This window comes from Aedes aegypti, chromosome 2, assembly GCF_002204515.2.
Source record: "Aedes aegypti strain LVP_AGWG chromosome 2, AaegL5.0 Primary Assembly, whole genome shotgun sequence".
Lineage (NCBI taxonomy): Eukaryota > Metazoa > Arthropoda > Insecta > Diptera > Culicidae > Aedes > Aedes aegypti.
Genome location: NC_035108.1, coordinates 384,908,793 through 384,980,881, shown reverse-complemented (window position 1 = coordinate 384,980,881; position 72,089 = coordinate 384,908,793). Strand labels below are relative to the sequence as shown.

At 38.3% G+C, this 72,089-nt stretch overlaps 1 protein-coding gene across 1 annotated transcript; it reads left to right on the top strand.

Moving 5' to 3' along the window:
- The first annotated feature begins 29,814 nt into the window (after positions 1-29,814).
- LOC5569488 (protein tiptop) lies at positions 29,815-64,217 on the top strand. The gene is made up of 2 exons (XM_021846928.1): positions 29,815-31,331; positions 57,835-64,217. Exons 1-2 carry the CDS (start codon positions 31,276-31,278, stop codon positions 61,220-61,222), a joined length of 3,444 nt encoding a protein of 1,147 aa, XP_021702620.1. The 5' UTR covers positions 29,815-31,275; the 3' UTR covers positions 61,223-64,217.
- The last annotated feature ends 7,872 nt before the right edge of the window (positions 64,218-72,089 follow it).

The window sequence follows — 72,089 nt, the reverse complement described above, 5'->3', positions numbered from 1 at the left end:
GGAGTGGGGTAGCAGGGTAACCAATGCCAGAGGTTACAACCTACTGGAGGACTTAGCAAACCAGGACGTAGTATTGTGCAACGAAGGCACCGTTAGCACATTTCGGAAAGATGGACGGGAGTCGATCATTGATCTAACATTTTGTAGCCCATCACTGGCGGGCAACATGAACTGGAGGGTAAGCGAAGAGTACACCCACAGCGATCACCTGGCGATACGCTACAGTATTGGCCGGCGGAACACTGCGGCAGTGCAGAGGAACACAATTGGCGACCGGCAGTTGAAGACTAAGGCTTTCGACAAAGATCTCTTTGTTGAGGCACTTCGCACCGACAGCGATGCCCTGAACTTGGATGCGGTAGGGCTGACAACAGCGATGGCAAGGGCATGTGATACAACGATGCCACGGAAACGGCAGCCCCGCAACGATCGACGTCCCGCGTACTGGTGGAACGAGGCACTCAACGAACTCCGAGCTGCTTGCCTTAAAGCCAGGAGGCGTTACCAGAGAGCAACGAACGTAGAAATCAAAGAAGAGCGAAAGGTCGTTTTCCAAGCAGCCAGAGCTGCTTTCAAACGCGAGATAACACTGAGCAAGTCTGAGTGCTACAAGCAGCTGTGCCGAGAAGCTGACGCCAACCCATGGGGGGACGCTTATCGAGTGGTCATGGCAAAAGTCAAGGGTCCATCAATTCCGGTTGAATCGTGTGCTGAAAAGCTGAGGGTTATTGTCGAGGGTCTCTTCCCTACGCATGATCCGACACCGTGGCCACCCACGCCGTATGTCGACGAGGAAGAAGCAATCACTGAAGATCGCCAGGTTTCCAATAACGAGCTTGTAGCAGCGGCGAAAGCATTGAAGGTGAAAAAGGCCCCTGGACCGGATGGAATACCGAATGTGGCACTTAAAGCGGCGATCCTAGCGTACCCGGATATGTTCCGGAAAGTGATGCAGAAATGCCTGGACGAAGGTGTTTTCCCAGATATATGGAAGATCCAGAAGCTGGTGCTGCTACCGAAGCCACGAAAACCACCCGGTGATCCTTCATCATACAGGCCTATATGCTTGCTGGATACACTGGGCAAACTCTTGGAACGGGTCATCCTAAACAGGGTGGCTAAATGTACGGAGAGCGCTAACGGACTATCAGAAAGGCAGTTCGGATTCCGGAAGGGAAAATCGACGGTAGACGCAATTCGGACGGTCCTGGAGAGGGCCGAGAAGGCATCGAAGCAAAAGCGAAGAGGAAATCGTTACTGCGCCGTAGTTACGATAGACGTTAAGAACGCGTTCAATAGTGCCAGTTGGGAGGCCATCGCCACAGCGCTGCATAGAATGCGGGTTCCTGACTATCTGTGCCGAATTCTGCAGAGTTACTTCGAGAATCGGGTGTTGGTGTATGCAACCGACGCCGGCCGAAAGGAGTTAAGAGTAACGGCGGGAGTTCCGCAAGGGTCCATACTGGGTCCGACGCTGTAGAATGGGATGTACGACGGGGTCCTATCATTGGAGTTACCCATGGGCGTCGAGATCGTCGGCTTCGCTGTAATAGGCGAAACGCTGGAAGAAGTGGAAGTGCTAACCACGGAGGCAATGGGTACGGTTGAGAACTGAATGAACGCAGTCAAGCTGAAAATAGCCCACCACAAAACGGAGGTGCTACTAGTCAGTAATCGCAAAGCGGTTCAACACGCTGAGATTACCGTCGGGGGACATGTCATAGCATCACAGCGGTCACTCAGACACCTGGGCGTGATCTATCATCGGCTAAATTTCAACAGTCACGTCGACTATGCATGTGAGAAGGCGGCAAGGGCGACCAACGCACTCACAAGGATCATGCCGAACGCTCATGGTCCGAGAAGCAGTAGGAGGCGTCTTTTGGCTAGCGTATTATCGTCGATACTGAGATACGGAGTTCCGGCCTGGGGTGCAGCACTGCGAACCAAGCGCAATCGGGACAAGCTCAACAGCACGTTCCGGCTCATGGCTATGAGAGTAGCAAGCGCATACAGAACAATATCGTCGGAGGCGGTATTTGTGATCACCGGGATGACTCCGATTTGCATCACCCTGGGAGAAGACATCGAGTGTTATCAGCGGAGAGGCACTAGACAGGTGAGGAAATCGGCGAGGATCGGCTCGCTGGACAAGTGGCAGCAAGAATGGGATACCTCTGAGAAAGGTAGATGGACCCACAGACTCATCCCGAATGTGTCGACTTGGGTAAACAGGAAGCATGGCGAAGTAAACTTCCACCTGACACAGTTCCTGTCGGGTCACGGTTGCTTCAAACAGTATTTACATCGGTTCGGCAACGCGCCGTCACCGTTCTCTCCTGTGTGTAGTGAAAGAGAGGATACGCCGGAACATGTTGTTTTCGACTGCCCGAGGTTCAACATGGAACGAAGCGCGGCGGTGGCTGCTTTTGGACAGTACTTCAATTCAGACAGAATTGTAAGCAAAATGATAGGCGATGCTAATCTTTGGAATCTGGTGGAAAAAATGGTGGTGGAGATAACATCTATCTTGCAGAGAAACTGGCGGGAAGAACAGCGAAGCGAGAGGCAGAGAGCAGTGCCTGGCATCGGGTCGTCGGGGCGCTAATGAACCGGAAGTCAACCCCCAACCGGAATCGTTTGACCGACCTCGGCACTCGAGTCAGCCTGACGAAGAAAGAAGCCGAAGATCTCCCCTGCGATAGCCGCCGGTAGTCGGGGCACCATCAGTGCGGACGTCTCCCCAACCGGTACTGGTGACAACCTCCGACGCCGGGGGAAGTCAGAAGGAGAAGGAAGCGAGAAGAGATGAACGATGAGAGGAGGCAGAAAAGCGGAAGAAGATGGAACGGCAGTCTGCTCAACATGCAAGAGCAAACCACTGGCAGACTGCGCGGAGTGCAAGAGCACAGAGCGGGAAAACGTCAAGAACGTAAAAGAAGTGCTGATGCACAGCACAGGATTTTCACCTAGGGATTCACAACAATTTCATCAAAAATTATTCTAAGAATATTATCTTATAATTTCTCCTGAGTAATCCATAAGAAACTGCTTAATTAAGAATAACAGATATTGCTGAAGTTTTTTTTTCTTATTTTGCATTTTTTTTCAAAATTTCTTCCGGGAAACAAATGAGAAATTTGTTCATAAGTTCCTTATCAGATATTTCTCCAAGCATTTGGTCCATTATTCATACTAATATTTTTCAAAAACCTTATTCGTGGGATATCATTGATGTGAATTAGCCGTGTTTTATACAATATGCCCAATCAAAAAATCTTTTAGACTATTTCAAACTCAAATCCCCCAAAATACTTTAAATTGGAACCATACCACTATTCTTTAGGTGAAAGTATCCAATAATATGAAAGGGTGCCCGGTACTACAGGGTTTTTCCCTATCTGTTTTGAAATTCCTGGTAACCATAAGTGGAATTCTTAGACGAATATTTTGTAAAAACCTTGGACAAACTCTGTTAAAATTTACTTAAACAACAGTTAAAATTCCTGATATGTTTTTGTAAAATAAGTGCTTTTTTAGGAATGACTGTATAAATATGGGAATTATTGTTGGATGAAACTTTTGATTCCCTTCGGCACTAATGAATGTTACTTTGCTTATATTTGGCCTTATTTTATCTGTAACGCGGATAGATCGCATTTTCGTGGTGCGTTACGGGGTGAGATCTACCAATTTGAACCCTAGTCTCATCTTGTTTGTCGGGCTAGGGTAAGGGCTGTCAAGTATCATGACTGACTTGCGACACTGACAAAACGAGTCATCCCAAAGTCACTAGACGAAGTTATATTTCATGTGCTCACTTCGTGACGTCGCAATGATGGAATTCTCATTAGAGCATTTGTAATGTTGTTTTGCTATAAAAATTTCTATCACATTTTGGAAAATTTCGGGAAGTAAATGTGTTTGATAAGTTATGTGGATATCCTTCCATAATTCTAGCGATATAAATAACAATCATACCAGATACTGAACTAAAAATTATCAAGTTTATTAGGAAAAAATCTCTGTCATTGTCTTGTCGTTCGATGACAGTGAGGGGAGCATCTACACTCCCGTGCATAAATTTGGGTTCACCCCCTCAAAAACATACAAAAGTGTTCTGTCCATATCTCTGTGATTACACGTCCAATTGAAACTCTTTAAGCCGCATTCGAAAGGCAATGAGTTATTCTTACTTCGTATGTATTTTTCAAAAAACATTTTTTGAATTTTGTATACTAATTTTTTACTTAAAGTTGTGACATTTTTCAAGAAACACACTGAAAAATCATATTGAATTTCCTCAGCATTGAGTCGACCAAAATTTTAAATCAAAATGTCATAAGAATCGTAATCTTATATTCTTTGAAGAGACCCCACGAAATTTTGGCGGAAAAATCTGGAAAGTATTCAAAATCAATGGAACAGTCAGTCAAGTCATCGTGCAAAACTTTGGGTTCACCCCTCAGTATGATGCAAATCGTGCAAAAGTTTGGGTTCACCTGAGCCGCACGCACATCATTTTTGTCAATATCTCTGCCATTTTTCAACCGATTTTAATAGTTTAAAGCTTTATTGAGCGCAAATAATGGCGTGTACATGATTGGTTTGAGATTTCACAGATTTAAGTCAGTTTAGGTGAACCCAAAGTTTTGCACGATACACCGTACTGAGGGGTGAACCCAAACTTTTGCACGATGCCTTGACTGACTGTTTAATTGATTTTGAATACTTTTCAGATTTTTCCGCCAAAATTTCGTGGCGTTTCTTCAAAGAATATAAGTTTACGATTCTAATGACACTTTGATTGAAAATTTTGGTCGACCCAATCCTGAGGAAATTCAATATGATTTTTCAGTGTGTTTTTTGAAAAATGTCACAACTTTAAGTAAAAATTTAGTATACAAAGTTCAAAGAATGTTTTTGGAAAAATACATACGAAGTAAGAATAACTCTTTGCCTTTCGAATGCGACTTAGAGAGTTTCAATTGGACGTGTAATCACAGAGATATGGACAGAACACTTTTGCATGTTTTTTAGGGGGTGAACCCAAACTTATGCACGGGAGTGTATGTAAAAATCGCATTCACATTGACGCTTTCCAGCCCTGGGTAATATGAATTTATTTAACCTAGCAGATGGTTGGACACTCGGAATTTGTCAGTTCCGAGGCTACACTTGAAGCAAGAATAACGATCATGAGTTTTTTTTTAACTCAACAAGGACTATTAGTACTGGTTAATCAAGGACTCACGTGAATTCGGAATACTAAACCAATTGTCTAGCTGATTCGGTTTTGCTGCTAGTACAAAGCCGTTTTCTAGTATTTTTCTGGAACTAAACTAAAAGCGCAACAAGGATGGGAGTAGAGTTCCGTTGCATGGTCAAATATCAGTAGGGTAACGGTCGTATTTTGGACCCCCTAAGGAACTGATTTTAGTTTTTGTCCCAATCAATTAATTTCAGAGCGTAACAATTAGTCAAAGAACATGCCAACATGTAGAGTAAAACTTCCTCTATGAGATAAAAATGTCCATGCAGCCATGTAGGATCCAAAAAACGTTGAAAATTATTGAATTGTGAAGCATTGGTTTCCATTATTTTGGACACATCAATACATTTTGGACCCTCAAAGTATATAGAACACCCTGCATTTTTTATCATTTGGCGACAAAGTCCGCGACCCTGGTTGTATAATATGCTTGCTTATAGTCTAATCAATCGATAGACAATGGAAAACCGAAGAAATTCTACGCTTTGAGTTCAGAAATTTGAAAAAAAGTTTTTTTACATTTGAAAAATTTCTGACGGCTCAAATTAAGTGCGTAACGTGTTGTAACGGTTGCATGGATGAACCGCTTTAAACTAATTTCAGATTAAACAAATACATTTTCTATATACAAACGATTGATGCAAGTGTGGAATAGTCCTATCCAAATGCCATGCGAATTGAGTTGGTGTTTCGATTTAAACTGGGAAATTTGCAGGAAAATGGCCCAGAGTCCCTAGTACCGATTTGATTTCTCCGAAATTAAATCGATTATGTTTGCTAAGGGGCGCACCTTCGCTGAGATGTAAGTCTCTATGGAGGGTGTAAATAGCGGGACCTTTTCATCACATTCGATTTTCATAAATCTCTGAGGAATCAAAACAAGAACTTTATAGAAATCGATTCTTCATTTCCTATCAATGGAAACGGAGTAATGCGACATTCACTTTATTCTAAGGATACGGGAAATACAACAATCAGGCTTTGCAGAATTCGCTCTCATTTGAGTATGAAGCACGATCAAAGCAAGCACAGAAATAGCATCCCATCTGTTGCGGTCCACGATCGTCAATGTACCGTTTTGTCTTAAATTCCGAACACTCAGGTTTTGTATGTCAATTTTCAAATGTTTCGCTGAAATATGTTACCCATTTACCATGAAATGGCAGTCAATTGCAATTCAATTTTAAAGCCTTTAATAGTAGTTTACGGAACAAGTTGCAGAATGATGATTTTTACAGCACGAGTCGTAAATTTATTCTACGAGGCTTGCCTAGCACTTCCACAGTTATTAACTAAGAGCTTTCTTTGCCGATTGACCATTTTTGCATGTGTATATCGTGTGGCAGGTACGACGATACTCTATGCCCTGGGAATCGAGAAAATTTCCTTTACGAAAAGATCCTCGACCAGCGGGATTAGAACCCACGACCCTCAGCATGGTCATGCTGAATAGCTGCGCGTTTACCGCTACGGCTATCTGGGCCCACAGTAGACAACATTACAATAAGTGAAAAACGGGATGATTACAAACCTTGCCAGCTTCAATCGGCTCTGGACGTACAGAACTGAAGCAAAGCTTCTAAGTGTACCGTTTTGATTTGAATCCCGGACAGCTTCAAATTCCGGACACTCTGCTTTGTATGGGAAAGATTTCACTCGAAATGTTTCAAAATGCGCTGTTAAAAAGTTTCCAATTTGAAAGATGATTTTTATAAACATTTTTCATAGCAATCCATGAAAATTTACAATGTTCAACTAGTTTTGACGTCTTTCTAACGGGTTAGTGCGGTTAATTAATGATTCGACAATTCTGATTGTGTTTTTCAAGAGCTGTCCGGAATTCGAATCAAAGTGTTCGGAATATGAATCGAAAGTGTGGTTGTGTCCGGAATAAAAATCATGAAGAGGCTGAACATTTTTATTAATTAAAGTGAATTAAAGATGTGGCATCCGAATCTTCACCCACCATTTGAAATTTAAGTGTTTGCAAGGCCTAATTACGCTAAAGTTTTATACGAAATGATTAAATTTATATGTGTAGTGATTAGTTGTACTTCACTGAAGCCTTAAGTGTCCGTAATATGAATCAAAACGGTACGCAGTGTTCTGAAAACTTTGGTGGTCCCATCATTCCCATGGCTGGTCCACTTCAGAATTCGATCCATTCACACGTCTAGATTCACTTGTGTAGTATCCGACAGAACATTATGTTACATGCTGGTGTTATCGCGCCTTCTTTGCAAAAGACAATTACTTTGGTCTGCTTCGGATTGGGGAAGAGCGAATTTCCTTTGGCCCATCGCTTAATTCCAACCAGGTCGTCGTCGATGGTCGAGATGAGTTGAGTTGGTCCACGTTTTGAATGACTCTCGAGATGTAGACCTGGAGATCGTCAGCGTAGAGTCGATAAATACACGTAAGCCCCAGAGGAAGGCTGTTTATATAGAGGCTGAATAGCAAAGCGCTCAAGCAGGAGCCCTGAGGTGTACCATCAGCCACTGGTTTTTGAGGGGAGATCACATTTCCTACGCTCACCTCCTGTGTGCGATCCTCAATGAACGAGGACAGAAGTTTACATGCACCAAGGGAGAAACAGAACTCTTCACGCAGCTTTCTCTGCAGCTTGCGGCTGTCTACACAGTTAAAGGCCAACTAGAAATCGACCAAAACCATAACGGTGCACTATTCGTTGTCGAAGTGATATCGTGGGTTACTTTTGCTAATGCTGTTTTTGTGCTGAAACCCTTTCTGTACCCTGACTGAACCAAGAAATTGATGATCGGTATCTTCCACATAACTAACGGTTTGCTCGGAAAGGATCTTTTCGAGTACCTTGGCAATGGCTGGAAGCACGCATATAGGCCGAAAGTCCTTGGGATCAGCTGGATTAGTTACTTTCGGTTACCTAACTTCCACAGTTATAAACTAAGTGCTTTCTTTGCCTAAGTTGTCATATTCGGATCCGTTTATCGTGTGACAGTCGTAGTGAAGTGCTTTCTTTTGCAAAGTTTCAGACGACTCGGACGAGAAAACCCACTCATGCCAAATTGAATCATGGACATACCCAAGTGGTTCTCCTATAATACAAAAGCTTTTGAAAGAAGCTAAAACTGTCGAAAATGGTCAATTTACGAGAAATTGACGAATGATCGCTAAGAGGTCGTTTACCCCTCCCTGATAGAAAACCTGGCTACGCCCATGACAGAGGCCGTATGAAAGCTTCGTGTTATCCCTCCTAACCATCGGGGACGTTACCCCGCCACCCCCCACCCAGCACGCTCACAGTCGAAAATGCTTAATGACGGTTTATTGTGCGAATGTACGGGCAGTTGTTGTTGTACGATTAGTGAAAATGATTTTTGTCAACTTTTGCGCTGGATTATTGCTTCGATATGAGGTGGTGCAATGAGGGAGTCGAGGGACGAACGTGGATGAGTTTACGAAATTAAACGGAAAATGGCTTTCAATAATTCGATGTTATCCCCCACTGATACAACTAGGACTTTTGCTTACAATTGTGCAGAAACGACAGTTTCCCGGCGGTGAGATGCGTCATCATCGTCACACAAGTGGCTTCCATTTAGGCGATCTTTTGTTGGGAAAGCCACCACCACCGGTTGATGGATCGATGTCGACGGAAAGTGTGCTGACGTGGCAGAATCTTTGAATGACCTGAAGAATGATACTATCACGTCGTGGCGACGTGTGGATATAGGTAAATGGATTTATTAATGATATAAAAATGCTGTCCTTCCTGTGATTACCAATGGGGGCAATCCGGGATTTTGGAAAACCTACCTTCCGATGCTAAGGGCCAGATCCTTGCTGTTATTTGTGTGTTGAAATAATAATAGCAGTTAGGAGTTAGTGATATTGCTTTCAAGATTTGACTTGTATATTTATGATCTTTAATCAAGTATTCTGGAAACCACAGCTACTTTATCTGTCATATCTGGCCATTAATACAATCCAATTCAAATTAACAGAGAAATAGACTGCAGCTCGATTCAGCAGTAAGAGCTAAGCCCGACTTCTACAACACGACACTGAAGACGACCTTGCAGTTGAGGTTGAAATACGCGTATCTGTCAGAGGACACAAACTCTAGAGGAATGAAATGGTACAGAACTAATACGGTTTTTCATTTACTCAATACTACTATTAAAGAATATATTATTCCAATATGAGCATGCAGTTATGATGCAATGTAAGGCCAACATATAATTGTAATTTAAAAATTTCTCCGTATCAGATTGCAATTTTGTCAGCTTCAAAAATTAATACCATCGAGTCTAATGGAAAAAGGCTCGCTTTCGATACCACATCGTTTCTCTTCAAGCCGACATGGCTTTCGTTTGAGATACAGTGAGAATCGTTCGGTAGTTCCCATAAATTATTGATTTCATAACGAATAAAATGTCAATCAGGCTCTCCTGTTTTGGCACGTTTCATTTGCAAAATCGGCTTTTTTATGCATATCGGATCGAAGTCTTACTCCCACACCCCTCAATGCCATTTGATATAGGCTCACGTCTACCTCCCCTTTGATGAGGGTATGCGATAAGCAATTTTTCATTTATTATTATTATTTTTGCTGATCTTCTTTCAGGCATTACGTCCCAACTGGAACAGAGTCTTTTTCTTAGGTTTTTCTTATTTTTGAGCACTTCCACAGTTGTTAACTGAGCGCTTTCTTTGCCAATCGACCAATTTTGCATGTGTTTATCGTATAGCAAAATTTTCTTAACGAAAAGATCCTCGATCGACGGGATTTCAACTCCCAACACTCAGCTTGGCCTTGCTGTGTAACTGCGCGTTTACCGCTACGGCTTTCTCAGCCCTTTTTGCTAAACAATGACGGAAACCATTCGCAACATCGCATACCCTTACCGTTTGATCGCGCCGAGAGCATCACACGTTCAATTTCACAGTGATATCGAAACATTTGATTTGAAACGTGGCCCCTCCATCTCGCAACACCATTTTACCAAACGACGACAACGAATGGCGATGCAGGCCGCGCTTGTAGGCTTCACACTAGTGTGATAATTTATGTTCCATCAAATGAGCAATTTGAGGCTTGTCAACAAACTTGGCCCGGAAAACCCTCCTCAGATCATAAACGCTCCGAATTGGATTCAGGAGGGGGGCACAAGGGGATGCCACCAAGGGTGAAAGGACCTGGAGGTCGAGTGACACCACTCGAATACACAAGAGCGAATGAATAAATTATTAAATTTTCATCCTATATAGGATTTCGGTCAAAGCGGAACTCGAATCGACAAAAAAAATCCGGTTTCCGAAAAAATCACGTGCTAATGAATTTGACTATTTGTCCTTTTTTTCTCGGTTTGCCTCATACTTTGCCTTGACGGCTCGGTGGCGGCAACATACATCGAATCGGACTAACAACGGTGACGGGAAAAAGCTAGAAACCGACCAGCATGTGGTGACGACGATACGGCACGAAAAGCAAAAATTTTATAACACAAAATTTCCTTGCCACGGTAGTCAATTTTCCAACAACGAGATTGCAAACCAGTACACAGTGGGAAAATTTGGATCCAAAATTCAAAAATAATTCATGCACCTGATTGCGGTTCTCAAAATCCCATAAATCCATGGAAAAACATCATGGAATCAACTAAGGATTGTCATTGAACATTTTCGACAATTTCGCAATCTCGTCCCCCCGTAGTAAGATTTTTTGTATGAAAATTAAAAATAAGTTATATGGCGTGTAAGAAATCTCAAACCCCTTCTCCTCCCATAACCCCGTACGTAATTGATGGATGACCCTTAAAATCCTACAGAATCGCTTAGGTGTCATATTACTGCCCCATTTTCGTTCAAATTAGTGGGGTTTCACGGTTGATTTTTTAGCGTAAAACGGGTTAAAATAAATATTTTGCAATAATCAGTTGTAAACACTCGTGTATATTAAAAAAAACAAATAAATGACAAACCGAATTTAGTACTATTCCATTGAATTGCACTAGAGTTTGTATTCTTTGTCATATACGCGTAATCCGACCTCAAGTGTAAGGCCGCCTTCAGTGTCGTGTACTAGACTCGACTAGAGTCGAGCTCTGAGCCCTGACGGTTTTTCTAAGGAGTATGAAGGATTTTGAGACAATCAGCGGCATGAAATTGGTGCCGTTTTTGATCAACATTTTCCCACTGTGCAACAGCGGGAGAAGAAAAAACAAATCAACAATCCGGAAAAGGGTTAGATGTGTGTGGTTTAACACTTGCCTCCCCGAGCACATGTTCGATAGGAAGAAGGGTGCCCGGAATTGTCGTCGTCGTCGTCATCGTCAGCGTCCCCGATGTAGTCGGAAAATAGGCTCGACATCAGAATCATGCAATCGACTGACTGTTTGCCGCTTGCTGGCTCACTCTATATCTCCTCTGCAGGCAGATGCTTCAATACAGCAACCTCTTTGATCTTGCATAATCCAGTTAAAAAGTTGAAATAATGGGATAAATGGAACATCCACTTGACTTCCATCGGCAAGGACCTTTTGCACCCCTCTTGCTGGAAGAGATTGTGCTATATTAGGGTGATCTGATTTGCATTGATGGTTGTTTTGAGTTGCTTCGAAAATGTACGAAGAATTCTATCCCTAATGGGTAACCTAGTTAATTCTATTAAGTTTAAAGTAAAGCGATTGGTTGATGTTAACCAAAAAGTATCAAGAAGTTCCAGCCCTATATTATCTCTCGAAAAAACTTGAAAAGTGCCTTTAAATTAAGCTGAATATACCTGAATTAGTAAAAAAAAATCACAAAAATTTATCGTATTTTACTTTATTTTTGCAAAAAAAAAGGTATTTTCGAGAATATTTCAATAACCTTTGTTTTCGACAAATTTCTGACCAAAATTTAGTTTGTCTCATCGTTTAACGGTGAGCAAAATGTATCTTTGGCATAAAATAATCAATATTTTATATTTTAGTGAGCCACCTTTGCCCCACACATGATTCGAGCTCTTAACCTACCGGTTGGTTTAAGACAATCAAATTGAAAACTATTATGACTAAAAATAGGTAAAAAAATTACAGCAACATTGTAGCAAATATGTTGATAGTCCACTGTGTGGTACTTACTACTTTTACTTTTTGTCATAGTATTCCTATTTATTAGGGAAATAGCAGTAGGTAACGCGCTGAACTGAGGTTGCATGAACCGCATCACTTACCACATCCTCATCATGCAGCTATGATCCCTCCCCACTAACAAAAGTCTTTCCCATGACAACCATGGAGATGCAGATGTGATATCGGTCTCTTCTAACAATGGATGTCACACTAACATTCCTTCCCTTCTCCGATGACCGTAAGAACATGGCCTGCGCCGTTAGTGACTTTTTCATGATTGGAGTTCTCGAAAGTGTACATTGAAGATGGAAAGCTACTCACAAGCTACATCTCTTGATTCCTCGTGCAACTTCGATAATTTTGGTCAATCACGGAGTAGCAACTACGAATTGTACCAATTGTGTGTGGACTGAAAAAAAAGTTTCGAGTATTGTTTGTAAGAAGATTTTTGAGGAATACATTTTGGTTTGATGTCGATAGATATCTTTGTGGCAAAATGATAGCATATAAATCACAGTCAAGGGGCAAATGCCCCTGGCCCCCCGAGAAACCAAAATAAGGAACAAAAAACATTTCGAAATACCTTTCAGCATGGAGAAATTACTTTGTAGATTTTCAGCAATTTTTCACTCTACACAAATTATATAGAAGCCAAAAAACGAGCCTGTCTTCTACGAATTGATATATTTTATCCCATTTGACGGAAAAATCATCTAAAAAAAACTATTGGAAAACTTGAAAACTGTTGATTTTTTCAATCCTTGTAGCTCACAACACATTTGGCCCCTCATATCATTGGACCGACCATCTCGTTCAAAATTCAAATTCAGTACGATGGTTTGTGGAATTTCAAAACGTGCTAAATTTTGTGTAAAAGGGCCCGGCCCCCCTGAAGCCCAGATCCGGCACTGGATAGGAGGTGCTAGACCAAATTTGTAGTTCATCCAAATTTACAGGTACTTTGGTACCAAGTACCGTCGTACTTTCAAATTCTAATTGTATTCGATCATGATCATGAATATTTGTTTCGTGTTGTAAATATACAGCCATTTCATGAAAAACCGATCTAGTGGGTCACCGAATTCCGTGAAAATTTGTTATTTTGTTCCTTATCCGAAATAAGGATATACGTGTTTTTGGATTTTTTTTTAATAGGGTGACTATTTCCAAAATAAGGTTACCAGAAAAATCGCGATTTTGCAAAATTTTTATTTATAAAAAAATTATAACTTTTGAACCGTTTTTCCGATTTTTAATTTTCTTGGACGAAATTGAAGCTAAAGGTTTGACTTTTCTAGAAATATATAAAATTTCACAAAAATTTGTGCTTTACATTTTAAAAAATCAATAACTTCCGTTTTTTCGTGTTTCGACGGCCTTGGGACCAAAGGGGCTATTGCTGTTCTTATTTTATTCTTGAAACTTCAGTAAATTTTACGTTTACTGACAAATTTTCAGCGATGTATGTTTTCAATTTTTTGAGATATATTTTTTTGAAAATATAAAATCAGTCATTTTTCATCAGCACACACTGTAGGTCTCAGCGGAATAGATTTTTTATTAAAAAAAAATCATAACATTTGAACAGCTCAATCGATCTCCAATCTTTTTTTATGGAATAAAAGCTTAAGATTTAAGACTTAAGACCTTTCAGAAAAAATATAAAACTCCGACAAAAAAATGTCTTTTTACATCAAAAATATAAAATATTCTAGTTTTTTAGGAAATTTTTATACGTTTTCATGTTAAAAAAAAAATCAAAGTTTTATAGTTTTCTTCTGAAAAGTTGAAATCTTAAACCTTCATTCCATAAAACAGATTGGAAATCGGTTGAGCTGTTCAAAAGTTATGATTTTTTTTTTAATTCTATTTCGCTGAGACCTACAGTGTGTGCCGACAGAGCAAACCAGTGACGATGGTGGTAGGGTCAAATGGTCCAAAATGCCACTAAGGATTTGTATCGTTTTCTCTTAATGAGATCCTCATTTTAGTAACTTTACAATATTTGGTAGTTACCATCATGAAAACATCTCCCAAATTTGAGTTTTTGAACGGTATTAAATCGTGTTGAATAAGACGGGGTTGGTGGTCTAATGGCTACCACTTCTGCTTCATATGCAGAAGGTCATGGGTTCAATCCCAGGCCCGTCCCTCTCCTCGTACTTTGTAGTTGTATCTTTCACTTGCTTCTATCTACCACTCGTAATTAGAGTTACTTATTTCTCAGGAGTACATAAATGTACTGACGTGCCTCTCACCAAACCGTCTCTCAGCTCATCGGAATCCTATTTTCGCCTCATTATGCAGGTGTCTAGATGGTCTATATGATATGATCGAAGACTCGCGATCCAAGAGTTAGGATTTCGATCCTCCTTGAAAACTTTTGTAATCAATTCAATTATTGCGCTGACTTTTAAAAAGCACATGTGACGGAACGCATGAGATCGGAGTGAAACACATCTCAAGAAAAAAGAGGCGCATCAAAAAAGGTCTCACAATGTACAGCGCGCCCGTGCGCTTGCAAGCAATGAGGCTCCTGCACCTAAGGCTACAGCACGCGCACAGTAACTCTACTCGTAATATATCACAGTTGATGTATCTATCACAGTTCACGTTACCCTACTTTGGTGTATGATAATTAGAAATTATGTAGTAAGGTAAAGCATACCCGGAGAACATCCATGATATTCTTGACAATTCAAACGAATCTATAACGAACTAAATCATAAGTGCTGGGATTAAGATGCGGCTTCCTATATGGTGGTTGTTATGACGCATCAATGATAAAATTTAGGAAAAGTCAATTCCAGAGTGGCATGGCACCATTCCATAACACATGAGCCACCCTAATGCAACCTGCCGATACAAACCATGTAGGTATACGCACTTTTCTGTCGACCGCAACGTAAAATACCGGAAAACACCAGCAGCAAAAACAAGTCTAGCACTCGTTAGGTATACCTACGCTTCCGCCACCCTCACACTCAGACGAGAACCCTCTCAAAACGTTCGACATCTCTAACGAAACGAAACCATTCGGGCTTCGCCAAAAGCAAGCAAAAGCGATTCTAATTCAGCTTCACTCTTCGGACTTCGGAGTAGCTCATAGGATAATAAAACAAAAATTGCGTATGCACATCTCTGCGGACATTGCCGAGCGGTTCTGGTGAGTGGTGTTGTGATGCGGGAGATGGGAGTCGCGTACTCATTCGTGTCTGGTAAAGTTTGGAGGAAATTTATGTGAATGGCACCTTCCGCTCTCGTTTGGGCTTCCTCTTCGGCTACGATCCTACGCAGTTTGCTAACAGGCACGCACATCGCGTGTGGTGGAAGCTCGTCGTAACTCACACAAATCTCTATGCCTAGAGTGACGAGAGAATGAGCGAGAATATGAGACAGAATCCACTCTTGTCTCCTCGTGGCTTAGTTTTTTGCCCCATTCTTCCGGATTGTTTCTTGCCTGGTCTGGGTTCAAAGAACATCAGAACCAAAACAGAAACCACGGAGGAAAAAGGAAATAATATCCAAACACTTGCTGGAATTTACGAACCCGAGAGTAGCGAATTTTCCAACCCAGCAGCGCAATAAAAAAGAATGTTGCACAAATTTCGTCTCTCTATATTTATGTCTTTATGGGATTCCACTCGGTTCGGATCGGGGCGCCACGGCTTGTCTGAAACCGTTATTAACGAAAAAAAAAACACCCAGCATTTGAAAGATATGGGATCAGAAAATTTTTCAGGAAGAGAAAATGAAAATTACATTTTGAGATAAAGGGCAAGAGTAGTGTTTGATCCTTCGACCTTGACGCTTGCTCCTGCGGGGGCAGGCAATGAGGGCAAGATCTCGGGTCGCGCGTCTGAGTGCTTTTACATTGCCGAGCAAACGAGTGGAGCTGAAAGAGGATGGCGGATCAATTGGTGAGCTCGTTTCATGCTACTATTTCTAATCTATAAAATGTGTATGACTGCGTAAATATGATTTTTCAACAAACTATGAATGGTTTGTCACTGTGTGTGTCAACATAAACTCTGATTCATGAATTATTATTAAAAAATGTACCTACTATTTTACCTTTATTTTTGTAATTAAAAAAACTTTGAATGGTTCGACACTACAAGTGTAGACTTGCGAAAGGTTCACTCTATTCAACAAACTTTGGATAGTTCGTCACTGTAAGTGTCGGCATAAGAATAAGAGTGCTAGGAATGTAACATTTAGGTATTTGTTCTACAAACTTTGAATGGTTCGTCACCTCAAGTGTCGGCATAATTTTCCTCTACATAGAAATTGTTCATATCAAATGAAAATATTATTTTTACATATAAGCATGTTTATATCTCACAAATAATTATTTATCATGGTCTAATCGCTTATCAAAGTGAATCCTGTGACCCAACGATCCTCCCCATTAACAAACATCCCTCCCAGTAACCTTTGTGGAGATGCAGAGGCAAACATGGTCTCCAAATAGCAAAGGTTACACACTAACATTCCTTCCCCCAATCCCACCTGACTGCAAAGACGTGACCGGTGCCGTTATTGACCCTGTATAAATAGAGGCACTGAATTATGCACACTGAAGAAGATTATGGCCAATCCCAGCCGAACTTCTAGTTGATTCTTTGTGCATTTTCTCTGACTTCGGTCAATCACGGAATAGCAACCATTGATATGTGTAGTCAGTCTAAGCTAAGCTTACCTTTAAAGCCTTTTGAGATAAAAGGCAATATTTGAAAAAAAAAAAAAAAAGAAAATCCCGTACGCTGCATCCTTTACATTTCAAATATAAATCAAAGAATCATCAGTATCGGTATTCAACATTTAAAAGATATGATTAATGCATCTTTCCAATGAAATTTATGGGGTGGAGCCACAAGTTGCTCAGTGATTACAGTGATGCAGTTGATAAACCCACCTGCATAGTGATTTATCAATGTCCATAAAAATCTTCAAAGTTTGTTGCCCTCATCTGATGAGCCTCTTTTCAGTGAATATTAAAATCTATATGAAAGAAAATGACAATTACCTCGGATTACTGTTTCAGTTCAGATTCTCCGGTTTTAACAAAAAATCTTGCTTGGTCTTTTGTCCATAGTTCATACAGATGAGCACAAATTCCCCTTCCTTGAAACATTTCCAAATTCGCGAAAAGGAATCCTCGATTGCAGACACACCGTTGCCGCGAGATGAGGACACATGTACGGGACGGAGTTGAACCCACGAAAACTCATCCTACGAGGAGGCGAAATCGTAAAAATTTCCCTAACCTTGCCGACTGCTGCCCTGACGTGGCTCGAGAAACAGCAGACGACGGAAAAGCTGAATGAAGAATGAGCGTACAAAAGAAAAGTCCTCGCCGCGTGTAGCTACGTGAGTGACGACACGGTTTTAGGATGGGTGGTTGGTCGGCGCGTCGGATTGTTGGATTTGGGTGACGGGGGACGGGGAAGAACGGCAGTTCCTAGCGAAGTGAATATTGCACAGGGGGATCATTATTTACGTGACGTATTTATAAATTACTTGTATGCATGCAGTGTGCGGTAGATATGGCCCTTCCGTGAAAATGCGTCTGTCGGATGGATGTGTGACGAGTGGTTTGGGGTGCGGAAAATTTTGCTACAGTATTTTGAGGCATGAAGCATTATTTTCGAAAAATAGCCTTCTGCCTGCAAATTTAAAGGTCGTGGGTTCAACTCCAGGGAAATTTCATTCTTTTATTTGTCCCGAAATATATTTCGCTCTTCCATCCTACATCATTAGATCTACCACATAATTGGTCATCTTGATACTTTCTCAATACAAGCCTTCCTTCATAAGAGTTAAAATTTAAAACTATGGATCGTTTACGGCCCATAATATACCTTAATCAAGTAATCTGAACTGACCTTATAGTGTTGAATATATTTTCAAGTGGACTATAAACAGCGCTGGGCCTTTCTTAGTCGAGTGGTTAGAGTCCGCGGTAATTGTAAGTCATTGTAAACATAAGGACAGTTCATTTTATAAAGTGGACACCTTGTGCATGCTGTATCTTTTTAATTTATCAATGAAATTTCAACCGGTTTTCTGCACATCGTTTGACTAGTATTGTACAATGTTGTGATAATAAAAATTCTCCAAAATTAATTAAATTTCACACGAATATGGAACAACGATTAGAACGGTCGGTTTTTGGAGGTTATCAAAATCAATGATTGTTAGAAATTGGCTGGAAAATTCGACAATTTATATGTTTTATTTTCAAAAAGGGCTTGTTCTTCGAAAGTATCATCAACTAGAAGCCTGATGGAAAAAATCAAGTTATTTTTGGAACAACAATTTTACAGATATAATAACATCATTTTCCCCCTATATTTTTAGAGAAAACCATTTTAAAATTGAAGGGGATCGGTATGAGTAGAATTTTTTTGGTTAAAAGTACGTCCTGACGGAAGTCCTAATATAGTATTAATATGAAAAATAACTTACGCCTTCATAAAGTTACTTATTAAGTCCCCAGGTGACATTTAAAGCACAATAGATACACAATTGCTTTATTCTTAGAAGACCTTTCAAAGTACATTGACAATCATCAAAATTGGCAACACTGCTGTAATAAAATCGACTTCATTTTGCACCTATTATTTTTGTTATATGTTTTTCTGAGATTACCAATTCAAATTTTCGGAGAAAACCATTCACAATTTGCTGCAGATCGATAAATATGCGTACACGATTTTAAAAGTATGAGACTTTTTAGTAAAACTACCATAAACAGTAAAATTTGTGCTAAGGACTGTGGTCTTAACGCACGATTTGGCTCTCGTTTGCACAAATATAATTTATTTAGTAAACCAGACCAGTTTTGAACACGCTTTTTACTTTCCTCTTTTGCTGGGAGTGAAAGGATGGTGTATCAGCAAATTTGGCCATAAATGGGTGCATCACTAAAGTTACCTAATGTCAGAGAATGGTGGAATATAGTTGATTTTTTAAAAGCTATACCTTTTGTAGAATAGTAAAGGATACAAACATACAATATGTTCATAAAAATTAGGATTTTTGTTTTGCGAAAAATAATGTTAAACTTTGACGAACAGCTTTTCTTAGGAGTTTTTGGAAAAATTATTTGGCTCTTCAACCAAAAGCATTTTCTAAGATCTTATATTTTAATAGTATTGTAGAATAATAGTTGAACGATGCACAGAAAACCGATTACGATTTTATCAATAAATAAAAAATATATAGCAAAAACAAAGTGTCCACTTTATAAAATGAACAGTCCTTATTGAACTAGTTGAATATTAGTGGAATTTATTATAATTTACTATATTAGTTGCTGTTGGCATATAAAACAAATAGCTTAGCATTATCTTTGTTTACGGACCTGTGAGTTTGCCAGTACATGAATTACAATGTTATTATTACTATTATTATGTGGGCCCAGATAGCCGTAGCGGTAAACGCGCAGCTATTCAGTAAGACCATGCTGAGGGTCGTGGGTTCGAATCCCACCGGTCGAGGATCTTTTCGGGTTGGAAATTTTCTCGACTTCCCAGGGCATAGAGTATCTTCGTACCTGCCACACGATATAGGGTAAACAGGTATAATACGCCCCCCCTAACGAAAAATTGCTCTATTGCAGTGGAAAATGGATTACTTCTATTGTTATTGGTGTCAAAGTGTTGTTTACTTAGTTGGTCATGCTCTGCATGCAACTTTCTCTTGCCAGGTAACTTCTAAAAAAAAACAAGACGTTTTCTGTAAACGGTCCAAATCTTAACGTTTCAAAACAAACCGGGCAATATGCCCCTCCCGTAGAAAAAGTTCCGCAGCGCTGTAGAAATGTTTTCAAGGAGAATTCCACCACTTGCTAAGCTTAAAAGGGTCTATTAGCAGTCTTCTTCCGGTAAAAGTTTTTGTAATAAGTACAATAGTAAAGGGTGGGCTTCATTTACAACGAGGCTTCCCTATCGGACCCAAAATTTTACGCCAAAAAGCTGATTTTCGATATTTTCGGTATTTCTATTGATTTTTCATACTTCACAAAGATCTTATACGTGCAACATCAGTTTTTCGCGGATATTCAAGGTGTGTAATCATATTTACGTGTCAAATAAGCCTTAATCCCTAGAAAATGAAGTGAATCCGGCAACGGATTTTTTTCCGTGTAATAAATGATCAAATGTTATTTCGACCTAACGACCCTTTCGGCCTAACGGCATTCGGTCTGACGACATTTGGCTCAAAGGCATTTGGCCCAACGGCATTTGGCCTAACGACCTGCACGGCTTTCGAGAATAGTTTCAGATAGCAAGAAAATTGTTATAACATTAACAAAAATCAATTTTGCATAAAACCAAGTTTCCATATGAAATAAATCAAATATTTATGAATCATGCCTAAGTCAGCGTCCATTTATTAAGTAACGCTTAAATTGACCATTTTCGACCTCCTTCCCCTCTCCGTAACGCTTTTGCATGAAAATTTTCCAATTTGTGTTGAGCTCGGCTAATTTTCATTCTTTTACCGAGATCCGCACAGCCGAGCAGTCAGCAACAGAATTTTAACAGATATGCTAGCAAAAAATCAAGTTTGTTTATAGCAGCACCTATGAGTGCCGCTGACATCAAACGTCACTTTTGCTGATATGTCAGCAAACGGACTTTAACCGAGATTTGCACAGCTGAGATCGGCATTATGTTTTAAGTGTGCGTAATTTGTGGACGGCGCCTTACTAAACATTAAGGGGAATTGAAAAATCGACAAGAATAAGATTTAGACATTTGATTTTTATAGGTTAATACAGGGATTGACTCACGAGAAAACTGAATAAGAATGAATCTCTCACTTATCGCTCTCTGTAACAATCATGATTTGTAGCACATCCTCAGAGTCTATGCATCGTATACTGCTACAGCTCTGATTAGATCGGGGGTATAGCATAACATGAAAAAAAAACTCCTCTAAACAAGCTTCAAACCGTTCTCGTTCATTGTTCTTATTTATTTAGCATGGTACAACCTGAGATGAGACTCGCGGAGACGGTATTCTTTTTCTGTGATTGCTTAGTTTTTTTCATATTCTACCGTGATGCGTCAATACCCGGACATTTAAGTTGCCACGAATGTTCAAAATCTGTTTTGGATAGGTTTTCTTCAAAAAAAATCAAAGAGTTTTTAGGCAACAAATACTTCCATGTTTAATCTAAGCGAAAATGATCAATTTTCCTATAAAATTGAAGATTTTACCATAAAAATCATTAAAACAATGAACGGTTTCTTGTCATTAAATCCGGACACCAGCAGCAAATCATGTCTATAAATCCGGACACTTTTGAATCAAAATCCGGACAGCTATGTATTAACATACAATTAATTAAGCATAAAATGTGAAACTTTTTAAAACATCCGAATTTATCACGCTCTTACAAACTTGAGCAATGCAATGGTTTCTTTATGGTTAAAACACATTAATATGTAAGCAAATGTGTTGTTTAATTACCTGGACTGAGACGACTGTGATTTGAACTGGAACAACCACTTAATGATTCAATTTTTCTGCATAACACAACGCTCTGTATATTTTTCATCACTAATCCTACATATATTGATTCCTTTATGAGCTTTCCTCCAGTTTTACTGGTGAATTATGTTCTTACGCTTCATGAATATAACATTTGGTTTCACTGTCCGGGTTCAAAACACTTGGCTCCAATTCCGGACAGCATCTTTTTGTTGATCTTCTCACTGTTTCAAACGCTTGTTTACTCTATATTTCTGTAATATTTTGTCATTAATCTCTTGAGCAACTTCTTCGGGGCACAATTATTTCAAAATCACTACATGGACTGTATAATTTCATAGCTAAACGTTGTGAGTGCGTTCGTCGACGCTATCAACAAAATCACTTACACCGCGAAGAAATGACGTTCAACTCGAGCAACTTTTTTGTCTTGTTATTTTTAATCAATTGCAAATGGTAACTAGATAACAGATATGTGTCAAATAATCAGCATTGTTCAAAGCAAAAGCTAGAATATAAAATTTAACATGTTAACATATCAACTTTGCCTTTAATTGATTAATATTATCAGAGTGTCCGGATATTGATACCGTCCGGATTTTGATTCACCACGGTACTCTGTGCTTACATCAATCATTCAAACCCTCAAATATACCGTGGTGAATCAAAATCCGGACGGTACCAATATCCGGACACTCTGATAGAATTTAGCAAATTAAACATAAAATTAAACAGTAAATGTTGGTTTGTAATTTATATTCATAGATTTCAATATTGCTCTTCCTTTTTTATTCATAGTTTCATCTAGTAATTATTTCAATAAAATATTAAAAATAAAAACAAAGAGGCCGCACTAGTTGAACGTCGTTTCTCTAAAGCAACAAATACAATAGTGAAGTTTTTGCCAAGAACGTCAGCTACTTTCGACTTACGATGAAGTTAGTCAATCATGCAATTATAATAATGTACGTCTCTGAAAAGTGTTTGGAATAATAGTGTTGAAGTGTAGTGCACGAAAGAGTGGGAAAACTTGTGCAAATAAGCCTGTGCGGTGTGAAACTAGGCTGCCTCGAACGCTGTCCGGATTTATAGCCTAGTGATCATTAGTCCGGCCGCATCGGAAAACCTTATATATATTGAGCTTTTGGAAAATATTATAATGGGAATTGGTGCAAAACTGTACAATAACATAACAAAAAGTATAACAAGTTACCAGATAATGGATTTACGCAAGAAAGGTATTAATATTGAGGATCATTTCAGTGAACCTAAACTGGAGGCTGTTGGCACGGGTTGCAGGTAAAACTATAGTAATTTTCTTCAACGTTTTGGCCTTTCATATATTTTTAAGCATATGAATGCGTCGAATTCTATTGTATTGAAGATTTTAGGTTTGAGTTATGTGTTTTTTATTTGTTTTTCATATGTTTTGTCTACCCAAACACTTCTGTCCGAATTTCGTTTCAAAAACGTCCGGCATTTTGCATGTGTTCGGATTTACGAACACGACATGCTTCAGTAATTTAACGTTTAACGTGTTATATTTGTATTTTTAACTATATTTTTGGTCCATGATACAAAGTTTAGACGTGTACTTATGTGAATAACTATAACACTTGTACTAAATGTGGCAGAAACATATTTAAAATACTGTTTGAACTTTCGGCGTTGCTTAGGTGTCCGGATAATGATGCATCACGGTATATCTCAGCAAAAAAAATGCGTTTGCATCACACCGAAGCATAAATAGGCTTTTGAGTGAAATTTAATGCCAGCAAACGCAACAGACATTAGAAATAACTAGCCTTGTAGTTAGATTTATCAGCATCTTTGGAAAAACTGCTCCGTCGAATGTGATTTTTTACAACATTTTTATTCTGGAGTTACGTCCCAACTGGGACAAAGCCTGCTTCTCAGTGTTCTTATGAGCACTTCCACAGTTATTAACTGAGAGCTTTCTTTGCCGATTGACCATTTTTGCATGTGTATATCGTGTGGCAGGTACGAAGATACTCTATGCCTTGGGAATCGAGAAAATTTCCTTTACGAAAAGATCCTCGACCAGTGAGATTCGAACCCACGACCCTCAGCATGGTCAAGCTGCATAACTGCGCGTTTACCGCTACGGCTATCTGGGCCCCTATTTTTTATAACAGTTTATTCTGAATACGATACTTTTCATTTTTTCAGCCATAAAAAGGACGGGCTGCATTTGACGTTTCGTGACAGTGAAATCAGGGCTGCATATGACGTTTATATTTTTCCACTTCGTGAGTCTCTGTCAGGTTATAACTTGCGATACATTGCCAATCATGGACCACTACAGATAGGATGTTTTTCATCGCTTGATTTGATCGAGATTCAAATTCAACTAATTTGGTGCATCACTCATGCTTTTAAACGAAAAAATTGAATAAATAAAACCGTGTGAAAATAATAAATAAATAAACCGAGTATTGTCTTAAGAAAATTGACGTTTCATTTAAGGTATTGTGTATTCACTGTGATACTTTTCACAGTTATTCTTAAGATTTTGACATTATTTTGATTGAAGCCACTGTTTTGAGTAAAACATTTTTGAAATATAAAAATCGTTTTATTTTATAAGCCGTTTGGAAAACGTATCCCAGATATTTGAGCAAAACTATGATTCGAATGGTCATATTGGATAGTACCTAATACAAACTCAAAGTTTTTATATTTCTAAAAAGACGCAAGACTTACGCAGCCGTTTTTAAACGCGGGCCAAATCGCGAAAAATATTGCGTGGAAAGCCAAGCTTTAACTTTATCGCATCGAAGCGATTTCTTAAATGTTTGTGCTTTAATTCTTTCTAAGTAAAAATGGAATGGTGTTTGTATGTCATGAATTTTTTTGAAAACGAGCCATCGGATTTCGCAAATTCCCCATAGTTATGTCCCTTAAATGTTCCGACGTGTTTGTGTATATAAAAAGGATGGGATTTTGAACGGGAAAGTCGGAAAACTGCAATGAACAAAACTGTCATTTTTCACGGCATTTTTAAATAGTCTACTTGATAGCGAAAAACAGTTTGCTGGGATCACTAGTAAGGAGCTGGATACTAATTAAATTTTAACACTTCACTTCAATTTGCAAATAGGGAAAAGATAATTAAATTATGGCGAATGCTACATTAGTGGTGTACCTAAGGGACAAAAAGCTAAGCTAATACAATCATAAAATTTGGATTTTAAACTTATCAGTCTATAGATTTCAAACCCTTCTTTTATTTTATTAATGAATTATTTTAATTTTTCTCCGCAGAAATCTTTGCATCAATAATAAGAACCTCTTTAATGAATGTTCGAATCCTCTGAGCAGAATCTCAATACTCGAGAGCAGTGAAGCGTATAGTACATTTTTTATGCTACTGTCGCATCGCTGTTACATTCACATGCAGGAGGTTTCAAAACATGCATTTGTGACATTCGGATTGCTACTGATACATTCTTACTGCAACCATGAATGTATCACCTGACATGGATAAGAGTAGCGTGCCATTCTTTTCAGCCTACCATGAACGTTATGTTGTTGTGCATGACGGGAGAGCGATATGAATGTAAAAAATAATCACGACGCAGCTTTAATCGTAACAAACACTCTTCTCGCGTTTGTTTCAGATCCAAGTTGCCACTTGATCACAGCTCTTAACTCACATACGCCGCCTTTAATGATCGTTCATATATTACGTGACGCATCAGGGGAGGATGGGAGTCTTCCGTAATGTTACGACTCATATAAAAATTTGAAATTTTCCATACAAGAGCTGTTAGTGGGGAAGGGAAGGGGGAAAAATTGAAAAAAATTGCGTTACGTCATATTTGAAAATCATCCCGACGTTATCTTGCAGTGTTCTAAACAGCATTAAATGTAAAATGTTTACCGCTGAGCTATTGGAATTGCAGAGAGCGTTCATTGAAAGCAACAAAATTGAGGCACAAATAGAGCACTAGGGTTGGTTTTTGAGGTTTGATTCTACTCTCTTTATTCCTAGGTTTCTGCTTCGTGTTGATCTCGCACAAGGTACTGTCCATAAACCACGTGGTTATTTATGCGGGGAGGAAGGGGGAGGATTTAGTCTGGCCTTAGATCACGATCAACCAATTTTTTTTTTTTTGTATAAGCAAAAGACCACGAGAAGGAGGGCTCTAATAGTAAAAAATAGCTCGTGGGTTATGAACAGCCCTCAAGCTAGTGCGGCTGTTAAATAAGGATAAAAAAATCTTTGATCGGTGCCATCTGTGCACATTGTGAGTGGCACAGCAAAAAAAGTCACAGTCGCGCGTGACTTTTATTTTCAGTATCGCATGAATGTTTTTGTTGCATGAAGGTAGTGGTAATCAATGCGTGAATGTCACACTCACTACAGTTTTTGACGGTACATTTTCGTTCACTGCTCGAGAGTCAGTTTTGAGGTAAGTATACTAGCATGGGCCTTTCTTAGCCGAGTGGTTAGAGTTCGCGGCTACCAAGCAAAGCCATGCTGAAGGTGTCTGGGTTCGGTTCCTGGTCGGCCCAGGATCTTTTCGTAATGGAAATTTCCTTGACTTCCCTGGGCATAGAGTATAATCGTACCTGCCACACGATATACCAATGTGAAAATGGTACTTTGGCACAGAAAGCTCTCAGTTAATAACTGTGGACGTGCTCATAAGAACACTAATCTGAGAAGCAGGCTCTGATCCAGAGAGGACGTAATGCCAAGAAGAAGAAGATACTAGCATAAAAGAATAAATAACATAATTCGTAATCTTCTCAAATACAATTTGTGTAAAATGAAAAAAAAAATGATTTCAAAAATCTTCAAAGTCAATCATACTAAAACTAGGTTTTCGTAACTTATATTTTTTTGCTACTAAACCCTTCAAATGAAAACTAGCATTTGCCAGAAGATGTTGAAAGATAATATCTTGGTATTTCTTTTGTGAAACGAAACCAATTATCTTAATTTGCTGCATGTTGAGGGTGATTATTGGAATTTTGAATGAATGATTTGAATTTTAATGTGCTTAGTCTCTCTACAATAATTGTAAGGTACATCTCAGAACTGCCTTGTAACTGAGTATGACTTGCAAATAAACTATTCCCATTTTACTTCTGCAAGTTGAGTTACAGTCGGTGGCCAAACCATGTCAATGCTTTTCTGCTCTTCAAATTGCTGTACACAGTAATATCCTTACATCTAGAGGAACAATAAAAGCTGAAGTTTCCACCACGAACTATGCACAAATATATGATGAAAGTATCTAATGTCAGTGATTTAAAAAAAAAAACTACTAAAGGACAACATTTAACTTGGAAATTAGAAGCTATTGGTGATTGTTCGACAAAAATACCTGTTTCCAAAAGTGTTGCCACATTGTCGAACAAATCAATCACACAAGTTTCAAAATAAGTAATTAATTCCACTTACTTCTGTTTCAGAAAACTTTATACTAAGTGAAATCGAATAATTTAACATCACATTACACTTCAAGTAATCTGTAATTACTGTGATTTTGGTCACCGTTTGCTTAATCGTTTCCATTTTTTTTTTGTAATGACTTGCGATTTAGAATTTAAAGTTTCAACCTTCTTAAGCATGCCGCCGAAACGGACGAATGGCCAGCGGAATTTTTCTTAAAATGTTCAAAATACAAAAAATAGGTTGAAAAAAACTCGGAGGACAATAATCGTCACCGAAAAATACCAATAAATTGGAAACGAAAACATTAACTGTTGTCACTGAATGTCTACTCGACTGAACTGATTTTCAAATAATGAGTTTAATTTGATTAAGGTATTTTTTCTATTCAGATAATTGGCGATCCCAAATCAAGCCAAATAAGGTGCAGAGCTACTTCGGCACTTCCATGATTCACTTTGGTATGGTAGTATCTTCAGTTGAATTGTCTGAAACTTTTCGATGAGGAGCACATCAATACAACGCATATTGTGACAAAATTTAAGCTCAGTAGCTTTAAACAAAAAACACTGTTTAAGTTAATCAAAAGTACCAAGAATGGAATCCGGCTCCTTACTTAGAATTTAGAGTTTTTTGTTATAACAACTTTTGTGATTGAAAACTCATCGTGCTTGCTGCTCATCACGTAGAACGACTGTAATTCTTAATGATAAATTCAGTGAAGATGGCTCTCAGTGGATAACAGTTGTTACGTTCAAGGAAATTAAGAGCATAATCATACTTTTACCCCATATTGACGTTAACACAAAAACCAAAAAGAAAAAGATGTCCGGAATTTCGGGACATAGGTTATACATTTAACAAATAAATTTTTTTCTAAATTTTAACTTCAAAAAATCGAAATGACGAACATTTATCATAAAACGTCTATAAATTTAAAGTTGTCTGAAAAACAATCAAGGCTATCAATTATGCTTTGATCATCATCTGCTATCGAACAGCACTGATATCGGATTCTCGGCTTATCAAAGTACTTCTGCCAACACCAATCAGTCACTTTCCATCATTCGCACAATTGCCACCGCATCCACTCAAGAGCACCGAAACCGTCTCCAATCCGATTACAAAGCACAAATCACACCCACCTCCGAAACCCGTACTCTCACCACACCACACTGTCAGTCTGGAAGTCCCATTCACTCACTTCGTCACATGCACGCAAAACAGTCATCGGTCGGCCCTGGGATCAATATTGGATCAAGCATTTGTCACTCTACGGATCCCATCCGCGCCCCGAAGAAGATTGCTTTTTGCACGTAAATTTTTACGACGCATTACACAGCCGAGCACCCACATTCGAGCTCACACTTATTGCCAACTCCGTCGGTAAAATTCCTCAACCCCAATCGATTCACTGTCGGCTGTCGTTTTGGCATTGCCCGATAAAATCTTGCCATTTCAGTTGTCGTGACACATCTCCCCCGGATCCGACGATGGCTGATGGGATCAAAATTAATGACACGTCCCGACCTGCCTTGCTTCACGCCTCCAACACTCACCCGGAACTCATCAAATTTTCATACCTATCACGTACCGCTCTTTTTCGACACATTAAAAGTAATGCTCAATTATATGATTATCGCTGCCGCTGCCGCACCCATGCTCCGCACATTTTCCGTGGGGCCTCTGATAAAGTTTCGGATAAAGGGTTCCACTGCCTGCGGATCCAACTGGAAAATCCCTTTCCTCGTTCCGGAGCGGACACGAGACTTGACGAGGAAACAGACTTACATCACATCACATCACACACTCATCTGGAAATGGTCATAATTTACGACACAGCCCTGGACTTTTTGCACGTTCTCCCCGAGCGTCAGCTCCATCCTACGCGACACGGCAGTCCTGCTGCTTCAAAGTCGTCGTTCGGTTCGGCTCGTGAGCAAGTGAGCGGTCGGTCGGTTCAGCATAGAGGGACACATGCTCGCTCGCATTTTTCCACCCATCCATGCATGATGGTCTGGAAAATTTTCCGAAACGCGCTCGCACACTAGCAAAGCCGGACTCCATACACCTTGCGCACGCAATCCGCCAGGGTTGGTAGTAGGGCGAAAAACAATAACAATAAATTATGAAAACAACATGCATTCTGGAACTGTCAGCTCTCGGCATTTTTCGTGAACACCATGCTCGCTTGGCGGCGCGAGAAGAGATTTATGGGGGTTCGGATCGGACACGAAGAGAGTATGGTGCGAGAAAGAGAGTTTTGTGTGAAGGAAGGGGAAACGTTCCCCTTCACGATTTTGAGCTCTCTCTCGATGTTTTATGTTATTTACCTTGCCGTATTATTTGATTGTGTTGCAGGGATGGAAATATTAGATGTCGGAATGGTGTGTGGCGAATGATTTTCCCCTGTTGATGAGAGTGATTATCCCCACTGTTGAAGTGAGAGCATGAGCCCAAACCAAGAGCGTGCGTTGGTCGCAGAGTTCGGTTTCCTTTCAGCAGCTAGCCATCACTCAGTGTTCCGTAGACAGGCGGTTTAGCAAGAACGCGTCAAAGTAAAGGACCAAGAGCTACGGCCGGTATGTGTATCGTCGGCTCGCCCTCGCAATTTTCTAGTGAGGAGTTGTTGAGATCTAGTTGAGGAGTGCGTTTTACGTCGAAGGTGAAAACAGAACAATCTCGTGTGTGCAATTGGTATTGAGACAGTATGTGTGCCCGCGTGTAGGCGCATTCGGCCTTCAGTGTGCTAGTCGCGGCGACGACGGCAGTGGTGTCCTTCTGGTATATGGCGACGGGCACGAAGACTTCATGCGGGAAGTAATCCCTACGCCTCGGGTGTGAGGTGGCAAGGACTTAGGGGAGAGAACGAAGACGCGAGTTCCTTTCGGGTGATTTCTCTCCGGACGACGTGACTGTGTGTTGTGTAGATGTTATTGTTTTTTGTTGGAACGAGTTCGTGAGTGTTTTGTGTATTATCGTGTGTGCATGTCACTGTCTACACGGGCTGTCGACGACGAGGTACGACTTGCTTGCTTGCTTGTGTGTGACATGCTCCTGACGGCAGGCTGCTGGCGAGAGCGCGCGGGTCATCATCATCAAACCGGGAGCAGCGAACGTGTTGTGTCGCTCTCGTCATGTCAATGATGTGATGTCCGTGTGGAAGCAAAGAGCTCGTCAAAGTCCGGAGCGCGCTTCACAGCATCAGTCAAATTCGCGGTGAAAGGACGAAGGACAAAAGCATCCGCTAACAGTACGGCGCCAAACAGTGGCTAGTGTAGAGGTGTGTTGTGGTAGAAGAACAAGAAGAACTACAACATCTGCACCAGTACAGAACAACACAGTCCACAGTGATTCCAGTGAGTTAACAGAGTCTAGCACATAGTGACATCTTTTGCCAGGAATTGGCAGCTAGAACCTTCTCCGCTGGCCACCGGCCCGAAGAGAGACGCTACTGTAGTGTATCGCGTGAACGCCGAACGGCTCAATCCAAGAAAAGATACCAAGAGCAAAATGTGTGTCGTCGTGTTACGTGCACTGCTAGTGTTCCATCGAATACGCGAGTGTTCGCGACCCGGTCGCATTTAGTAATCAACATCCTTCACTCACTTTGCCTGCCTGTATGCAAACAGCAGCACCTGTGCTCGCCAGCCAGCAAGCAAGGAAAACATGAAATCTTAACCGCAGTGATTGAATAAATCCGTTCACCCAAAACCAGTCGTCACAAAGTGTCGCAATTGTTGTGCTGTTGATCGAAGTGAAAGTATACCTCCAGAGTTCGAAACTCGAAGAGCATAACGCAGAAAATAAAGTAATCGCAACCAAGAAGATAACAGAAAATGTGCTGAACCCCCACATACGAACGAAGACCAGTTAAACTCCCCCCGAACCCCGATCATCAGTTACAATTTTCCTGGAGTAGCCGGTCAGAAGAAAACGTTTCAAAAATTGAGAACCAAAATCTCCCATCAATGATGCTCCACGAGGCAGTTATGTTGGAAATCTACCGTCAGGCACTTCACGCTAGGTAATCATCCATTTATTAATTAATCTACCGCCCTACCATGTACGAGACGATCATAGTTAAGAAAACGAAAAACGATGATAGATGACGATGTGCGCTGTTATTTATAGTGTAGTTTTCGGAACGGGCTCACCGCAAAGGGGCTAATTAAAAGTGTAACAATAACATTGTGTTTGCCGGGTTGTGACCTCCCATTTTTCACCACCGGCATCCATCGGCTACCGTAGTTCGGTTAAAGCTAATGCTATTGTTTTTTTTTTCTTCGTTTGCTCACACTAATTTTCGATCAGTGGTCAATGGTGCGTGTATCTACACACGGCAAACGGCTGTACGCGCTGTTTATAATGGGTGATGGTAGTGGTGGTGTGTGCTTTTTTTGAAGACCGGGAGTCTGGCTACCGTTCTGGCAGTCATGAACGGCCTTCGATTTATGGTTCTTCTTTGAGCGGAACATTGTAAAATTTTATGGAACGAGCGACTTTGTCGGTGCACTTGATAGGAAAACAGTTGTTGTGAGGTTTTCTGAGTTCTGAATGGCAGAGATAAAAATAACCCGAGTACATTCTCAAAAGTTCTAGTGCAATTAAAAAAAGGCATCAAAAAAAGTTTCAATTTCAATATATTGTGATTTCTTATTTAGTCGAGGTTTTAAAAGCTTTGGTTAGAATGTTTGGTTAAATCTCACGAACATAAATCCTTAGCATATGATTTATAAGAAAGTTGCAAGTCTCAGTATGGTAATGTTTTCACATGCTAAATATCGAATTAATAATTTTGCCACTTATTTCAAGCCAGATAACTTTAAAACCAAAAATCTCTACGTAAATTTCAATGTTCTTGAAATGATTCGCTGCTCAATGAATAACAGCACTTGTAAAACAACTACACTGTTCATGATCGCATATTTGTGACATTCGACAAAAGTAAACATTGCGTAAATGGAATACCAAGTGCGGGTTTTTTGTCAGTATGAGAATAAACGTAAACTTCTAAAAAATACCAATTTCTCAACAATAATTATTTGTGAATGTTCCTTTCTACAGCTCATATTGCAAGTTCAACGAATAGTCAGAATATAAATATGATATAAATTTCATTGCTACTACATCATGAGGCTCATGTGTAATCTCAATGTCAATGTTATGCGGTTTGATTTAGCAATTAGCTATTTTTTTTTCAAATTTTTCAAATCGATCTCACGGATTTCATTCGGTTGATACGTAGTATTTATGATTTGATGACGTTTCACGATATTAGATAGAAGTCGTCAATTCCATCTAAATCCGTGATGATCATGCAGTTATTCGCCTTACATATAGGAAGTAAAATTATTCTTCTTGATTTGAAATTTATGTATGTTCTACATAAAGTTAGTTTTGCATTACTTTGTTGTATGGCTTGCATGGAGATACTGCAAGGGCCTGATAACTGGAAATCGAAACATAAAGTCATCCCGGAATGATCCTTGAATAAACCATGATTTGAACCAAGCTGCCGTCAACATGATCAGTCTCTAGATCGGTCGTGATTCGCAGTCAGCACTAGTTCTAAGGAAGGGGAGAACGCCCAGTATACTTGAATCGTATGTAATTGCAAACCAGAGTACAAAATTGGCAGTGGTCTGAAAATATCAGAAGCATTTTAACACGGCCAAATATGAGTTCATTAGCTGTCGAAAAACCCCACTGCCGAAGTGAATCAAAAGTGCTATGAATAGAATCCGGCTCCTTATACGTACATGTTCTTGTAAAATGTACGCTTTTGGCTAGCCCTTTGTACTCTTGTACTCTTTCATACACGACTGAATGTTTGCTGGGTATTTTCTATTTAAGAATTGATCTCTAACTACACTTAAGTGTGCTGCAATATATTTATCAGATTTATACTGTAGCAATTTTCCGCCATACAATAACAGAAATCTCATTTTGTTTAGAATTCATCTGAAAAATAAGAATGTAGAAAACTTATTCAACATAAAACAAAAATTTCTCAGAATTTGATACGTTTTAAACGAAAAGTACACATCACAAAGGAAACTTCTTTATTTTCCTAACGTAAAAACTTCAGTGATTACGCTGTTGTACCGTACAAAAAAAGTTTTCAGTTCAACATTTCGAAAATCGTGCAAAAAATTAACATTTTTTCTCGACGATTCAGGCAAAGATACGGTTTTAGCGAAAAAAAAAATGTATGGAAGTTTTTTTTTGCACGGTCACGTAAAACAAAAATGTACAACGACAGAATCGGGTGTATATTTTACTGTTTTTGTCATCGGTTTTCTATGATGTTGACAATGCCAAACAACTGAACGACGGTGAACCCAACGACGGTGGTTAGTGTACTGAAATTAACTAACAAATGTGATTTCAGTGCTAAAAACTATTTCTGAAATGAATAATCGGACGATCCTATTTCGGCGTAAAATTGATCACATGTCAATGGAATTATCGTTATTTCTTCAAACATCTCTTCATACTAAATTTGGGCTCATTGAATGCGAATATGTTTGCCAAATTCTAGACAATGCAATCTTTATGGAAATATTGAATAACTAAATACCAAGAACTACGCGAAAAGCCCCTAAATTAAGGCTATTTCGTAAGGAATTTAAATACGTCTAACAGAAATTCAGTATCAAAACGGCGTAACTACAATGATCGGTTTCTCTTCATCGATTTTCTCTTTAGCTAATGACTTTGCCGCGCAACTATTTTTGACGATTGTGCTACTTTCTCCGAATGACGTTTCCCCGAATGTCGGTTCCCCGAATGTCGGTTCCCGAATGACCCATTTCCTCGAAAAGTGGTGCAGTTCAAATAGGTGCTATAATAGTTTCTAGTGGCAGGATGGTGAACTAAAAAAAAAAGAAAAAGAGAAGGTATTTGACTATTCTCGACTATACTCATGTTATTAAAAAAATTGCTGAGGACGGTTAAACTCGTAAGAACCGGCAATCAAATCAAGAAGGGTGAATATCAGATGACCAGCATGATTACTTCCATGCAATGTATAAAGTTATGACAATTCTGAGTGCCAAAAACTTTACTGTGAAGTGGGCTATTCGGGTAAATTGGCTATTCGAGGAAACGGAATTTTCGGGGAACCGGCATTCGGGGAACTGGCGTTCAAGGAAAAGTAGCAGAATCGTTTTTGGCTACTATTTACGGTTCAATAAAAAACTACTCTTCGTCATGCTGCATGGTTAAATGTTATGGGAATTGATTGAATTTCGTCGTACTAATCCATTAAGAAAATCGATGAAGAGAAATTGATCACTGCATATAGGCCTGTATGATACAAAGCACGAAAATAATTTCAACCAAATAAGCGAACTGGTACGTGTTTTGATGATAAAATCTGGGGATATAAATTAAGCATCCTTACAAACTTTTAGGTTGATATAGTGTTCAAATCCATTTTTAGAAGTTGCAATTCATGGATCAATCAAATTTATCAATTCTACACCTGAGATGATTCTGAAATTTTACTTTATTTTCATATAAACAAACATTCTTAAACCCAAAACACTTCACAGCACAAATTCTAAAATGGTTACGACAAGTTGCAAACTGCTTGGTTCGAATCCGGGTTAAATCTAGTTTGAAGTTGCGCTTCTTGTTTTTGCTGGCGTTACGTCCCAACTGGGACAAAGCCTGCTTCTCAGATAAGTGTTCTTATGAGCACTTCAACATTTATTCACTGAGAGCTTTCTTTGCCGATTGACCGTTTTTGCTTGTGTATATCGTGTGGCAGGTACGAAGATACCGAATCGAGAAACTGTTCTTTACGAAAAGATCCTCGACCAGCGGGATTTGAACCCACGACCCTCAGCTTGGTCATGCTGAATAGCTGCGCGTTTACCACTACAGCTATCTGGGCCCCCGACAAAACTCATTCATCAATTAGTTTTTCTGCTTACCACTATGCTGGACAATTTGAAGATCAAATGAACATTTAAATACAAATTGAATAAATTAAGTTTTATTTGAAGTTGAACTAAAACTTCATCAAAATCTTTTACCCAAATGACTCGGGTCTAGTACTCCAAAGTGAACCATTTTGTATTAAGAATTCAAAAACATCTTAAATCTCATTGCCGAATTATGGAAACAATCTTCCGAATGAAATTATAATACGGCTCATATTTGAATATGGGAATATTTACATTGACTTTTCCCAAGTTCTACACACAATTGAGTTCGGCTAATTTTCATTTTTTACCAAAATCCTCACAGCCGAGTGGAATGCGACTGAATTTTAAATGATATTTCAGCCAAAAAACATTTTTGTCAATGAAAAAGATCTTAAAAACCCTAATAAAATCTGGATCTCGATTTGTATCTAATGTATCGATTTCCCTACATGCTTAGTTAATTTGTTATCTTTTCTGTTAAACTTTGGACATTTGGACACGCACCAAGAACCGATAGAAGCCGTGCACCTGCTAGAATTTATTGTAAACTGTTGGCCAGTGTCGTAAGAATTCAGCCAAATGATTCCCGATCAGTGCGAAAACGAACAAAAACAAACTCCGCTAGCACGAAGCCAACATGACTATGAGAGCGAATGCGACGAGAAAGAGAATGAGTGCAACACACGCATACATTCAGTTTCGCCCACAGTTGGTGTCATTTCAATATTCAATTTCACATAGAGGCACTGACAAATAAAAAAAATGCGAATGAATTTTATATTAGTGGTGTAAGAAAATGGATATGTGAAGCCTCTAGTTAATGGATCATGATTTTCTTTTAAGAAACAAATATGACATTTGCATTTTACAGATGTTTTTGTGGGTTATTCTGATGGAAATCATTTTTTTCTTAAGCGAAATTAAATTTTCTGCTACCGAATGTCAGTAGGTGGATGAGAATCAGCGTAGAAAAAGTAATTTAAAAACTTAATGTGGGTTCTACCGGATTCGTAAAAAAAAAGTTCACACAAAGAAGAAATCAACGATGACGAATCCTACTGAGGGTCGGCGTTGTTGACTGTGTATTGAAATATGACGACACTGCTGTTGACGTTAGTTAGTAGAATAGGGAACTAAATAACATGGGAAGCATTTTGACAAAACTGTAAAGATTGTTAACATCCAGAATTCTCCTCTCAGTACGTCTTTAAAATGGCACGATTAACATGTCAGTGTTGTAAACATTCAACATGTTCTGCGACGTTCGTTCCGCTTCCATGATCATTTGTTTTTTTCTTACAATCATTCGCTACCGCCACCTCTCACACACAACACAAGCGGTAAAATGAGTATCGAAAAACACAAATACTGTGGAATGAATGTCGTTTGACACGGTGATATTTTCGTAAATCATAAATTTCGCATAAATTTCAGAAATGTCCAATCATAAAGAACATGAATAGTTCATTCTTGCTTGTTATGTCGAATGTGACTCACATAAACTGAAAGCAGCTCTTTTACGAAAATATAGACGAAACCGAACCGTATTCCAGGGGTGCCATCGTTGTTAGCTGAATTCAATTGACATTTTTAGAAGAAAATTGAAGTCAGATGTAGAAATTGGCCCCAAAATGCTGCCTTGAGGAACAGCAGCTCTCACAGGAAGTCTTTCAGGCTTGGAGTTCTGATAATTAACCTGAAGTGTGCTGTTTGACAGATAACTTTGGATTATTCTAGCAATGTATGCTGGTAAATCAAAGTTGATTGTTTTACAATCTAGCCTTCATGCCAAATACTGTTTTTTGTATGTCCATATAATGTTTTTAGTATGTCTAGAAGAGCAAGACCAGCAGAATAGCCTTAAGATTTGTTGGACCGAAACATATCCGAACTGTTCATTGGCAAAAATTGAATTTTCGTTGATATGGACCATAATCCTGTTCAAAATGACGCTTCAAAAGGTTTACTGGTGGAGGAATGCAAGCTCATTGGACGACTGTTATCAACTTCCGGATTTTTGTCCAGTTGAATAATTGGTACAACCTTGGAATTTTTACATTTGGCAATAAAAGTTTTGATGATAATGACTAAAATTAAACGTAAAATAGGAACGATATTACAACGTTAATATATTTAACTTATCGTACCTCTACTGCTTCTTGAAATCTGGCTGTAAAAGACTGTCTAAAAATCTAGTTTTATGCGTGTTCGAGTATTTTCTCAAATGTTTACCAACTATCCTATTTTTCTATTTCGTTATATTACAATTTTTAAAATTATGGGAGAACCAATAACAACCTGAATCGCTAAATTTCGACCAGTTAATTTCAAAGAACAGTCCACATCCTGTCTCCCACCTCACAATGATCACATCATATTCCATGAGGGGTGCACTTGAACACATGTGTGATGCATCCGATGATGTGACATCGTTTCAATCACCCTTTTGATTTGAATTTGTAAAATTGAAAATTTGTCAATATCGCTTCCAGATGCCCGGCTTCGCAAAAATCGCCCACTGTCAATTCCCTCGTTTGCTCCTCAATGTCCATCCTGCGCCATGTCGTATGCGATTGGCAGTCCCTCAATCAGCGGTCGATTTCCGGTTATTTTTAACTATAGTTGGAATGATATGATCCACACGCGGATGTCATTAAAATGAGTTATGATTTGTGACAAAATTGACATTTGTTTTATTCGACTGAACTCGTTCGGCGTTTGACAATTCTCTCCGATTGCCCAACTGTGTCGCGCATACTAATTGAAAAGCCAGAACTCGTGAGATTCGTCATCAAACAAAACCAGCGATCCAAAAATGAGTGTATGATGAGATGAGGAAGGTTTCACCCGCTACCTCCCCCGTCGCCCATCCCTCTCAGATGTGTTGCAACAAAGTCAAGAATGTTCGACTAATAAATAACGGTTGGAGGCAAATAAATTATACTTCTTATTCCTGCCCGGCACACATTTTTTTTGCGCTTGACACACTCCGCTTTCCTCCACGGCGGGAGACGACGAGAGTAGTTGTTGTTCTTTTCTCCTGTTGTCACCCATCCGTAACGACGTGTCTCCTCCGCTTCAGCTAGCTCAAGTTCGTCGGTTCGCTGACTGATTCCGGAGTTCGATCTACAGGGAGGTTCCAAGGACGCATACACACATATGTTACGAGTGAGCAGGTACCGACCGATCGACATTTGATGGCTGCGCTCCTCTAATGTTCGATGTGGGTCTCTAGTTTCTCGGAAAGTTGGAATGTTGCGTCACCAGCGGCGAAGACACCGGCCCCGAGAAAGACCTTGGACCTAATTTGCGTCGAAGGAGAACATACGAGATATGGGAGGAGGACACAAAGTTCGACTATGAGGGGTCTTTGACGTTTTTTTTTCTTTCTCGTCTTTCTGTTGGACAAGAGGTGGGCCATAATTCAAATTCGACATAATTGCCAGTGACGGGTGATTGAGTTATGGCTTCCTTTCTCAGCGTGGTATGGATTCTGGCAGTTGGTTGTGAGTTGGTAATGGGTGAAAGAAATTACAAATTAAACTTTTTTGGGAAAGCATTTCATCTGGTCTGGGTGGGAGAAAGGCACGAAATTAGGGTGCTTTGTAGAACTAATGCGGCTTGTACTATCTTACATAGAGAAGCTTGTTGCATTCGAGTATTATTTTTTTATATAATTCGAAAATGTGACATCTGTTTATTTTTTGTGATGCATATGAAACATACATCGGTAATAATCTTGATGTTAACATTTTTTGCAAACAACATTTACTTGTTTTTGGTTACTATATGCAACAAATGTTTTCAGGTGTCATGTATTCCTAACAAATGGAAGAATGCTAAAGTGGGAATAGTTGGAAGAATTGGACAATATTCTCCACTATCAATAAATTTTTGAAGTAGTTATTTTAAGCAGCAATATCAAACTTTTTTGCTAATGAACAATTTAGATTCCAAAATGGACAATCCATTCCAACAAATCCGAATGAAAAGCTTTGTTCAGAAAAGCAATGAACATAAAAAGCATGCAACAGTGTTTTGCATAAAAGGTTGATTGTAAAATTTAAAAATCTAAATTTTCCAACATACATTGTTAGAATAATCGAAAGTTATCTGTCAAATGTCAAAGTGTACCTTCAAGTTAATTATCATAACTCCAAGTCTGAAAGACTTCCTGTGAGAGCAAGTGTTTCTCAAGGCAGTAGTTTGGGACCAATATTATACAATACTTTCACATCTGACATACCTGAATTACCTCATAGATTTCAATTTTTTTTTGTTGGCGAAGAAACGCCAAAGGACGAAGCCTGCGTTTCATCTATAGTAAATTGCAAAAAAGTTTGGATATTTTTTCTTCATACTTGAAAACATGAAAGATTTCTCTTTATGATTCCAAAACTCAGCTTATAATATTCCCACATGAATCAAAAGCTCTTTAGTTGAAACCTTCATGTAGACATATTATCACGATGAAATGAGTTCCAGTAAATGGGTCAGATGAAGTTTAGTATCAAGGGCTCATTCTAGCAGATCTTATCGTAGAACTCTTTTTAGAGACTTGATCACTCTATTAATTCAAGTTTGTATTGTAAATACATTTAGGTTTGTCTTTTTTTCTGCTGGCAGTGAATCCTAGTGCAAAATTATAGAGGATCTAGAAAAACCTTTCACAAACACTCATACAATTTCTTCTCAGATATCTTGAGAAAAAGTTCAGGAATTCTTCGAATGTTCTCTCCACAAATTTATTTATTAATGTCTCCAAAGGCTTCTCTTCAGATCACTGCAGAAATCCACCAATTTTCACAGAAATTGGTCTCGAAATGCAGTTTTCCAAGACGGAATTTTTCCAGAGCTTTTTAACGCTACTGCCTTCAGCAAGGAGTTCGATTTTTTCCAGATTTTTTTTTACTTCGATTACTTCCAGATTTTTTTCCACTAACTGTTTCAGCAATTTCTTCAATGATTCTTTCCAAGATTTTGACAGGAGTTCTACCAAGCAAATTCGCGTAACTACATTTCAGAACTTATACAGAAATTTTTGTAGGGAATTTTTGTCCAAGAAATACTACAGGAATTCCTTCAAAATAGGGTAACGAGAGTTCATATCGCTAACAGTTGGCGCCAGCAGCAAAAAGTAAAGACAACAAACTTGCGAACATTCAGCTTTTCTCATTGGCCGCCGAGCGGCTACACTGATGATGGAAAATAATTAAAAACGTAAAGTACTTGCAATTACGGAACTGGATCGAAAAATTAATGGTTAGAAATCAAGCGTAATATGAATATATATTTTTTTGTGTTTAGTTCATCTTCCGTGGGATTTTCTTAACTCTAGGATTTCATGCTCAATAGCACTGAAAAAGAGCCATCTATTTCTTTTCAATTTGGAATATTGCTCTTTTTCCTACGCCAATTCGCACAGTTTTTTTTCAGTCATTTTCAGGTGCATTCCTTCAAAAATTCATTCACTGCTTCTCCCTGGAATTAAGATTTTATTTTACTCATCTTGATTTGATAGATTGAGCTAACTCATATGCTTACAATAATTATGCGTCAGAATTGGATGTTCATTGAATAATCTGTTGTTGAGAGAGTGGAGAGAAAAATTGGCTCTAACCAAATCTTGTTGAACTTTTATTAAGGACCTATGTGATAATGAGAGATTATCTCTTCTCTCGCATTCTTTCGTTTATAACAGTGCAATACTGGAGCTTTTGGGAAGTTTTCTTCCACTATGGATTGAAACACAATGTCCTTGGCTAGCGTTTCATACAAAAACGCAACAGAAGAGGCTAATGTGGCTCAGTTTTTGATTAAAGAGAGAGTAAACAAAGAGAGCCTCTCAATGTTAGATTGTTCCTTTTGAAAAGTTACGCGATAAATGCGCATCTTTCATTTAAAAGCTTGTTATAAAGCTTTGCATACAACTCATCATTGCCCTTGGGATGCACTGAGGTTTGCTGTTCCATCAACGCAAGAGCAAAATTTCACTGCCCTCTTTGCCCTTTAAGAAAAAAAATGTGAAGATGCAACGAAGAGCTGTCAAGAAATGCTCTTCCCCGAACTGATATATGAGAAAATGTTCTCTCCCGAACTGAGGAAGGGGACAAAAAAACTCTTTCTCTTTGAAGCCCTCAGGTTGTCAAAACGAACTATTTGAAACCGTGGGAAAGAAAATAAGCAAACAAAAACGTGTAAACTCTTCATCCCGTAGAGCACGTATGCTCAGTTTGGGTGTAGGTAAAACCGCTTGTCTATTTTGCTGCAGTTCTTCTAAATAATTCTTGGGCAATTTTTCAAGTAAATTGTCCAAATGTTCTTTAAAAACTTATACATGGTTTCATATTAGCGAATTTAAAACTGTTTTATTTTCAACTGTTTTTCGTCTAGTCATTTCTTCAAAATATTCTCTGGGATTCCGTCCTGTATTTTTAGAGGGATTCGTTCAAAAAAACTAGCAAGATATTATCTAGAAAATTCGCTTCAATAAGCTTCCATAAAGTATATTAGTAATTGATAACTTTTTTGGGTAATGTATTTAAGAATTTCTCAGAGAAATCCTGAATAAGGCTTAAGATGAATCTCTGGATTATTTCAAGAAGATAACCTTAGAAAAATTACTGTTTGAAATCTTATAGAAATACTGAATTTATGAAATCCTAAGAAATACTTGAGAAATCGAAAGATGAATTGCTGGATGGATTTTGACTTCCAGACTGCGAAAGCCATCCGGAAGTAGTATTTTCGGAATAATATCTGAAAGCATTCATTCATAGTTTTTTTTTAATTGCTTAAACGCAACGTATCCAAGATAAAAGAGTTTTATCATAAGCATGAAACGAGCTCACCAGTTGGCAATCCATCCTCAACTGAACACGAATATCTTTTTGCACTCGCACAACGCGAACCGAACACGATTGATCTTGATTCCGTCGTTCACTCCACAGGAGAATGCAACGGAATCAAAAGACCACATACTACTCATAATATCTAATAATTAAATATAGGAGCAAAAGAAAACAATATCCATCGTGTATCTTCTATCAATTTAAATAAAAATTGAAGAGTGTTTGTATGTCACGAGTTGGCATAAAAACGGGCTATCGATTTTCAAAATTCTTATATAATTTTGCTGCTGTAGTGTTCCGACGTGTTTATATGTGTAAATAGCACAGGATATTCACCGGAAGGTTATAGAAATGGGAGCGAACGAAACTGTCATTTTGTATGGAACCACCAAAGACGTATCTAACAAAAGTCGTTGCAATTTTAAATTGCCACGATAAGTGCTCTATATATTTAGGTTAAACTTATGAAGTAGAGATCCCCAACTTTTTGGATGTGCGACCCACAACTTGGCCATTCGGTCTATTTTTCGTGGCCCACCTCTGAAAATGGTAAAAAATTGACATCATTGTGAGTTATGGCCGAAGTTTCTTATTTGCTCAAAGTCGTGGAACCCATTTCGATGTTTTTTTTTTCAAATAAGGCATAGATTGGTAACACGTGCTCCGTAGAATTAGTTTGATGGTTTTAAAATTATTCAAATTGTTGTCATTTTGTAAAAGCTTTGACAAACTTTTTGGGTCGTCTTTAGAGACAGTCTGGAATTCCATTTCAACCATCAAGATATGAAATTATCACATAAGCTCGAATTGAAAGAGGAGAATCTTCAAAATTTCCTGATGTACAAATTGTACATATATTAAACCTAAATAATTCTATAGTTGAAGAATCGACACAATCATGATAGAAAATAGATCAATTCAGTAAGAGATTGATATTTCTGTTCATTATTGATGTAATTCTGTTTGTTTTCAAATAAATGAAAATCAATGCAGTATAAAGACCGAAAAAACAAGATTTCACGAAAAACTTAATACGTAATACATATTTGAGCATATTTGCAGCAGTTTCTAGAAAACTTAATTTTACCTCAAAGCATTGCACTATCATTTGAGTAATGTATTTAAAAATAAAAACTATAAAACAACCCAGAAGCATATCCACCACTTCTAATTATGGCCCAAACTTCCGATAACGACCGGTGATCTAAGACCCAAAGCCGCACACTGACACATGCTGCATATTCTGCACCTCGCACCAATCTATTCACCACCCGTTCATTGTTGCACCAAGGCTCGAATTAATCTGTTATCAAACCTATTGAATTCAATTATGGAACCGTTTAGCAACAACCACCGATCTCGAACCGCACCGAACGCATACAAAGGTTGTGCTGACCGGGTTTGATCGGAATCGATCCTCACGAATGTGTGGTGGCGATCGACCAGTTCGGACCAGCGCGGACGGTGATCATGGCTGATGATGACGACGAAGACGAAGGCAACGCGTTTCGCTGTGTGTAGCAGCAATTAAGCAGCCTCGGCAGCAGCAGGCAGAGGCGATCGCGCATGATCCGTCGGCATTCGTTACTCCAGTCGATAAATCAATCGTGCTTATCTCTTCCAACATGTTTTATGTTTTAAGGCCAATTGATGCCTCTTTGGTTCGGTCGTCTGTGCCTCTCTGTCTTTGTGTGTCTTCTCTAGTCCCCATTGCATTGATTGGCTTAGAGAGGCACATGGTCTGGTTGTTCGAATCGCTGGTATGGTGTGAGTGGGCCTGGGACGCCGAAGACATCTCCAAAACATCAAAAGTCAGTCCAAAGGCAACCTTTGACGCTCAGTGTGGGACCATCTTTGTCTTTTCCGGGCCACGGCTTCAGCACTTCGGGATCTGGAAATTAATCTCTTTTTAACTGACAAAATTTAATTTATTGGTTTTTCTCCTTTCTCCGGCGCAGGCATTTTACCCCGGGGTTTTGAAAGAGCTGTTTCCACTGAGGGCATTCCGTCGTTCGGGCATTTCCAAAATATATATCTTTTCTATCGTTCTGGAACCGAAAATTGAATTCCAGAGTAGGTAGAGTAGAATCACTCGCCTAAAAGCCGAAAAAAAAAAACTCCAGAACAGGAAATCATCAGCAGATGACAGCGGCAGCAGCAGCGGGTTCATGCATGGCTCAGACAAAAAAAGCTGAGCTGAGAATCTTCAAATTTCTCATAAATTGTAATTTATGTCTTTTCCATTTCTGGACTCGTGGTCCCATTTTCGATTCGCTCTCTGGGATGATGGCAGTGGTGGTGGCTTCGGTCCCACACTTGACGATTGATGAGGTCGGTCGGGAGCACAGTGGGATAGAGTAGTGTGACTAAGTGGTCAAAATTGAGAATATATCGCATCATCAACGTTGAATAGTATTGGAGTCTCCAGACAACTTCGAATTTTAACAATACGGAAAAACATAAGGTTTATGTTTTATTATTCCTTGTCCTGAATCATTGAAATTCAGCATTTCTCTTAATGTGACGCACTACATTTTTTACTATGAAGTTTGTAGCCGAACCATGCTCGTCACCAATTCTGACGAAGTAACTAAATTTCATCTGTTGTTCTTGTTTAGATGACATAATCTCAAATGGAACTTGTTTACAATGAAGTTAAGTTCAAATCATATTGAATTTCACCAAATTTACATTTTCTTAAACAGAATATCAAAAATGCAATTTTTGAATATCAGTCTTAAGTTATGTTAATTTTTGAAATATGGCAAAAAATCATTTTAGTCAAACGATTTAGATTCTGAACTCGTGATTGAAAAAATCACTCAATTATATATTTGGAAATTGAATTTTTGTCTGAAGAACTGTGATAATTTTATTGAAATCTATCCTTATATAACTCAAATTCAAGCTTCTAAAGTTGACAATTTTCTATGGAAACTCAGAAAAGTTTCAAATACATTGTCGTGGAAAGAGGGATGTAATATAAACTAGTAATAGTTATTTAATCCGCTTGTACCCAAATATTAATCTCTTACTTACACTTTATGCTATTTCAATTTCAGCTCAATTTTACATTATATGCGAATTTGTGAACTATTGCTTTATCTAATTTTATTTTCAAACATCCCTTTCCTAGTCCTCATCCTCATTTATATTTTGCAGGCTTTTTTGCTTATAGGTTTATATTATAAATTTAATGTTTATAGGTTCTTTCGATTTTTGCTTTTCAAATTAGTGACACCTATTGGTGCACTCGTGTTATTTTTAAAAGTAATTTATTATTCTGGTCTTTTTTCTGAAATATTTCGTGTAATCACAACAATACAGTTCTGGAGTGAATTGAATACCGCAAGGCTTTTCTTCTACGGCGGGTTGAAAAATATAAAATATGTTATTGTTAATATTACTCAGGCATTTGTCGGACATTTAATTGGTTTTTGTTTTCGAATGCTCTTTCTTCGCATTATTTTTACCGGAAAGATAACTTTCTTGAAAACTGTTCTCTCGGCTCATTGGTGTCTGGTAGAACAATATTATCACATAAAATAGGCATCGCATAAAATTCAAACTTGACAAAAATATTGGTTTATGCGGCGGTTTTCATATCGTACCTTAGTAGGTGCTTCGCGACAGTTTGGAACATTTGAACCAATGCATTAAAATTTCTCAAATTTTGCTTTAAAATACGGTTTTAATCATACCAAACATATCCCAGAATATTTTAAGTATTACTGATTTATTCTGTGCATAGGGAAGGTATACCGGTATTCTCCAGGTTCCAGTTATTCGCCGCCCCTTGATTATATACCGTTTTAGGACATATATGGACATATTTAATTGTTTGGTGTTCGCTAAATTGCTTTAAGATGAAACGGAAACATTCTTGGAATCCGCAAAATTTTCTCAGAAAATAATAGAAAAAAAAAATCATTTTTTTTTTTTTTTAATTGTTGCTCCTTTGCACCAATTTTTCGCCATGGTGTTCCTGACCCAGACAACCAGAAATCGCATGAAAGTTAACGTTATAACTCGTTTATTCATACTAATTATATCAAACTCGCAAAACACCGTGGATAAACTCGTCAAATTGATGAGTTTCCTAGCATAAAACATTTTTTTTTCTGAGTTCATTTGCACATTTTGTTTCGTCCCGTACACTCGTACAAAGTAAGTCGAATAAATTCGTAGCAGCTGTCAAATCAGCATTTGTTATCATAAGTTAAGTCGCATAAAACCACAGGTTAGTTCGATGGAATATTTATACACTCGCATTGTATGTTATTATTCATCACATAACATATGCACGCATATCGCCTCCACTTTTGAACGTGGAAAGCCTTTTCGCGAAATCTTATAAGTGAAATTTTGCACATACAAAGCCTCCAGGTGATTTCGTTATGCGTACATTTTGGTTGTCTGGGAATTCCTGATCCTGAGAAATCAACGTAGGTAGCGGATTCAGGAACTGAAATTAAAATCGTGACGAATACAGGTGCAAGTGGTCCAGTATTCGCCTTCCCCATTTTTAATACAAAAACAAAGTTTCTGATTAGTTTTTATATTTTCCCTACTGAGCATGGATTGAAAGCTTTCGTTTAATGTATTGACAGTAACCGAAGGTCGTTTGATTTATGTATAAACAATATTTTTCCTTAGGTTGGCCAAAACTGGTACACTTCCCCTATATGCTCTGCAAAATTTAGAGGTGATATTATTTCATCTTCACCTTATATTGTTTAAGATGGTGGATGAAATAACAACGTTTTACGAGTCTTATACACAGCGATGTCAAAATTTCGATGATTATTGACCATATTTTTACGATAGCATTCAACATTTCGGTTAAGATTTTGTTATTGGAACATGCAACTACGATGTTATCAAAATTTTGATATCGTGATAAAAAATAAAAATATTTCACGTGTTTTATCAAAATTATGAATATTTCTATGAGCGCTGAACTTGTGGTATATCCATTTAAAACATTATTATGGGCTTTTTAAGAAATATTTCATTAAAGAAAGCCACTCAGAAATTCTAAATAAAGTTTCATTTAGAAGTTCAAATAAAGTTTCATTAAGATGCCTTATTGTTTAACTTCAAGCCTTAAGTAAAACAGCTTCCTCAATCAAATAATACAACTGTTTCAAGATTAGAATTATAAGATTAAAAAAAACATTAATAAGATGAAGATGAATCGAAGCTAAATCTCAAACTTTCTCAAGCAAAAATCTAGAGTATCAAACAGGCAATGGACATGCCTTATATCAACTGCAGCGATTTGCAGTAGACAGGATGTCCCGGGCCCGATCTATCTGACAAGCCAATCGAGCCCTCTGTCACCATAGAAGATGGTGTCTCCATCATGTCGATAGCCTGGTATCAAACATTAATTTTAGTTGGATACTTGTTTGATAAGTCATCAACAGCAAATTTCCAAGCGATCGAGTTTTCAGCTTAAACGAATGTATGGTTCTCCAGATTTGTGCTCTTGAATATTTTAGGTTTGGGTTTGAATCATTTTTACTTTAATAGAAGATTGGGTTAATTATTTCACGATTTTCGTATGAACTAAAGGGTCGATTTAAGCTCGAAGTCTTAATTGCAAACAGAGTGACGATAAAGAACAGGTGCACAACAATTTAATTTCAAAAACTGCGACCTGAGCCAAAAAGGCTGAAAAACCCTGGTTTATAGCTTTTTTTTAACGTGGTTTTCAAAAAAAAAAAAAATGAATCATCAAGAGATCCTGACCATTTATTATTTCAAATTTTTGTTCCGTGTCTTCTTTATAGAAAGATTCAACATTTCGAAAATTTTTATGGCTTCCAAAGTAACCCTCTATGCTGTTCCGGTATTTGTTTTTTAATGTTCTGATAAAAGCTGCAATCTCGCACTAGCACTGAAAAGTGTAATTGTGATTTAGGTTCACATATTTCCAATACACCTATGCCAAGCCAAGTTGTCAACAACTTACTTGTGTGGTACATATTAAATCCGTTGTAAAACCTAAAAACTAAAACGCAGGCATGATAGAGCGCTCTCCGTCGCCAATCAGACGACAATCTTTTTTAACAGGAGACGATTGATCTTATACCTCTTGAAAAAGGCCAAAAAACATCGGCCGGAATGTCGGGAATATTAAAAACATCGTTTTTCAACTTTCAAACTGAGAACGCCATCCGCAAGTAGAATTCAAGATCCAATCGGAATTGCCATTACTAACTTTCAATCTAGTAAAAGCTTTGAAACAAAACAAATGGATTATTCATGGGCTCAAAAAATTCACCGGAAGCTACAGGAAGAATACGGATAGTAATCGAAACATCGAGTTGCCAGAAAACAGAAGTATTTCAGTAAAGCTGTACTATTTATCTAAAACTTCGATGATAAAACAATCGTTTACGAGGTGAACTGTGGGAACCATTTTTGAATACTAGGAACTTTGCTTTGAATTCGTTAAACAAATATTTTTTTTTAATAATACTAAGATTTGTAATATTTCTCTTATCAAGCAGCACTGATGGTTTCTTCTTTTCCCCCATTCAAATCTGAGTAATTGTTCGTAGCAATTAATTACTGTAATTCTAAAATGCTTTTTTCACAAATATTTTCCTCTGTGGTTGACATATTGAAGCCTGTTTACTGAAGTACTTTAATGAAGACATCAATTTTTTTTTCGAAATTGGAAATTAAAATATCGAACACTGAGCATTTGGAGTCTTCCTCAGCCTATGTGGCAAATTTCGTGGCTACAAAGCATTGTCATGCTGAAGATATCTTTGTTCGATTCAAGATCGATTCTGGATCTTTTTTATGATAAGAATTTCCTTGATATCTCTGTTCATTGAATCATCGTGATTACTACACGATATACACATACGAAGATGACAACTTTGGCAAAGAAAGCTCTCAGTTGATAACTGTGGATGTTTTCTTATTACACTGAGCTGAGAAGCAGGCTCTGTCCCAGTAATGACGTAATGCCAAGAAGAAGAAGAGCCTTGGAACGCAATGCTCCTAGAGATGGGCAAAACGGCTCATTTAAGTGAACGGATCCGACCCGAATCACTCATTTTAGTGAACCGGATCTTTTGAACGGTTCAGTGGCTCAGCGGCTTGCAAAGGAAGTACGAACTGAACCGAGCGAACGGAAAAAAGGAGCGGTTCATTCCCTGTTGCGCGCCATGCATCGTACGTTTCGTATCTTTCGCTCTCTCATTATGCGTACGTTCATCTCCCGAAACTCACGGTATACTGGGCCGATATCCTCTACCCGAACCAAAAGAGAGAAGCAAAATGAACTTTGCCATTCAAGTGGGCACTCTTTCTCTATGTCTCATCTAGCTATGCACGTGGGTGGGGCTAATTTATTTGGCTTTATATGCTGAGAGTGTGAAGCTGCAGCAAACTGTGTTTGCATGTGCACCGTGGCGTGCAAAGCAAGGCACGTGTCAAGCCTCATAATAAAGTCTAGAAACGAATGAAGGAGAATATGTCAAAAGAATTGGATCGTTCTTTAAACGGGTCAATTTTTTTCATGCTGATCAAATGAACCGACTCTTGCCAAAAAAGAGCCACGGAACACTCGTTCATTTGAATGATCCGGATCTTTTGAATGGCTCCGATTTTTTTCATCTATCTCTAGTGCTCGCTACTGAAGTCCTTAGTCACTTTGGCTTTCTTCCACAGTGAATCATTGGCTCTATTTAGCTAAGATCAAATTTCCCATGGCCTGTACGATAATACTATAATAATGTATCAGCAGTTACCATGGAAACAAAACCGTTACAAGCTCACTTGGATGCTAGTTTTAAAAAGCATAACTCAAATGCATTAAATAAACCTCAAAACCTTTTTTTCTCATAGTACTGCATAAAATACCTTTACAGCTTTCTGGACTAACTTCAAATCGAGATAGATCGTTCCTGTGAGAGTAGGCTGAGTTTCATCAATTGCAGGCATAAATAAAGAAATTCCGATAGCGACTCTTAAGAGAATATCTGGTGAAATTCCTGACGGAAAGCTGTCAATATATTTTAACAAATCTCTACAAAGAATTCTAGGGCTGAAACTTCCATAAAAATGTTCTTGTGGAGCAGTTTTGGAAGAATTGATGTGAAATATTTCATTAACCACCTAGTGCTTTATGATTATCATATTATTGTCAATTTTGTATGTTGTAATTTAAAGGATCTCTGAAGATATTGCAACAGGGACTCTGGAATCATTTCTTGACTGATAGAAATATTAAATCTCAATAAGAAAGAAAAACAAACTAGAAAGCATTCTTGAAGAAAAAAAAAACAACAAAAATCCTTAGAAGAATCTGTAATTGACTTGACAAGAAAATTATTTAAATAATCATGGAACAATTCTTACATTATTCTATCTTTTGTACTTTTGATTACCTACGTCAGGGTTTTTTAAGAAAGCTATTAGTATATATTTGGCCACAATTCGCGTTGCACTACTATCTTATGTACTTTTATCTAATTTGGCCTATGCCGAAGTGAATCAGGAAAGTGTCCAAGTAGTTTTTTAACTTACATCGCACAATTGCAGCAAATCCATAAAAATATATGTCGACCAAATAAACGTCCCAACTGAAAAAAAAAAACAGTACTCGTAACCTTCGCCACGGGATAATGATGCCCACCACGACTCACGACGACACGCATAAATCCGAGATCGAGGGCAGCGAAATAATGCAATGTATAGCCCGAGCGCGATCTCCGAGCGAGCATAATCTATAAAATGTTTAAATGACTGAATGAAAATTGATTTATAGTTGTGTGTATAGTTAGATGTTATTGGATAATTCTGTCATTGTCAATTCGACTTGATTTACAGTTATTGTTTTATTACGAGTTTATTATTATTATCATAGCGAAATAACGCGCTGCCGACCGCTCGCGTAGAGCCTCCTCTGCGAGACGGACGGATGAGCCGTTCGGATGCTGATTCGGTCGCTTGCGCTCTCACTCTGTCTCTCTTGGTTTGCCTCCTTCGCGGGGTTTCGGCTCGTGATGATATGGTATGATATGTGCCAAATGGTTGTTCATCATGTGCGTTCGAGCGCAACATCCACCACCATCATGATTAAAATTGAAAACGGTTTGAGAGGGGAGGGTGCAATGGGTGGGAAGTTGACAGCCATAAAGCATAGATCATCATTGCCACATACGCACAGTGGATAAGTCTGGGGATCATCAGGCGGCCTACGTCGCACTGCACAGTGGCCGCACTCTATAGAAATGTTGACCAAAAGTTCAAATTATTTAAATTATTTGAAAATTCATCGACAGAGCATGATTGTTGGAGACAATTTTAAGGAAATGATTAATGAGACCGGTTGTGATAGATTAGATTGGAATTAAGTAGTACAAAGCACAAAACAGCGGTTTTGAAGGGTAAATTCCAGCTGAGATCTCCAAGTTACAAATTTAAACATACATCAATAGATCCAAACTTTGGGAAAGCAATGAAAAATATTAGCGAAATAATTTTCAAACTTCATGTTTTTAACTTTTAGCCAACTTCGAACCACTGTACGCGCTAGTCTGATCCATTTCATAATGATGACAATGGCAATGATAGTGATGTACGTTGTCAGAGCTGATTTTCGGTTGTGTAAACTCTGGATCTAGAAAACATAAATTGCGTTATGTTTGTCCAGAAAATCGTAGATGGTCGCCATTTTTTCGGAGCTACCCTCTCTCGGCGGCGTGTGTGTTTCCATTCAGTCGAGTCGAAATGACGCTCGTTCAATGGGCCACTACTGTCTATGGCTGTAATCCGACTGCGAGTGCGATACGAGAATTATTATCGAATAAATCATATTTATGATGGTTCAGAAATAAATTTTAAAATTTATCTACACTTTTCATATATAATGATGTGCGTAAACTGCGGGGTCCCTCGAATGATTCGAAATTATGCTTTCAATCCCACATTCTCCCATTCCTCGCCCATATCACCAGAAATCGTTCTGCCTACATCATCGAAAATGCGAGCGAGAGGAGACGGACGGCACCCTTCCTTTTCTTCTATCCGAGCACAGACGATCGACACACGGAGTGATCACGGGGACAGGTTCACAACCGCCATCACCACACTTGTGTAGAGTAGAACCAGATGACATATGAGTGGTCTGTCATTAATCATAGATTTATTTCTTTCAAACCTCTTCGTCTCACCGAGCCGAAGAACGAGAACCACCACTCTGAGACATGTAAATCAAAAAAGGACCGAGCAGTCTTCTGAACTGGCCACGCCTCTCCGTCGTCCATCGGCGACGAACGAACGACATTTACGGCGATCGGTGCGCTTGACTCGGCTTGGGCTTGGGCATCGATTCGATCGTAATCAGTTGTCGTCTTTTCCATACCGTCGTTCCCGCTTTTATCTTTTTATCTGTGGCACAGTGGGACCTTCAAGGTGAAAATTGAAGCAAATCAGTTTTTTCTAATCAACATAAGAAAGTTTCATACGGTTTTAGGAAAATAATTAAGAAAAATCACAACCTGTCTTTTGCATCTATTTCGAAATTAAATCACAGTTTTAACATTTTTTCACCAAGCACGTCGCTTAAATTTTGTATACAATCAGCTTGTGTTGAAAAATAGGTAATTTCTATTCTTTCCCACAAAAATGGTATGACCAAATGATAGTTGTGGTTAAATCACTTTGTCTCTTCATACAACGGAGCAGTGAAAGTAGGGGTTAGGTTGCGAAATCTGAAAATCTTACTTACGTCGTTTTGTAAATCCGGAAATTAAACGTTCTATAAGTACAACCTCGAATTGGTTTAGAGCGGAACGTGTAGAATTTCATTTGTGAAACACACAGGTTCGATAAAGTAAGTTTGTTTACGTTTCTGACTTAAATAGATTTTCGACTTGAAGTCGAGAAAGATGCTTTTTGATCACAACAATATGTGATTGGTACAAATGCAAAGGGGTGCAAATGACATTTGATTGGTTTTGAATTTTATGCTGCTAGGTTTTCTTCCACTTCTTCTGGTTCTTGCATGAAAGTTAAAGTCCAATGCATGCTTGGTGGATTAGATCACTAAAAAGTGATCGTAAACATCAATGAGATCAGTGATTTATACAACTTCGGTGATCAGCAGGTGAATTCCGGCGCACATTTTCTTCGAAGAGAAGAAATTTTCTTCCATAATCCACCAGCAAGAAAATTTTCTTTTCTTCGAAGAAAATACGCGCCGGAATTCGCCTACAGTAGCTCAAAATTGTGACGTGCTGGAAAATTTCTGAGAACAGCATCAGATTCAGCTACCCCAAATCTACTTTGATTTGATCCTTGAGACAAGTGAAAATGTCATTTTTGTTACGCTGTGAAATAGAAACAGTACGTTCTTGAAAGATTCAACGGTTTTATCATTCTAAGATTATTTTATGTGAAATAGAATTAATCTCGCATAACTTATGATCCCGCCCTAAAAGCCATTGGTAACCAAGTGTGTAGCTCCTTGTTTCTAAGCAAATTAATAGACCTGGATGAAAGCTATTACCTTTGGGAGATAGATGAGAATCATCTCTTCATCGTAGCATGGTTGAACAACGCGAAAATCCATTCGGTTGCTCGGTAGCTACAAGCTACACACTCGGTTACCAAAGGCTTTTAGGGCGAGATCACAAGTTATGCGAGAAATAAGCTTTTGAATGACCTATTCAGATGTTTTATTCCTCAACCTTTTACTTATAAGTCATTGACACAGACGGTCTATTATACAACATAAACTTTCAAAGAAAAACAAACGCGAAATGGGACTCAAAAGACAGACGGTTCTTTTTGTCGAGTCTATATGAAATACATGTATAATACGATCTTGTTTCATAATTGGAAGCAAACACTTGCAAGTGACATTTCGACCTTTTGTCTGTAATACTGTATGTGTATTTTCATAATTTCCTCTAGGAATTTCGTCAGAGATTTTTATAGGTATTTTGCTAATACTCCGGATTAAGTGATTATTTCTCCACATATTTTCCTAGAGAATTTCTCCAAGAATTTAGTTTAGGATACCTCAAGAATTCAAACTGGATTTTCCCAAGGCTAATTACAAAAATGGAATTACTTCAAAGATTATTTGAGAATTTTTTCAAGAAAGCCATAACTTCTCCAAGATTTTATCCAGCAATTCATCCATCGAATTCCCTGGGACGTACGCCAAAATTCCCGGTCGTTTTCAAATCAATTTGCAATCAATAACTTCTCCAGAAATTTCTAGAGATTTTCTTGAAAATATCTTTCATGATATATAGAATATTTCAACTAGGGATTAATCTAAAGATATTTTCTACAATTGCTCAGAAATGTCTCCAGGAAACTACTAAGGAAATTTCCCTCAAAGATAAAACCGTGTGGTAATTGAAAAAAGTCTTGGAGTTATCTCTGATAAACTTGTGTAAGTCCAAAAATCACCTTAAATGAACAAAGGTCTCTGAAGTAACTCCGGGACTCATGAGGAAATTTTAAAAGTTTTTCCTAGACAACTGGCTGAGATAAGCGAAAAAAAAAATCAATCGAATCACGAGATAGTATTTTCTCACGAAATTTGAAGAAAAATATTGAACAGAATTTCTATAGAATCTTTTGCAGGAATGATCGTAGGAATTATTGAAAAAAAAAATCTGTAGTATAAACTGATGTACAAACTTAAATAAACTTTCAAAGAAACTGTTTATAAAATGTGTGATAAAACTGTAGGAGTATGGATAAAATGCTGTGATATTAATAAAAAAAAAAAATAAAAAGATTTGTTCGAAGGACCCCTCAAAGAATTTTGGATTTCAGATGATATTAAAACGAAGCCACACTTAGAATTTTCAAATGCACAGGTATGGACAGTCTGACAACCGTTCACGTTGAAAACCATTCAAATTGTTTGTTTGCTGGTTATGACCAATGGGATAAAATTTCAACGCGGAGCGCTTTTTGGTTCTCAAGTCTTGTGCTCTTGAAAATTCGAGGTGTAGCTTCGTTCTGTAATCACTTTTAATCACTCAAGACTAAATCTTTATGAATTTTCTCGGATGAAATTCTGTTGAAATCTTTGAAAAACCTCCTAGAGAAAATTCTGTTGAAGGGTTAGTGAAAAATATCTGGAGGAAATCCTACGACAGTTTTGGAAAAAAAAATCAAAGTAATACCTGAGGAAATTACTAGAGGCAGTTGCTTTGGAGCAATTTCTTCATAGCAGCCTTTGAAACATCGCTGAAAGAATTTCTGGGAGGTTTGGTAGAAAAATCTCTAGGATGAATTCTGGAGAAAACCCTGTATGAGACCCTGAAAGTGTTCTAAAAAAAATCACTAGCATAATTCCTTAGACATTTTTGGTGGAATTTAAGACGAAATTCTAGAAGAGCTGGTTGAACTCGTTATAGTATCTGAAGCTTTTTTTGGAGCATACACAATTTTGCATCAGAATTCAATTCAAGCAGAATCAAAAAAAGGAGTTTTAGAGATAATTTTGATTAAAATAGATACTTCAGTGACCTTAAATTGGGAATAAATACTTTTAAGAGAATTGCATTAAAATAGAGACCAAATCTTTAAAAAGAAACCTACTACCAGTTCTGTCTTTAGGATCAACTTTTGTCATATATGACAAAATACATATACATATATGTTAATTCTTGTTAAAATAATTTAACGAAAAAAGCCCCAACAGCTTTCTTTTACAACATCTATTTCTAGATAACAATTGGATAAACAGTAAAAAATGTATGGAATTGTGCAGTTTTTCTTTTCATGGCATCTAAGTGACCCGGCTAGCCTCAAAAGTTTCCAGAAGAATCTGAAGATTTTTGAAAAATTTTTCATCAGTTTCGGCCATCAAATATTTCGCTGGAGCTTCTACAAATATACTGCAAAAAATGTCTAAGAAGTTTTCATAAATTTCGAGTAATATATTTATTAATGATGCTACAAAACATTAGTAGGAATTTGATTATTTGTTTTCAGGATTTGAGTTAAACATTAAGTATTAAGCATATTGTGACTGATTATTATCGGAATTTCTTAATTATGTTTCGGAATTTCTTAATGCTAAGTAGCCCGTAATTCGTTTTGGCAACAATGATAACTTTTCAGCTTGCATTTCAAAGTGATAAAACTCAGTCTTGATAGTTTATATTGACTAGAAAAAGTATCACTGTACGCGCTTACATGCATAAAGTATGATGATACTATTTCAACTATGTCAGTGCAAAACTAACTGATTTTCTTTGATGCGAAATCGTGAGATGAATTAGCAACAATCATCAACGACGCATACAAATTTCAATGACGGCCTACTTCGCCTTAAGAATTCCTTCTAGGAATGCTCACGACATTCAAAGAAGTTTAACGTTCAACGCTCCGTCATCGTAATCATCGTCATCATCGAAACTTCAAAAGCAGTTTTTCTCTACAAAACTAACACTTATTCGATGAAAATGTGTTCACTGTGTTTTAGTTGGAGAATAGAATTCAGTGAACACATTTTCCTGTTTTTTTTTGATTTTGAAAGAAAAAACTGCTTTTTAAAAATCCGAAATCAATGACGGATCCTGCCCCCTTAAATATATGTTAAGTCAAAGTAGGCAGGCATTGAAATTTGTACGTGTCATTGATGATTGTTGATACCGTAATGCACCAATACCCGGACGCTTAAGCAAGTGCTAAGTCTTCAAACTCGATTTTGAATAAGTATTCTTTGGGTCAAGTTGAAGTCCAATTGTCTTACAAACAAATAAACATTATGTCTTGCAAATAATGGTAAATTTTACGTTGAAAATTACAATTATAACGTTTAATTCACAAATACAATGAGGTTAGTCGAATTTAAATCCGGAAAGCCACTTCGTAGCGTGAAAAAATGTGGAAAATTTATGAACGGATGGTTTTAAACGATAAATACCTCAGTGAAACGGATTTCAAGCATTAACTTACACTACTGAATACAAAATATACGTATTTTGGTTTTGATTGCCTCAGTTTAAGCTGAAGAAATGCGATTCACTGCTGTGTGGTTGAGCTGCATCTTTGATAATTTAAAATAATCAGTTTAAAGCAAACAAAAGGGTATCTGTTAATCAATAACACTTCTTGCAATAATGTTGTAGCGGTATTTCATTAATATTCTTCAAATCCAAGCCCTAACAAGTAAAACATATCGATTTGAAATGATGTCCAGATTTAAAGTCACTTGCCTGTAATCTCGGACACTTTGTTCACAACATTAAATGTTATTTAACACTATATTTTAAGTCCTTGTGTAATCGTTGGGTTTCACCTATGTTGGAACAATATTAAAAAATATAACTTCAGCACTATTTCGATGACCAAACATTGTGATGCGTTCGTCACAGTTTTATTAATTGGACTAGCACTGGCAAAGGAATTACGTCTAACTGAGTTAGTGCTTTTAGAAATGTATTTTAACTATCTAGAAAACAATGTTTAGTAGTTGATGTTGAATTCGAAGAATGTAATGGGTAAAACGGACTAAACGTTGCATGACCAGAACTATAACCATAGGCTGAATGAATAATAAAAGGTTCAATCTGGCAGATCTTACTTCGTAACGCACTACCTGCATTACAGATCTCTATGGGCATTAGTTCAGGTTTGGTCTATGAAATTTCCTTCCTCGTTTTGTTGTAATATGTAAATCACTCATTTTTCGATCGATTCTAATCCTCCTCTCTTTCTCTCCAACCCCTCTTTCCAGTGAAATGGCCAGCCCTAGATGCCAATCGAGGGAGTCATCCGGCGGTGGACGTTGTCCCTCGGACGAGTCGATTCGCTCCGAGGGCGACCGGGACGGGCAGAACTCGGGTGCCAACGTGAGCCCGGTTTCGATTACGCTCCCACCCACCCTCGCGCCAGCAGCCGCCGCCGCCCTCCTGCCTCAGCATTCGGCCGCCATGGCTGCCTACCTCAACGTGGCGGCCGTAGCGGCCCAGCAGAACCGACTGCTGCTAGGATCCCCGCTGGCCGGACTAGCAGCAGCCCGCAATGGCTCACCGCCGATTCTACCTCCGCTGGCGTCCCCGACCGACGAGAGCGACGATGCCGTGTTGGACTTTAGCAAAAAGCGATCCGACAGCGGTACGGCCGACGAGGACGCCAACAGCGACTGCGACGAGGGAGACGCTGTGAACCTGAGCGGGAAATCCGGTGAAAACAGCCCGCTGGACCTGTCGGTTAGCACACGGAAACGGTCCGGTGATGACTCCGAATCGCCTCCACCAAGGAAAGCTCCACGCTCCCTAGAATACAAACCACCGATAGTGAGTCCTTGGAGCTCTCCAGTTGGGCCACAGCTACCGTACTTTGCAGCGGCTGTAGCTGCTGCCAGTATGTCTCCCAAGAATAATCACTCAGACTGGAACGGCAAACATAAAGGTGTCGCCAATGAAGCCGCAAAAGCCTTAGAAAAAATGACAGAAATGAGTCGCTTGGGAGGAGACGAAATTTACCGGCCATCGAATAATAACTCCGGTGGTGGCGGAGCTTCCGCTGGAGGTGGTCGCCATAGTGCTTGGCAGTCCCATTGGCTCAACAAAGGCGCTGATTCCGCAAAGGACGTCCTGAAGTGCGTTTGGTGCAAGCAGAGTTTTCCTTCGTTAGCCGCCTTGACTACGCACATGAAGGAAACCAAACACTGCGGAGTAAACGTTCCTCCCGGCACTGGAATGCCTCAGCAACCGATCCAGCAACAACCACCGAATTCGTCCGCTCCCAATTCCAGCAGTAGTGCTTCCAACAAACCAACACCCAGTGAACTTAATCTCTTAATTAAGGAAACGATGCCTCTTCCGCGGAAATTGGTCCGAGGTCAAGATGTGTGGCTTGGAAAAGGGGCTGAGCAAACCCGACAAATCTTGAAGTGTATGTGGTGTGGTCAAAGCTTCCGCACTTTGGCTGAAATGACTACACACATGCAGCAGACGCAACATTACACCAACATAATCTCGCAAGAACAAATCATATCTTGGAAATCAACGGATGACAAGCCCGGAGGTCCACCTGGTCCCAGCGGCGGTGGAAACACTCCAGTACCTCCGGGAGCTCCCAATGCTCCACCGGCGCAAGCAAACAGCCACGTCAGCGCAGTCCTAACCTGTAAGGTTTGCGATCAAGCATTCTCGTCGCTTAAAGAACTCAGCAATCACATGGTCAAGAATGCTCACTACAAAGAGCACATCATGCGTTCCATCACGGAAACTGGAGGCCGACGCAGGCAAACACGAGAGAAGCGGAAGAAGTCCCTACCTGTACGCAAACTGCTGGAAATGGAACGCGCCCAGCACGACTTCAAAAACGGTGAAAATCCAACGTTAAATCCCGCTGCCAATAAACCTATACGAGACATGGGAGCCGGTAAGATCACCTGTGAAAAGTGCAATGAGAAGATCGAAACCACCATGTTTGTGGATCATATCAGACAATGCATTGGTGGAACGGCCATCCTCCAAGCTCAGCAGCAGCGAGAAAAGCTCAAGAATGCCCTCCTCTCGAATACGATTATCCCTCCGGACTCGATCAGCCCAGTGACACCCACCAGTCGGGATGGTAGAAAATCAGTAGGAGATGATTTATCCTCACCACTTTCGCTGCAAAAGTCACCTATGCCAGCGGATTTGTCTTCCCCGGCGTCAACCAAGAAAGACGGAGAGAAGAGCTCTTCTCCATCAGTACTGAACGCAATAGAACAGCTAATTGAAAAAAGTTTCGACACCCGTTCGAGGCATCCCAACACGAACTTCGGTAACAATAGTCAAAGTACTACTCCTCTGGGATCGAGCATACTAAAAAGGTTGGGGATCGATGAAAGCGTTGACTACACTAAACCCTTAGTAGATCCACAGACGATGAACCTGCTCAGAACGTATCACCAGCAGCAGTATGTGGCGCAGTTTGGACGGAGGGAACGAAGCGGTAGCGAATCTAGCTCCATTTCGGAACGGGGCTCTAGCCGAGTCGATTCATTAACACCGGATAAGAAATTTGACACAACCGGTCACTCGACGCCCAGAGGAACGCCCGAAAAGCAGTTCATGGATGATCATAACAACAGCGACGGGCAAGGATCGATCAACATCAAGCGGGAAATGCAAAGTGACGACGAAGACGAAGTGGATAAACATGAACCACCGAAAATCAAAATCAAAAAAGAACTCGAAGAAGATGACGAGGAGGGACCGATGCGACCACCTAGCAAATCCCATGAAGACGTCTCGGATATGGAGAAAGAAATGAAACGAAGAAGTAGTGTTGCGTCTAGTCCTGCACCAAGTCCACGTCTATCGACGGCAAGTGTACCGTTGAGTCCGTCAGCTAGTCCAATCAGTGATCATCATTCCATTGCATCCAGATCGACCCCGGGTGGAGCGGATGGTGGTGGCGGTGCTGGTAAGAAGGCATCAAGCGTAAGCGTGAGCAGTAGTTTGGGTGCATTGTCATCAATGTTTGATAGCCTGACAGGTGCGAACAGTTCCGGTAATGTGGAGTCAGGTGGCTCGGGAAAAAAGTCCAGTGCTCACCCTTTGGCGGCTTTGCAGAAACTTTGTGATAAAACTGAAACGACTCCGAATTCGAGGGGAGGAGCAAGCAGTGCACTACTATCGGCTACAACAAATGCTCCAGGAAGCAGGACAGCTCCCGGAGCGATTCTGGCGTTTAGCTGGGCTTGCAACGACGCTGTAGTGTCCGATGAATCGGTGATCAAGTGTGCCTATTGCGATACGACGTTCACCTCAAAGGGAGCCTACAGGCATCATCTATCGAAGGCACACTTTGTGAACGATGACGTGATTCCTGATCCGAAAGGTTCAACGATGAAGCCAGGTTCTCCGCTCTCACCCAAATCAACCAGCAGTGGGGTGACAGGTGGTGGAGGTGGTCGTGACAGTGTAAATCGTTCCGATGGTGGAGGTACTCCAATTCCACCGAGCAGCGGTTGTGGCAACAGTGGGGGTGGCAGCAACAGTGGAAACGGACAGGCAAAGAGTCCACCTCCAGCGCAGTCACCGGCGGCATTTGACGAAAGTCCACACTCCAAGTTTCTCAAGTACACCGAACTGGCCAAGCAATTGTCATCCAAATACGTCTGACATTCCTAAGTTTGCATACGCGCTCTTGGCAAAATCCGGTAGGTTTGTTTCGTTTTCCTGTTGTGCTGTATTTTTTATGTAAATATAATCCGCTGAATTGTCGGAACGATGATGGACGGCCAGCGAGATAGAGCGAGAGCATGGTTTGTGTACGAAGAAGGTAAAGAAGCAACAAAGCGCAAAGAAATTGTTCGTGTGCAAGCGAGAGGGGTAGAGCAGAAGAAAACGAGGCAGTAAATAACGTATTTATGTGTGTATCCATTTCTGCTATGGGTGCGTTCAATAACCACTTGAAGGAATGTAAACGACGAAGGAACGGATCGAAAGAAGACGGAAAGAGCGTGTGGGATGGTGTGTAGGGTCACCGGTCCGTGTGGCGGTGATCAACAACAGAAGCGGTAAAGCCGACGGGAGCAGGTTTTTTCTTCTCTTTTATGTGCGATTCGAGGCGGCCTCTTTAGAAGTGTTGGTGAATCTCTTTTTTCCGCTTCTTTTAAATCACTCGCTTTAATGATTTTTATATACACATCACCAGCTCTTGCCAGTTGATGCGGTGATGGCTGTAGTGTGTGAGAAGAAACTCCAACACATGCAAGTGAAGCGAACGAGGGCACATCAACTGCTACTGCACACAGAGCTCTCAGAGGAGGGAACACAAAGTAGAGCGAAGCACAACTCGTTACAGTGTGAGTTTGGCTCGAGAGTGCACTTTTGATTTTTTTTTTCTGTTTGTGCTGTGCGAGAAGGAGGACGGAGAAGAAATCAATCAAGAAAATAAAGCCAACGTCAGCGAAATAGCTGCGCTGTGTGCCTGAGCTTGTGGTCCGTTGATGAGAGGAAGATGGAAAGGGTAAAATACAGACAGAAAGCCATCAGAAGGCCGTTTGCTGGTTGCAGAAAAAACAAAATGGAGTTTGCATGGGGCTTTTGAAAGATGGAACAAACCTCGCGGGCTTCGATTGCTTCTCGTTCAGCATCGTTAGCAGCACAGTGACAAGTATGTAACTGAACCGTCTCGTTTGCACTCGAACAACGCACGCACATGTTGATGGGATCTTTTTCGCTCTATTCGATGTACATCATCACACATAAAAGGCACGGAAGATTTCATAAACTCCATTTCATCATGTGATTACACATATCTTATAAACAGCAAATTGGAAGAGCAAAAATTCAGAATTTTTCGCTGAGGAATTAAAACACACCTTCGTGGCAAATAATGTAAAACATTTGGCAAGAATCTTTTAAAAGAAACTACAACGCGAAAAAAACAAACCATAAACCATATGTAAGGAATGCCATTTTATTGGGTTAATTTTCATTTAGGAAAGGTCGTGAGTTTAAATGTAAAAAGTAATCCAGCTATACGAGTCATGAAAATCATACGAACAGACAACATCTTTAGAATCCCCTTTTAAGTAGTAAAAACAAACGAAAACATTTAAAAAAATCACGCTATACGATGAACGGAAACACAAAACTAATGAGACCCAACTAGAGGGATACATTGCGAGTAATTCTGCATGAAGCAAAATATGTTAAAATTATTCAATTTCAATCGAAAATTTGGTATACGTAATTTACACTGGAATGCAAACATAAGTATTATATTATCAATTCTTACCCTAATGGAAAAGAAATAAACGATATGCTGTTGTTATCAGCCACAGTAACAAAATTATACGAAATTGAAACTTTTGGTATACGGTGAGAAAAGAAGAAATCCAACAGAGAAACGATATTCAGTTACGACCCTTTGAACGAAAGTATTATAATATACTCATTGCGTGCCAAAATTCTGTAAACTATTGACGAAGAGGACGCCAGAGCATCTTCTATTCGAGCAGTAAAACAAGCTTCTTAAATATCAAAAGATCTAAAAGCTTAATTTTCCACAACAGATAACAGACAAAAAAGCTTTGTTCAACAACGCCGCTGATTGCTACACTAAGAGCAACCAACCAATTTTCATTGCTCCCAGATTTGCATTTATTACGTGTTAAAAATTTTGTTTTCTTTAATATTTTGTTTTCATTAGTTCTAAGGCGCCAACTTTGTGATTTCTGTAAATAGTTGATCGCTTCTACATCTTGTACAGCGCATAAGCCAACTGCGAACTGTCTTAGATTTTAATGATTCTGTTGAAAGAAAATGTTATTGTGGAACTCACCAATTAAACATTTCGTTAAATGCAATGTAAATATTTAGAAGACGTACACGAATAGAGAAGTTTTTTACTGTTCTAATTAGAAAAAAAACTAATGAGAAATAACGTAAGAACTATTGAATGGACTCATACAAACAGCTTACAAATTCATAAAAAATATTATAGACATCAAATGAACTAAAACAGCGTAGGATAAAAAGAAAATAAAAGTAAAACAATAAAGCAACACAAGCTCGTATTTATTAAAAATAATTAACTCCTAATTGATGGAAGGTGTTACAGATCTGTAAACCTTACAAAGTATTATAAAATACACATGAAATCTGAAACAATGCGTTCATGCCAACAATACGAGTGAAGAGAAACAACGCCGTATACGGATACAAAAGAAAATATCCAACCACAACAGTATACTCGTGCAACACACTGAAATCAAATCGATGATACGAAACTCTAGAAGATAGTGCATAAAAAAACAGTCATCTTGGATAAGTCGAACGGAACTACAAGTACTAAAAAGGTATACGTAATTATAAAGGGAAATGAAAGAAAACGAATCAATTCGGAACTTTGAAATGTCAAATTGAAAAATTGTAAATTTTGGACGATAAATTAAAATATTAGTATTCGCAATAAGCTCTAGCGTACTCCTATCAAACTATTAAAGAAAGCTGGATGTAGAGATCGATTTACATCACATTAAATCAAATAAATAATAGCGAGAGTAAAATGATACCAGTGTATTTTTAGTGATATCACATTGTACACAGAGAAACACTGCGCCAATGAAACTGTTAATAAAACAAATAAATTATTGATCAAAAATTGGTACGCAGAAACATCAAGACGAACATCCGAACGCAATGGTAAACCGATTTCACCTGACTGTTAATTTCCTCTTTGTATCTAAGCATCATTCGTTAAGTAAGCCAGAATTGGTAGCTGAACCACAGTTTGTTATTGATTGGTAAACAAGAAATTAGTTTTTCTCTCGAAATGCGACTCACAGCTGCAGATTGATTTTTCCAGTGATACAGAAAATGATTTTTTTGTCGTTCGCAACGATGAAATGCCAGAAAAAAAAATCAGCGCAAGTTTATGATTAAGAAGAAAAATACACCCACTTAAAGGTAAAGCAAAATCTATAAATATAGATATAAATATATATTATACGAGATATAAAAATCAATTATTATTTAAATGCAATTTTTAAAAATTTTAAAAAAGGAAAGCTCAAAATAAAAATATGTATATGTTAAAAAATTCAAATCTACAGATGTTTTCATTTAGACGGTGAGAGGTGGAGGCTGTGGAATGAAATGATGTCCTTTGGGTCGCTGTTCGTCTTTTTCTTCCTCTACCGATGGTGACTCCTAGAAAGTATGGAATATGGTGTTATGCGTTAAGTATGTATGGAAACGGTGATATCGGGCGTTTCGATATTATGAAAACATGCTCATATTTCTGTACCAGGTAAGTAATATCCGAAGAAGAAACATCATTGTAATGATGCATTGGACTCCTTAAAACGATTCACAAGTTATTCTCCGTCTAGAGTTTTACAGAATCCAACATCACTTAATCGAAATAATTCCTCACAGATTTCACAAGTAGTTCTTTTTGTCTTCACTCTAGTGGCAAATAGTTAATCATGGTGTATAAATGCAAGAGTTGTGGTTTGATTTCTAGCAGAAACTTCTTTAAGAGCATTCATAATGTTTTTTCTAACATTTTTTTATAAATAAGCATTTCTTCCTGATAGATTTAAAGGAAATATTTATAAAAAATACAATATTCTTCTTTTTCTTGGCATTACGTCCTCACTGAGACAGAGCCTGCTTCTCAGCTTGGTGTTCTTATAAGCATTTCCATAGTTAGGGATGATACACAAATTATGCCACGCTAAATTTCAACTTTTTCAACCACCTCTCCCCCCCTTTGTCATGTTTTTTGTATGGGTCCTTCGAAACTTTTGTAAGACTTGTCACGCTTGGCTTGACCCCCCCCCCTTGGACCGTGACATAATTTGTGCATGACCCCTAATTTACTGAGAGCTTCCTTTGCCAAAGTTGCCATTTTCGGCAAGCGCGATGATACTCTATTCCCAGGGATGTCAAGGATATTTTCATTACGAAAAGGACCTTCACCGACTGGGAATCGAATCCAGACACTTTGGGCAGCTTTGTAGCCGTGAGCTTTTACAATTCGGCTAAGGGAGAATACAATATACTTTGTAAATCACAATTCCTTTAAAAATATTACTGGAATTCTTTCAAATTTTCGCTATGTAATTCACTGGGAGTTCTTTTAAACTTCTCGAAAAATTTAGTTCTTGTTCAACAAAGATTTATTCCAAAACTAATACAGAGATTCCTTATACAATTTCATAAGGAAGTATAAACAATTTCGTCAAAAGGTTATTTATTTTATTCAGAAAATTCTGCAAGAAGTTTTCCAAGGGTTCTTTTAAAAATTCACAGTTTCTTCAACAAGTTTCACACATTACAAAGTTCTTTTTCAAAACTTTTTCGAAACAGTTATTTTGGAATATTTTTGACATTCGTGAAGTACTCTTACACTATTAACTTTAAATTATATCTTCTTGAGCAATTCTTGAAATAATCTAGATTATTTCATCAACAGAAAATCTGAAATTAAATTTCAAAGACGTGTATATTATATTTAGAATATTTATTGAGAAATCTCTTTAAAAATCAATGGAGGTATATATAGAGAAATTCTAGGAGAAGTTCCTGTTGATTCTCTACGGAGAAAACATATCTGGGAGAGTAATCCTTGGAAGTATGCTCAAATGAATTGGAGGTGTCTCTGAAGAAACTAATGAATATATGAAGAATTATCCGGTTGAATTGCTAAAGGAGTCAATGAAGAGCTACCTGGGTATAATGCTGAAGGAATTTCTAAAGAATTAACATTGTTAATTACTGAAAGACTCCCTTGAGACTTTTCTGAAGGAATCCCTGATGAATTCCCGGAGGTATCCCAGGAAGAATCAGGATAGATATTCTGCTGGAGGAATCCTTAGAGAAAACTCTGTAGACTATTTTCCGGATGAATCCATGTGAAAAATGATGGAGAAATTACTGGAGAGATCTGTGGAGAAAACCATGAAAATATATTCCAAAAGGAATTCTTGTAAAGATTTTACTGGATCCCTGGAGCAACTTTAAAGGACAACTACTAATGATATTCCCAAGGGTAGTAGTATTCGTAGTAAAATTCATGTAAAGTATTTAAGTATAAAGTATTCATGCAAAAATCTCTGGAGGAATTTCTAGACAAGTCTTTGGAAAAATCTCTGGGTTCCTCGGAGTCTCAGAATGAATACCAGAATGGTTCCTGTGGAGTACTTAGAGGATGATATAGAGAAATCTTTGGAGTTTTAATTTTCACATGAGTAGCGATTTTCCTGGTGGTGCCTCTGGGAAAATTTCTAGAAGAAGTTCTTGAAGAATTGGTGGAGAAAATTCTTGTGGAACACCAGGAGGTATTGTTGATGGAATCCCTGGAAGAATTTCTAGTAGAATATCCGGAATAGTTTCTAGAAGAATCCCGAGAAGACTACTTAGAATAATTTTTGCATGTATCCATGGAGGAACTCCTGGATGAATTACTAGAAAAATATTGTGAGTAATCCTTAAAAAGATTGTCCTAGTTTAAACTTTGGAGTAATTCCTGGAAAAAGTCTTGAAGATATCTCTGCAAGTCTAGTGGGATCTTAAAAGAAATCGCTTGACAATTCTCTGGAGAAATCTCCGGAGAAATTCTTGAGAATTCTTTGAAGATTTCCTGGGACAAATCCTAGAGAAAGCTTGAAGTAAGTTCTGGAAGTACCCCAGTAACGGTTTTATTAGGGGTGGCCCATTTCGCATAAAGACGTTTCGCAAAAGGATGATTCGCATAAGGACGTCAGGCATGATGAATATTTCGCATAAAGCATTTTCATTCAATAACAAGTAGCATTTTACAGAAGGCTCATTGTTGCCAAAATGTCCATTACTCGAAACGTCCACCCATAAAATTATGCGGAACGTTTTCATGAGTAACGTCCCATCCCCGATTTCGTTAGAAGAATCAAGGAAGAAATCACTGGAGCCATTCCTGCTGGAACTCCTTTCGAAATCGCTAAAGGAAACCCTTTAGAAATTTTCCTGCAGGAATGATCCTTGGAGAGATCCCATGTCAAATCTCTAGAGGAATTGCTGACGCATATCCTGCAGGAGACTTATCGAAACTGGTCTAAACAATCGGGTATCGAACAAAAGAGCTTCCTGAAGGAATCTTTGGAAAACCCCTAAGTTAAATCCGTGGAAGAAATCGCTGTATGAATTACGGTATAGATTATCTTCGAGGATTGTCTGGTAAAATCCCTAGCGGAATCTTCGATAGGAATTCCTGCAGAAATCTCTGCAAGGTTTTCTGGAGATATTTAGAGAGGAGTTCTTGAAAGAATTTGTAATAATTTTCTTGAAGTAACTCCTGGAGGTAATAACTCTAACCATTGGCCATTGAGTGTTAGCCTCCCCTATAAGAGTTCAAGCTTCTCCTAGAATTTTTTTTATACTAAGCATGCACTTAGCTTAAGGGATTCTTTGTTCGAATTGGTTAAACCTCCTCTAGATTTCAATTCAAGTAACGCTTACGACTCTTTCAAAAATAACTTCAGGCATTGCCTTTAAAACTACCACAGTGATTCCTACAGGGAACTCGAAGCGTTTCTACCCGAAAAGTTGTCAGGAATCTCAGATCTCTTGTAAAAACATTTGTTAGAATACTTCAGAGTTTCGCAGAGTACTACGACTTTTAATGGAAATAATTCTTCTCGGATTTGGCAAATAGTTTTTTAGACATGTAACAATGCTAGAATTCGGCTTTGATTAATGGCGCAAATTTATTCAAGCGCATTCGAGGTATTATTCTGATTTTGTTCAGTTTCCTTAAATATTTCTCCTAACATTTACGCAGCATTTCTTTTTTAGATAATTTCAGAAATCCCTTTGAAAGTTGTAAAAGAATTCACCACAACGTTATTTATTTTCTTTAAAAAATTCTGTCAGAAAGTTTCCCTTGGAATATTTTTAAACCATTTTTCACAATTTTTCCAATAATGATATTAAATAATAATAAAGGTTAATTTATTGGTGGTGCCCTAGTTTATTCTAGAATATTGTTAAATAAAGTGTCTTTTTTGTACCAATTGATTTCAAAATAAGCCTGATGTCGTCAGTGGGATTCAATGCAAACTTAAAAATGAAAGTCACTTCACGAAATTCTTGGTTTCCGACTCATTATGCCAAAAGACTATCATGCCAAACGATTATAATTCCAAACGGCTATATGCCAAATGACTTACCACCATATTACATTATTTCCTATCGAAATACATAGAAGATTCTAGTGGTGTTTTGTTGTATGCATTAATGTGTTATGGCTTAACTGCTATACAACTTATTATCGCGTTCAGTACAACAAGGGCGTATATGCAGTGCTCGATTTCTCTGCATCGTTTTTCTCATTAGCTGGACCGGGTGACTTGGCGAGTATAAAATGCATATTGTTCTCCTTCATGCTGCTACGTAAAATATTACTAAAATTGATTGAAAATCGTGTGCTGAATCGAAGAGAGAAACTAACAATAGAAATCAAATACTGCAGTTACGCCCCTATTATACTAAACGCGAGAATTCATACTGCAGAATAGTGGAATCTTGTGAAACTTTTGGATCATGCTTGGCATACAACATGGACGTAGTCAGAAGTGGGAATGCATACACATTGCAAATGGTCTAGGGATTCCGTAAGAAATTATTCCAAGGATTTTCCAGTAAATTGCAAAGATGGAAGGAATTATTTTATAAATTTGTCTAAGCCTTCATTTTCGATATGCTATGGCTTGACTGTTATACAACTAATTGTCGCGTTCACTATCACAACGGAGTATCTGTTGTAACCGATTCTATATTTAGCCTGGCCGCGTGACTGTTTCCGACTGCTGTTTTTGATCGAGTTTGAAGTACTTATACTGCTTCGGCATGCTGCCTTGTAAAATATTACTCAAATCGATTGAATTACGTGTACAGATTCGAAAAGAAAAATGAGGAAGGAAAACCAATCACTGTATGCATATTCACCCTTATTATACTTAAAGTGAAAATTTGTTATACTGCAGAACCTAATGATACTGTCAGCAAATGCTTGTCATACAATATTGATGAAGTCGAAGGTAATATAAAAAAAAAACAAAATTTATTTGAAAAATCTTGACGTAATGCAACTAGTGACTAATCAAAACTCTGAGAACTAATCCAAGGAATTTTTTGACATTTTTTTTCAGAAACTCCATTTCCCTTCTGCAATTAATACAGAACTAACATCAAATCAGGAATTTGACGGAGAACATTTCCAAACATTGCATAAGATCGAGGGATTCACCAAGAAGGATTTTTCCATTAAATTGCTTTGAGTAGTTTTAGGATATTATCATAGGAATTTCTTCAGGAATAGATTCGACTACTCCAAGAAAGTTTGCAGAAATCTTCAGAAGAAAGGAATTATCCAAGCATTCCATACCGATTTATCTTAGGAATTACATCAGGCATCGCATAAGAAAAGATCTTAGAATTATCCTGCAATAATTTCTTTGGAATATTATAAAAGATTTTCACAAGAATTTTATCTAGAAATTCTCATTGGAGTAATTAAACTTTCCAAAATTTGTTAGTTTCCAAGTGTTTCAAAAACTAAAATTTAAGTATCTAGATTGTTGTGCTATGGTTTGTTCCATGTATTGTAACGAAGTTTGTCTAGGAATTGATCCTGTACCTTACAAAGATTGTATTTTTTCAATTTTCCACTGAAAATTGGAACAGAAATTCGTCCAAGGATATATACAAGATAAGTTCATAGGTTTTTCAGGAGTTCATTCAATGCTTCCAACTTGTATGCTAACTTGTATGGGAATGCATCCTCTCGGTATAATAACTTTGTTTGCTGAAGGAAGTTCAGAATTGTGGAGATTCACAAAGATTTTACACTTTGTTGTATAAACGTCAAAATGAAATATTGAATATTTTATAACAAACAAATAGTTCAAGAATATAGACATTCGTAATGAAAAAATATTTCCGTGGTAAAAGATCATATTTCTGAAGTGCTTTCAAAATCTTAGATGCTGGGATCGCAGTTCATTAACTTGAATAAGTTTACAAACATTTACACTTTTTGCATCAACCATGAACACTGCATAAACTCAATAATTTTGGAGCTTAGGTGTCCGGTACTAAAGGATCTTCCTCTATAGTTAGAATGTTCTTCGAGACCCCCCTAAAATAGGCTCACTACCCCCCTAGGGGACGCTTTCCACAAATTTCTGAGGAAACACCTGCATGGATTTTTCAGGATTTCTTGTTCCAATTTATGTAGATAACATTTCGCATCGATTTCTCTGGCAATTAATCCTGTGACTTTCCTAAATTATTTTTTTCTCAGAATTACTCCAAACTTTGAAACAGAAACTTTTTTGGGTATACATATATTAGAAAATAGTTCAGATTTTTCAGGATTTAATTCAATGCTTCCTTCAGTTTTATTTTGTATAATTGTAATTTATCAAAGAATATTTCTAAGAACACTACCAACACTAATCTGCAGAATCCGATGGAAAATTATCAAGATCCGATTTTCTCTTACACGGTTTTTGAAATTTTAAACTGAAAACTTTTTTTTGCACGGTACGCTTCATCCGTGCAATTATAGAATCAGAAGTTCTACTTATTCGGATTCCATAAATTTCTGCCCGAGATATTTTAAGAAAAAATATCCTGGATAAATCCTAAAAGGTCTTTCTGATAGATTTTTGCCGAAGCATTGCAGAAGAAATTTGTGAAAAAAAAACTCCTGAATGTTTTTTTATGAATTCAAAAATTTATGTACAAATTTATGGATAAAATTCTGAAGGAATTTTTTAAATCAAGCTCAAAAAAATGCTGGTGGTCTAGGAATAATTACTGATTATAGAAGTATTTGATAGTGTTAATTCTAAAAGAACCCTAAAAAAATTCTGAAAACAAATTCAATTATTTTTTACAGTTTCTTTCAAAGAAATAACTAAAAACACTTGATAAAATCCTTAGATGTATATTATTCATGCAAAAAGGATGCAAAGATTGTGTTTATTATTCTTTTAACAAAAAAATGTAGTGAACTTTTATGGTCGCTTCTCCTGACGAAAAATTTGGCTACGCTTATGCCATACAATGCATATTTCGAATCTCGAACATTTTAGTAGCTCCCATGTGTTTTTTTTTATCAATAACGGCGCCGTCCGTAATGCCATTCGGTTTAGGGAGAAATTGATAACATTGCGGAACACATTTTTGTCTCCAGCACCAAAATTCCGCTATTTACTCAATTAAGGGTTGTTGAATCCGTTGCCATTTTCAAAAATATTATAACGCGTCTAGTTTTAGAGATATTGGCTGTTGAAATTGCAAAAATTGAGTATTTTAGCCAACTTGCATGCAAGTTTGTCAGCTTGTAAGGGAATTTATTTGCTTAATTTGCCACAGAATTCAATCTTTATGTGTATAACAATACTTATCGGCAAATTTTATAATACTTTCGATGCGGAAAAGTGTTTTTTTGATGGTTTTTAAAAGTATTGTATTTTCACATATAAGA

Excerpts from the sequence above, each read along its gene's own strand:
- LOC5569488 (XM_021846928.1), top strand. The coding sequence starts at position 31,276 with ATGATGCTCCACGAGGCAGTTATGTTGGAAATCTACCGTCAGGCACTT. Across the intron at positions 31,332-57,834 it reads CGTCAGGCACTTCACGCTAG|TGAAATGGCCAGCCCTAGAT; the intron begins GTAATCATCCAT and ends CCCTCTTTCCAG.